This window comes from Pelophylax lessonae, assembly GCF_965119305.1.
Source record: "Pelophylax lessonae genome assembly, chromosome: 13".
Lineage (NCBI taxonomy): Eukaryota > Metazoa > Chordata > Amphibia > Anura > Ranidae > Pelophylax > Pelophylax lessonae.
In genome coordinates this window covers 47,896,835-47,968,923 of record NC_138780.1, presented here as the reverse complement: position 1 = coordinate 47,968,923, position 72,089 = coordinate 47,896,835, and the positions used below count along the sequence as shown (strand labels likewise).

Below are 72,089 nucleotides of genomic sequence, written 5' to 3'. Positions count from 1 at the left end.
TACTTCAGACAGGCTCAGGCTGCATGCTATACTCCCTGGGGTTGCATGCAGCCCACAGGACACCCCTGATGTAGTGCAAAGGCCTGGCTGATTGGATAGAAGGTATGTCCTCCTATTATAAAGTTTTAGTAAATATAAAGGAGATTGTACAGAGTATGCCCACGTTTATAAACCTAAAATTACCTAGTTGCCCTTTCAGTGCCATTATTTGTCAGTGCCATATATTGTTTGGCACACTAAACACAGAAGCAAACACATTTTGCCACATGAAAAAACATGTGACGAATGCAGTAAAAAAGGTGCAACTCGCACCAAGCCAAAATGTCCCATGAGCTACTTTGCCACATGTAGAGCAGCCCATTGGAGTTAACAGGCAGCCCTATGTGTGTCACTGGAAAAAGGAGCCAAAAACATGCACTTCCACCACTCTAGGTGTGAATGGGGCCTGAAAGTGAAAATGGTGCATTTACACAAGAACAGCGAGGCTCCATTCACATCTGTGTGTTTCCAATTGCATGGCAAACAACACAGAAAATGCATGCTTTGCCATGTGTTTCAGAAACGCTGCAAATGTGCAACATGTTTGTGTTGTCATTACATGTTAAAGGCTCTCCAGCAAACGCACCAAGAACTGCATGTAAAGCACCATACAGAAAAAATGTTCAGAAGCATCTCTGGGGTGATGCGTGACGAGTGAAAACACGCCATGCGGGAAAGTGAGTTTTCACTATGTGGAGATGTGAATGAGGCCTGACAACTGAATGTCACCATCAACTCCCTGCTATGTACTTGCATAAAGATGGCCCTACACGATGCAATCTGATGGTACAATCTTTGTGCAATTTTAACCCTTCTGTGGATAAGGTAAGTGAGAGAAAAGCACATTGGGATAGCTGGGCCAGAAATGGCATCTGAAAACGCTTCTATTTATTATGAAAACTGTAATTTCTGCCTAAAAAGGTGAACTTATCCTTTAACCGCTTCCATACAGAGCAGTTAGACACCCTTCCTGCCCAGACCAATTTTCAGCTTTCAGCACTCTCACACTTTGAATGACAATTGCTCAGTCATGCTACACTATAACCAAACAAAATTTTTATCATTTTTTTCACACAAATAGAGCTTTCTTTTGGTGGTATTTGATCACAACTGGGGTTTTTTTTTTTCGTGATATATGCAAAAAAAGAGCAAAAATTTTGAAAAAAAAACACTTTTTTTTAGTTTCAATTATGAAATTTTGCAAAAAATAAATTTTTCTTCATACATTTGGGCCAAAATGTATACTGCTACATGTCTCTGGTAAAATTAACCCAAATTAGTGTATATTATTTAGTCTGTGTGAAAGTTATTGAGTCTAGAAGCTATGGTACCAATTACTGAAAATTGATCACACCAGATGTACTGACTGCCTATCTCCTTTCTTGAGGCCCTGAAATGTCAGGACAGTACAAATACCGACCAAATGACCCCTTTTTGTAAAGTAGACAGTCCAAGGTATTTAGTAAGAGGCATGGTGAGTTTTTTGAAGTTGTAATTTTTTCCCACAATTCTTGGGAAAATTAAGAAAAAATTTTTTTTTTCTTTTTTTTCCCACAAAGTTGTCAATTTATAAGCTATTTCTAACACATAGCATGTACACAGCAAAAATTACACCCAAAAATACATTCTGCTACTCCTTCCGAGTATGGCGATACCACATGTGTGAGACTTTTACACAGCCTGGCCACAAAAAGAGACTCCACGTCCAAGAAGCACATTCAGGCGTTCTAGGAGCATAAATACACATAAAACTTTCTTACTACCTATCACACTTTTCAAGGCCCTAGAGCACCAATACAATGGAAAAGTCCACAAAATGACCCCATTTTGGAAAGCAAACACTCCAACGTATATTCTATGAGGCATTATGGGTCGTTTGAACATATCATTTTTTTCCACAGGTTTTTGGAAAATGTGGGAAAAAAATGAAAACTTTTTTTTTTTACACAAAGTTGTCAATTTATAGGATATTCCTAACACATAGCATGTAAACAGCAAAAATGACACCCCAAAATACATTCTGCCACTCCTCCTGAGTATGGCAATACCACATGTGTGAGACTTTTTCACAGCCTAGCCATATAGAGGGGCCGAACATCCAAGGAGCATCATCATGCATCCTAGCCACTTGCCTAGGCCTATTTTTGACATTTGGTGTTTACAAGCTAAAATCAGTTGTTTTGCTAGAAAACTGCTTAGAACCCCCAAACATTATATATTTTTTTTTAGCAGAGACCCTAGAGAATAAAATGGAGATTATTGCAATATTTTTTATCACACCGTATTTGCGTAGCGGTCTTCCAAACGCAATTTTTTTGGAAAAAATTCACTTTTTTTAATTAAAAAATAAGAAACCAGTAAAGTTAGCCCAATTTTTTTCCATAATGTGAAAGATAATGTTACGCCGAGTAAATAGATACCCAACATGTCATGTTTCAAAATTGCGCACGCTCACGGAATGGCGACAAACTTTGGTACTTAAAAATCCCCATAGGCGACAATTTAAAAATTTCTACAGGTTGCCATCTTTGAGTTACAGAGGAGGTCTAGGGCTCAAATTATTCCCATTGCTCTAACGATCGCGGCGATACCTCACATGTGTGGTTTGAACACCGTTTACATATGTGGGCGGGGTTTCTGTATGCATTCGCTTCTGCGCGCGAGCTAACGGGGACAGGGCGCTTTAATTTTTTTTTTTTTTTTTTTTTTTACTATTTATTTTATTTATTATTTTTTATTTTTACACCGTTTAAAAAAAAAAAAAAAAGTTGATCATTTTTATTTCTATTAAAAGAAATGTAAATATTCCTCGTAATAGAAATAGGCACGACAGGACCTCTTTTTTGTGAGATCTGGGGTCAAAAAGTCCTCAGATCTCACAAGTACACTAAAAGATAGAAAAAAAAAAAAAAAAATAATTATAATATAAAATGAAAAAAAAAAAAAAAGGACCTTTAAACCGGTTGCTAGGCAACAACATTTTCCGTAGCTCCGGTCCTCCAAGACCATAGAGTCAAGTGAGGGCAAGCTTGCCCTCACTCGACATCCTGTCTGTGAGGATTCGGGATCGGATCGTTTTCCCCGCTGCCGGCGGGTCCGGTAAGCGGGGAAAAGGACCGGAACGCGTCGGGAGGGGGGGGGCGCCTCTTCCGCCATCCCGGAAGGGTGATCCCACGGTGAATCCGCCGCTGGGACCACCCTTATCGGAAAGCCAACCGTCCACCGTTTAAAAAAATACCAGGGTTATGGCAGCTATCTGCTGCCATAACACCGGTATTTAGGTTTAAACGGACGACGTATATAAACCTTTTTGGACTTGGACATGGTGGCTGTATGAAGGGTGACAGGTACTCAGGTACTTTGTTGGGCAGGTGACAGGTACTCTGGTACTGATGAGCAGGTGGCAGGTACTCGGGTACTCCGATAGGCAGGTGACAGGTACTCGGGTACTCTGATGGGCAGGTGACAGGCAGGTGATAGGTACTGATGAGTAGTACTCACTGACTGATAGGTGATAGGTGATACTGTACTGATGGGTACTGATGATCAGTACTGATACGTGATAGGTACTGATGAGTACTGATGAGTAGTGATGGGTACTGATGAGCAGGCGGCAAGTACTTGGGTACTTCAGGCGTCAGGTACTCTGATGAGCAGGTGGAAGGTACTCGGGTACTCTGATGGGTAGGTGACAGGTACTCAGGTACTCTGATGACGGGTACTCCGTTGACAGGTACTCAAAGTACCCGAGTACCTGTCATCAGAGTACCCGAGTACCTGTCATCAGAGTACCCGAGTACCTGTCATCAGAGTACCCGAGTACCCGTCATCAGAGTACTCGAGTACCTGTCATCAGAGTACCCGAGTACCCGTCATCAGAGTACCCGAGTACCTGTCATCAGAGTACCCGAGTACCCGTCATCAGAGTACCCGAGTACCTGTCATCAGAGTACCCGAGTACCTGTCATCAGAGTACCCGAGTACCTGTCATCAGAGTACCCGAGTACCCGTCATCAGAGTACCCGAGTACCCGTCAGAGTACCCGAGTACCTGTCATCAGAGTATCCGTCATCAGAGTACCCGAGTACCTGTCATCAGAGTACCCGAATAACTGTCACCAGCCCATCAGAGTACCCGAGTACCTGTCATCTGAGTACCTGATGACAGGTACTCGGGTACTTTGATGGGCTAGTGACAGGTGCTCTTTATTGGGGGGGGGGGCAATCAGTGTGGTTGGGGTGCACTGTACTTGGTAACTAGCTGTTACCACAATCTCCTCCTCACACAGGATCAGTGTGTGAGGAGGAGAACACGGTGACAGCTAGTTACCGTGTTCTCTGTTGACATTTGTGACCGGCTGTGATTGGACACAGCCGGTCACGTGGTAAAGAGCCAATTTCATTGGCTCTTTACCTAGATCGGGGATCGACTCTGTCCGAGGGACGAGCCTCGTCCCCGATCGCTGCTCTGCGCGCCCCCGGGGGCGCGCATTGCAGAGAGAACGAGCGGCTCGTGCTGGAGCCGCTCATGTGATCGGCTGTGATTGACACAGCCGATCACGTGGTAAACAGCCAATTTCTATTGGCTGTTTACCTTGATCAGTGATGGGCTATGTCCGAGGGACGAGCCTCATCCCTGATCGCGCCGCTGCGCGCCGCCGGGGGCGCGCAGTAGCAGCTAGAACGGGCCGACGTCATATGACGGCGGCCCGGATCTAGACAACCACTTTGCCGACGTCATTTTACATGACTCGGTAAGGAAGTGGTTAAAGTTAGGGTCAGGTTTCGCAGTTAAAGTGATTCTAAAGTCTAACAGTAATGTCACATCTAAATGGCAGGTCAGACTAGCATATAAAAGAGAGTTGCGCTAAACTTATTGAAAAAATCCCAACAGTCCACATATATCAATTGCTTGACGACATCGGCGTACAGGATGTTGGTGAATAGTAGCAGTAATTCAACCTTTAGAACACTTAAGGATGTATAATAGCACACTTAAAGGTCTTCCACCCAGGTGTTCATCAACACAAACAAAAGTGAGTTCCCAGCCACCACATACTGCCTCTTACCAGACAATGGTGGGTTTGGAGCAATGCGTGGTTAAGGACCACTGCAGCCTCTTGCCAGAACCGTGCAGCTCCCAAATGCCTCCAAAACCCAAACGAAGATGTCAAGTGGTTGATACAGAGCCCTTTCTGAATCATACATAAACACTGCAAGCTCTGGTGGTCAACATGTTTGGCTGAGAGTCACCATCATCAGATGGTGACTCTCAGCCACCATCCGGTCCGTCAAATCTGGACGGATGGAAACCTTATTTTCCATCCGTCCAGTGGATCGGATCGGATGAGAACGGACAGGCGGTCCGTTCTCATCTGATTCCCCCATAGAGAACAGCGGGGACCTGACAGCTCTGTCTCCGCACATATCGGATCGATCCCCCGCTGAGAAAAACAGAGTCCGCCGTCGGACCCCAAGTGTGAAAGGGGCCTTAAAGGCATGAGGTGGCAACCCTAGCTCATTGTGTTTGGATCCTAGTCCTAACCCACCTGAGCAATCCCGTCCATTTCCCAGCTCACAGCTGCACATACACACAACACCCTCACTAGGCTGCTCATGATTGGCAGTGTGCAGTGATGGTTTCCTGGCAGGACTGCTCTGCTGGGTTGGAACTAGGATCCAAACATGTCTGAGCCCATCCCTATTATCACCTTATCGTTACCTATGAGGTTAGCTTTTAGTTGAAAGGGGTTGTGAATCAGGTCTACTTGAGCTTGATATTTTCTTATTCAGGTTGCAGAGGAAGGGAAATCTCATGACTAGGGTTGAGCGAACACGGACTGTATTATTCGTGTTCGTACTGAATAATTGGATTTTTGTTACCCGAACACGGACCCGAAAACTTTACTGTATGTTCGGGTAAAAATCCGTGTTCGGTCATTTTATTTCCGGGTTTTGCATGCATTGGCGCGTTTTTCATGGCGGGCTTTCAACAGCCAATCAACAAGCGTTTAACTGGTGTGCCTAAGCCATCCCAGCCATGCCTACAAATGTATTAGTAGCTGTGATTGGCCGTCTGAAGCATGTGACCAAGTCTTTATAAGTTCGAGGCAGCGCCGCTGTGGCGTCATTCTGCTGTGTACTAGTTCAGGGACAGAGCACACATACGTGCTGGCTGCTGATTAGGGACAGACAGGCAGGCAAAACTCATTTGTGTCCCCATAGAATTGAGGGACAGGTCGGAGTGTGTTAGGCAGGGCGAGTTGTAGGCATTTTAGGGCGAGGCTGCTGCTGATTTTTAGGGTCAGTGTGTGTCTGCATAGAATTGAGGGACAGGTCGGAGTGTGTTAGGCAGGGCGAGTTGTAGGCATTTTAGGGCGAGGTTGCTGCTGACTTTTAGGGTCAGTGTGTTCTACAAACTACAATCGATATTGCTGTGTGGGGTGGGGTTTGCAGTCACCCGATCTACGATCATCATCTTATCAATCCTTTTAGGGAGAGAGTCTGCTGATTTTTAGGGTCAGTGTGTTCTACAAACTACAATCGATATTGCTGTGTGGGGTGGGGTTTGCAGTCACCCGATCTACGATCATCATCTTATCAATCCTTTTAGGGAGAGAGTCTGCTGATTTTTAGGGTCAGTGTGTTCTACAAACTACAATCGATATTGCTGTGTGGGGTGGGGTTTGCAGTCACCCGATCTACGATCATCATCTTATCAATCCTTTTGGGGAGAGAGTCTGCTGATTTTTAGGGTCAGTGTGTTCTACAAACTACAATCGATATTGTTGTGTGGGGTGGGGTTTGCAGTCACCCGATCTACGATCATCATCTTATCAATCCTTTTAGGGAGAGAGTCTGCTGATTTTTAGGGTCAGACAGTGTGTTCTACAAACTACAATTGATATTGCTGTGTGGGGTGGGATAGGAGATAGGCAGGTGTCAGTGGTCCACATCCATTTTGCTGTGTGTGGGCTGCTGTGAACACAATCTTTTTGGGGTGCAGTGAACACAATCTTTTTGGGGAGCAGTGAACACAATCTTTTTTGCCCACTGAGGAGGAGGGAGAAAAGTATTTTTCTATCAGTCACTGTGTGCAGCATTTTTCCTTCAGTTGTGCTGTGCTGACTGATCATACACTGCTGTGTTCAGTTCACATGTGCTATTATTGAGTGGTTTCAAAAATCATACACTTTTTTTCTATTCCACTATTCAATATACAGCCTTGGGTTAAAAAAAATTAAATTGTGGCCTGAAGCAGAGCTGAATGATATTTGGGGTTTTTGGGGTTCATCTCATACTTCTGAAGATTTGAGGGTGCTGCCTGTTCCAAACTCCTCCTACTCCTCATCCAGCCTTTTAGGGGTACAAACAATAGTAATTGGGGCCTAGTGTGCTTCTGTACGTGTGAGATACATACACTTTTTTTGATCATATTTCCTATTCCGCTATTCAATAAAAACCTTTGGGGATCAATTAAATTGCGGGATAGTTTGTGTTGGTATGTGTGAGATCCACCTTTCCAAGTTTTTGGGGTTCATCTCATACTTCTGAAGATTTGAGGGTGCTGCCTGTTCCAAACTCCTCCTACTCCTCATCCTGCCTTTAGGGGTACAAACAATAGTAATTGGGGCCTAGTGTGCTTCTGTACGTGTGAGATACATACACTTTTTTTGATCATATTTCCTATTCCGCTATTCAATAAAAACCTTTGGGGATCAATTAAATTGCGGGATAGTTTGTGTTGGTACGTGTGAGATCCACCTTTCCAAGTTTTTGGGGTTCATCTCATACTAATGAAGATTTGAGGGTGCTGCCTGTTCCAAACTCCTCCTACTCCTCATCCTGCCTTTAGGGGTACAAACAATAGTAATTGGGGCCTAGTGTGCTTCTGTACGTGTGAGATACATACACTTTTTTTGATCATATTTTCTATTCCGCTATTTAATCAAAACCTTTGGGTATAAACAATTAAATTGCGGGATAGTCTGTGTCGGTACGTGTGAGATACACCTTTCCAATTTTTGGGGCGCATCTCATACTGCCGAGGATTTGAGGGTGCTTCAGTCTGCCTCCTGCCTGTTCCGAACTCCTCCTACTCCTCATCCTGCCTTTAGGGTACAAAAAATTGTAATCGGGGCCTAGATTGTGTTTGTACGTGTGAGATACACCGTTTTGTAAAATTTGTCCTATTCCGCTATTCAATATACACCCTGTTTGAGTGTAAAAAATTAAATTGCGGGATAGTCTGTATCGGTACATGTGAGATACACCTTTTTAAATTTGTTTGGCGCATCTCCTTCTACCGCCGAGGATTGCAGGGCGCTTCAGTTTGCCTCCTGTTCCCAACTCCTCCTACTCCTCTTCCTCATCCTGCCTTTAGGGTACAAAAAATTGTAATCGGGGCCTAGTTGGTGTTTGTACGTGTGAGATACACTGTTTTGTAAAATTTGTCCTATTCCGCTATTCAATATACACCCTGTTTGAGTGTAAAAAATTAAATTGCGGGATAGTCTGTATCGGTACATGTGAGATACACCTTTTTAAATTTGTTTGGCGCATCTCCTTCTACCGCCGAGGATTGCAGGGCGCTTCAGTTTGCCTCCTGTTCCCAACTCCTCCTACTCCTCTTCCTCATCCTGCCTTTAGGGTACAAAAAATTGTAATCGGGGCCTAGTTGGTGTTTGTACGTGTGAGATACACTGTTTTGTAAAATTTGTCCTATTCCGCTATTCAATATACACCCTGTTTGAGTGTAAAAAATTAAATTGCGGGATAGTCTGTATCGGTACATGTGAGATACACCTTTTAAATTTGTTTGGCGCATCTCCTTCTACCGCCGAGGATTGCAGGGCGCTTCAGTTTGCCTCCTGTTCCCAACTCCTCCTACTCCTCTTCCTCATCCTCCCTTTAGGGAACAAAAAATTTTAATCGGGGCCTAGTCTGTGTTTGTACGTGTGAGATACACCGTTTTTTTATCCTTTTTCCTATTCCGCTATTCAATATACACCCTTTTGGGGTAAAAAACATTAAATTGCGGCATAGTTTGCATATTTGACTGTCAGATACACCGTGCGATACTGTTGTTGTTTTGTTCCGCTATTCAATAAACACCTTTCTAGGGCAAGATCATAAATTACAGAAATATGAGGAGACCGTCAAATAGGGGCCTTGGCCTGGGTCGTGGTGCTGCTGGTAGAGCTCCTGTTGCAAGGAGAGGACGTGGTCGATCTGTGCCAGCTACACGCACAAGTGAAATACCTTCCACAAGTGTGAGTAGGCGACAGAACCTGCAGCAGTATTTGGTGGGGCATAATGCGCCTCTAGACGTGATGAGGCCTGAAGAAGTACAGGCGATAGTAGATTTGGTTGCTGACAGTGCCTCCAGTTCCTTCACATTGTCTCCCACCCAGTCTACTGCAGAAAGGTCAGAGTTGGCACCTGCAGCCAATGTCCAACCGTCTTTCACCTCACCCCCTTGGAAATCAGGCAAGCAGTCTGAGCCCCAAGCCATACAGCAGTCTCTTGTTCTTTTTGAGGACTCTGTCAGCAGGGTTTCCCAGGGCCATCCACCTAGCCCTGCCCCAGAAGTGGAAGAGATTGAGTGCAGCGATGCCCAACCACTTATTTCTCAAGATGAGTACATGCAAGGACCATCGCAGCACGTCTCCGATGATGACGAAACGCAGGTGCCAACTGCTGCGGCGTTCAGCATTGTGGAGACCGACAAGGAGGGCAGGGGTGAAGACTGGGTGGAAGATGATGTGGAGGACGATGAGGTCCTCGACCCCACATGGAATGAACGTCATGCAGGTGACCTGAGTAGTTTGGAGGAAGAGGCGGTGGTCGAACAGAGCCACCAGCACAGCAGAAGAGGGAGCAGGGTGCAGAAGCGGAGCGGCCGTGCCCTAGACACTACGCCTGCTACTGCCCAACGCAGCAAGGGAACGAGCGCACCAAAGTCAGCTCAAAGGAGTTCTCTAGCGTGGAAGTTCTTTAGAAAATGTGCTGATGACAGGACACGAGTGGTTTGCACCCTGTGCAATCAGAGCCTGAAGCGAGGCATAAACCTTCTCAACCTGAGCACAACCTGCATGATCAGGCATCTAAGTGCAAAGCACGAGCTGCAGTGGAGTAGACACCTTCAAAACCAAGAAACATCTCTGGCTCATCCTGCTTCCTCTTCTGCTGCAGTCTCCGCCGCTCCAGCCACATCTGTAGTGATACCGGCACCTGTCACCCCGCAAACAGAGGATCTGTCAGCAACACCACCACCTGGGTCACCAACCATCTCCACAATGTCCCGTGGAAGCGTTCAGCTTTCCATCTCCCAAACACTTGAGAGGAAGAGGAAGTACCCCCCTACCCACCCGCGATCCCTGGCCCTGAATGCCAGCATTTCAAAATTCTTGGCCTTTGAAATGCTGTCATTCAGTCTGGTGGAGACGCACAGTTTTAAAAACCTTATGTCGGTGGCTGTCCCACAGTACGTCGTGCCCAGCCGCCACTACTTTTCCAGGCAAGCCATCCCTTCCCTGCACAACCAAGTGGGGGAAAAAATCAGGTGTGCACTGCGCAACGCCATCTCTGGCAAGGTCCACCTAACTACCGATACGTGGATCAGTAAGCACGGTCAGGGGCGTTATTTCTCCCTAACGGCACACTGGGTAAATGTAGTGGCGGATGGGCCTGAGGCGGATAGCAATTTGGCGCATGTCCTTCCACCACCGAGGATTGCAGGGCGCTTCAGTTTGCCTCCTGTTCCTAACTCCTCCTACTCCGCTTCCTCATCCTCTACCGCCTCCTCATCTGGACAGCGTAACACCTTCACCACCAACTTCAGCACGAACAGGGGTAAACGACAGCAGGGAGTTTTAAAACTTGCCTGTTTGGGGGACAAACCACACACCGCGCAGGAGTTGTGGAGGAGCATGGAACAGCAGACAAATGAGTGGTTGCTGCCAGCGAGCCTCAAGCCCGGCCTGGTGGTGTGCGATAACGGGCGAAATCTCATAGCAGCTCTGGGCCTAGCCGGTTTGACGCACATCCCTTGCCTGGCGCATGTGCTGAATTTGGTGGTGCAGAGGTTCCTTAAAAACTACCCCGATATGTCAGAGCTGCTGCAGAAAGTGCGGGCCGTCTGTGCGCACTTTCGGCGTTCGCACCCTGCTGCTGCTCGCCTGTCAGTGCTGCAGCGTAACTTCGGCCTTCCCGCTCACCGCCTCATATGTGACGTGCCCACAAGGTGGAACTCCACCTTGCACATGCTGCAAAGACTGTGCGAGCAGCAGCAGGCCATAGTGGAGTCTCAGCTGCAGCACGCACGCGTGAGTCGCTCTGCGGAACAGCACCACTTCACCACCAATAACTGGGCCTCCATGCGAGACCTGTGTGCCTTGTTGCGCTGTTTTGAGTACTCCACCAACATGGCCAGTGCCGATGACGCCGTTCTCAGCTTAACTATCCCACTTCTATGCCTCCTTGAAAAAACAATTCGGGCGATGATGGAAGAGGATGTGGCACAGGATGAGGAGGAGGAGGATGAAGAGGTAACATTTCCAAGGCTTTCAGGGCAGTCATTCGCAAGGGGCTCTGAGGGTGGGTTCCTGCACACACAAACGCCAGGGACACAATTGTCCAGCAGGGGCACAGTTCTGGAGGATGAGGAGGATGAGGAGGAGGAGCTGGAGGAGGAGATGGAAGCATGTTCACAGCAGGGTGGCACCCAGGCCAGCTCATGGCCATCACTGGTGCGTGGCTGGGGGGATACAGAGGACACGGACGATACACCTCCCACAGAGGACAGCCTTTCGTTGCCTCTGGGCAGCCTGGCACACATGAGCGATTACATGCTGCAGTGTCTCCACAACGACCGCCGAGTTTCCCATATTCTAACTTGTGCTGATTACTCGGTGGCCACGCTGCTGGATCCCCATTACAAGGACAACGTACCATCCTTAATTCACTCACTGGAGCGCGATCGCAAGATGCGTGAGTACAAGCGCACGCTGGTAGTTGCGATGCTGCTGGCATTCCCACCTGACAGCGGGGCCACAGTGGAAGCACAAGGCAGAGGAGGAGGAGGAGGAGGAGGAGGAGGTAGAGGTCGCCAACGCAACCAGGGCACCGCCAGCACCTCAGAAGGCAGGGTTAGCATGGCCGAAATGTGGAAAAGCTTTGTCAGCACGCCACAACAAACAGCAGCACCAGCAGCTCATATGGAAAGTCTTAGCAGGAGGCAGCATTTCACCAACATGGTGGAGCAGTATGTGTGCACACGCCTAGACGTACTGAATGAGGGGTCTGCCCCCTTCAACTTCTGGGTCTCCAAGTTGGGCACATGGCCTGAGCTTGCCCTTTACGCCTTGGAGGTGCTGGCGTGCCCTGCAGCCAGTGTATTATCTGAACGGGTATTTAGCACAGCTGGGGGCGTTATCACAGACAAGCGCAGCCGCCTGTCCAGAGACAATGTGGACAAGCTCACGTTCATTAAAATAAACCAGGCATGGATCCCACAGGACTTTTCCGTACCTTGTGCAGAATAGCGATGGATACCGACCTTACCCAGCCATTGTTCCATTTTTGCTCTTTCTCACTCTTTTGGGGTGTACCCTCATTTAAAATTTGTGAAAAGAAGCAGTGTTGGCTACCTCGTCCTCCTCAGGGCCAGATTAACGTAGGGGCTATTGGAGCTGCAGCTCCAGGCCCCTACCTTTATATAGGCCCCGGGTTGGCCATATTCACTGTTAACGTGAAAAAAATCCCACAGTAGATGAGATAATATAGCGCTTGCTATTGTATGCGGGGGACTAAAGGAAATGAGTATACAGTATGTGTGGACTATAAAATCTCTAAAAAACTTTAAAATGGGCTGTACCCCTAAAACATATACATATTAATAAGCATAGAAATTCAAATGAATAGTGTGTCCAAAATCAAGTCCAACAGTTCACAGTGTTAATAATAAAGTGCTGAGTGACATTAAAAAATAGTTCATAGGTGACTGAGTGACTGGTATTCCATAAAAGTGCAAAAAATATATAAGCAAAGTGCTGGTGCTTGGTGCTTTGTCCTCCAATGGGTAAAGGTATCCAATCATGCAGACAATAGAGGCAAGATATAAACTCACCAGATGTGATGGGTCTCAACTACCGTACGGCAAGGAGACCTATAGAGCTTGGGTGACCCTCCAGGTCAGAGTAATGGCAGCTGCTGGGCTCCTATCCCTCTCGACCAAAAATCCCCCAGATGCAGAAAACGGGCTCCTCACGGTTTCTCCCGGTGTGGATTTAGGGGACAAAAGAGGACAGGCTCCAGATGGTGCAGTACCATTTAAACTAGTTTATTCGATAAAAGTGCTGACAAGGCTGGTTAAAAGATACAAAAAACGCTGTACAAAACCCTTAGTGGATGTCTGTAGCGTGGAGAGCGGTTTGCGTTCCAGGCTGACTTCCGGGTACTGCACCATCTGGAGCCTGTCCTCTTTTGTCCCCTAAATCCACACCGGGAGAAACCGTGAGGAGCCCGTTTTCTGCATCTGGGGGATTTTTGGTCGAGAAGGATAGGAGCCCAGCAGCTGCCATTACTCTGACCTGGAGGGTCACCCAAGCTCTATAGGTCTCCTTGCCGTACGGTAGTTGAGACCCATCACATCTGGTGAGTTTATATCTTGCCTCTATTGTCTGCATGATTGGATACCTTTACCCATTGGAGGACACAGCACCAAGCACCAGCACTTTGCTTATATATTTTTTGCACTTTTATGGAATACCAGTCACTGAGTCACCTATGAACTATTTTTTAATGTCACTCAGCACTTTATTAACACTGTGAACTGTTGGACTTGATTTTGGACACACTATTCATTTGAATTTCTATGCTTATTAATATGTATATGTTTTAGGGGTACAGCCCATTTTAAAGTTTTTTAGAGATTTTATAGTCCACACATACTGTATACTCATTTCCTTTAGTCCCCCGCATACAATAGCAAGCGCTATATTATCTCATCTACTGTGGGATTTTTTTCACGTTCACTTTGCACTTTATAGCAGCTGCTCATCCAATCATTTATTTAATTATTTAATATATTTATTAGCCCTTTCACATACCCGATTAGGCACTCCTAGGCGCGAGGAATATATTCTATTGAATATATTTATTTGCTACATATTCACTGTTACCGCTCTTCTGTCACTTGTAAACACAGAAGTCTGGCTTCTATGCTCGCTTCCCCAGGCAGCACCCTCAGAACCTCCCCACACAGCACGAAGGTCGGACAAGGAGGGACAGTTGCCGATGCATGGATGTGTTTATGGGCTTCAGAGACAGCATCCCATGTTGAATTAGGCATGCATGGCTGCACCCTTCCTCCTCTGGGTGCATGCCAAGGCATGGCCCTTAAGGCCCTTCAAAATCCTCAGCACCAAGCCCATGATGCTCTTAATCCGGCACTGGTCCTCCTCCACCGCCGCTTCCACCTACACCGCCCATAGGTGTGCGCAGCCTATTGCATTAGGGTGTGCACCCCAAAGTTTAAATACACATGCATGTGTTTGCCTACATGTACATGGCCCCGATACATTACTCTCCCTGCTGGCAAAGTGAAATAGAGCAGAGCAGGTCCAAGGGAGATCTTTCCCATCTCCTCACTGGCAAACAGAGCGATAATGCTATGTGCCCTAGGTGATTAGGGTGTGCCCAGGCACATCCGGCACACCCTGTGCGCACGCCTATGAGACCGCCACATCCACTACCACCTCAACCTCCCTCCTACTCCATATGTGCCTCGTCCTTCAGAGATGAAGAACATTGTTTTATTTTTCTGTTTTTTTTTTGTTGTTTTAAGTTATTTCCCTATCCACATTTGTTTGCAGAGCACTTGCCATGCTCTTAACTACGTTTTGCTGCCATTTGCAGCACTCTAGCCCTTTCCATTGGTGTTTTAGAGCCATTTTAGTGCCTGAAAGTTCGGGTCCCCATTGACTTCAATGGGGTTCGGTGTCCGGGAAAAGTTCGGCAAAAGTCCGGGACACGGACCCGGACTTTTTTTTAAAGTTCGGCCGAACCCGCCGAACACGGACATCCAGGTGTCCGCTCAACTCTACTCATGACACTGTGGCTACCACTAGTCTGCCAAATGGGACAAAAGCAAATATGGGGACCCAATTAAACACTTGCTTTCATAATCAAAAGCAAAGGTCTCAGTTGTATACCTTTTAAAAAAACCATACAAGTTATAAAGTACGTCTGCTGGTTTGGGTCCTACCCATATTTGTGAGAATGCCTCTAATTACCATATTAAGCTACAAGCTATCCAATTTCAACTTTTAGCAGTTTAATATAAACTGAAAGACTGTATCCTTTAATTCCTTTGTTTTTTTTTCAGGATATGTTTTTAGATTCACTATACAAAGGAAAGGGGCCGTATCTCCCTTAACAAAAAGAAGTATGGAGCTTTCAAATCAGTCTCTTATTACGCAGTTTGTCATAGTAGGCTTTCCTGATCTTGGTGGATATGGGGCATTCTTGTTTCTTCTTCTGAGTATCAGCTACGTTTTTACTGTAAGTGGTAATATCACAATAATTACCCTTATCTGTACTCACCCCAAACTTCATGTTCCTCTCTACCTATTTGTTGGTATACTCTCATTTTTGGAAATCTGGTACACCACTGTCACTATACCAAAAATGTTGACAAATTTACTAAATGTTAATATAATCTCTTATGTTGGCTGTTTATTGCAGATCTATTTTTTTCATAGCCTTGGTATTACAGAAACCTATCTTCTAACGGCAATGGCCTTTGACCGATACATGGCCATATGCAACCCTTTAAGGTACCCTTCCATAATGACTACTGTGTGTTGTTTTCAACTGGCAGCTTGCTGTTGGGTTATTGGATTTCTTGGGCCTTTAACACAAATTATCTTGTTGTCCCGTCTTTTCTTTTGTGGTTCAAACAGCATTGACCATATCTTCTGTGACTTTACTCCACTCATGAATTTGGCCTGTTCAGACATTTCACTAAATGTTACAGTTGACTTTGCCATCAATTCCTTTCTTCTTTTCCTTGCTTTTGCTTGTATTATTCTATCCTATTTTAAAATTATTTCAACTGTTTTAAAAATAAAGACATCCGAAGGTAGGAAAAAAGCATTTTCTACATGTGGAGCTCATCTGACAGTGGTCTTTCTTTTCTTTGGCAGTGTGGGTTTTATGTATGTAAGACCGATCAAAACTAACTCTGCAAACTATGACCGCATAATGGCTGTGATTTACTCAGTTTTAACACCAATGTGCAATCCAGTCATTTATAGCCTAAGGAATCAAGAAATTAGAAGAGTACTGAGGAAGAGTTTAAAATTATTGTTTTAAGGCTTTGTACATCTAAACTTGATATCTAGTTTTTAAACTGTTGGACTGGACCACTCACTGGTTGCCTTGATCTCTGGGGGGGGGGGGGGGGTGAGGGGGGGGGGGGCACTGACAAGTGAGTTTGCTTTGCTGAATTTCTTGGATCTTCCTTTTCTATCTAAAATTGACTTTTACTCCTCCAAATGCAAAATGAAGAGTCCTACTCCTATTGATTCATTTATGATGGAAAATAAATACATAATCCAGAACAAGCATTTAACGTGTATGTCAAGCCAACATTTTTTTTTTTGTTAATTTTGGATAGAGTAGAGAAGGATAAGAAATGTGGTCAGGGTTTACAAATTGGGTCAGGCAAGGGAAAACCTGCAAAAGGGACACAGACAGAAACAATCTAACCAGTGTTCTAGTTTTAGCTTACTCTACTTAACAAAAGCATTTTTATTTCTGCCTGTGTTGCTTTTGGAGAGTTCTCCTCACCTGTTGTTTAATAAAATGTTGTCAGTAGATTAGGAGGTAAAAAAAATCTTTCAAATGAAGCTCTAGATAGCAGTAAAAACCTGACTATGGGTTTGAACATTACTCAGTCTATCCAAAACACGTTTGTAATTAAAGCGGAGTTCCGGCGATAATCGATTTTGTGGCTATCCGCTTCCTATTTGTCACCTAAAAAAGAAATGGATAGTTACGATTTTTTTTAAATTTTTTTTTACTTACCTTGTTATTGTAGAAAAATACACTCACCTTTCTCCCACTTCCTCCCTCGGCGGCCACGGCCTGCGCCATCACCTCCGGTTTGCAATGATTCCTGGGAGCTGAACATCATCGCTACCAGGAATCAATGCGCCGGCACCGGCCCCACTCGTCAGTTCCGGTGCGGCGCCGCATTCCCTGCTAAACAGCTTCTGGGCATGCGGCGCCACACCGGAAGTGACGAGCGGGGCAGGTGCAGGCGCATTCTGGGAGAAGAGGACACGGAAAAGGACGCAGAAGAGGAAGAGCGGGGCAGGTGCAGGCGCATTCTGGGAGAAGAGGACACGGAAAAGGACGCAGAAGAGGAAGAGCGGGGCAGGTGCAGGCGCATTCTGGGAGAAGAGGACACGGAAAAGGACGCAGAAGAGGAAGAGCGGGGCAGGTGCAGGCGCATTCTGGGAGAAGAGGACACGGAAAAGGACGCTGGCTTCAGCTGCCCACATCCGAGATGACAACGCTGGAGAAGAAATTTTAAAGGTAAGTATTTCTTCTTGCAGGTAAATGCGACCCGGAACAGTTCAGAGGCTATCCATTGTGGAAAGTACTAGCCCTGACTGTCCCGGGGGTATTTTTATTGAAAAAAATTTTTTGTGGCCCGAACTCCGCTTTAATTTACTAAAACAGTTGAGAATCTTAACACATTAAAATACACCGATCAACCATAACTTTCTGCCCACTGAATAACATGGATTATTTCATTACATTGTCACCTGAAAGTTGGTGGGATAAGTAAACATGTTCCTGGTAGTGTGTCCCTAAAGTTAATGGGCTGAAAGCAAAAAAACAAAATGGACATTGTTTGTTGTGTATGGGGCTGTGTGGCAGCTGTCTGGTCAGGGTGCCCATGCTGAACCATGTCAACAGCCAAAAGTGTCTACAATGGGAATGTGAGCATCAGAAATAGACCATGGAGCAATGGGAGGTATCTTGGTCTGATGAATCATGTTTTCTTTTACATCATATGAATGGCCTGCTGTGTTTGTGTCTCTTACCTGGGGAAGAGATGGTATCAGGATGCACTATGAGAAGAAGGCAAGCCGGCGGGAGCAGTGTGATGCTTTGAGCAAAGTTTTGCTGGGAAACCTTGGGTCCTGCCATTCATGTGGATGTTACTTAACATTTACCACCTACCTAAACATTGTTGCTGCCAAAGTACAACCCTTCATGGCAAAAGTATTCTCTGATGGCAGTGGCCTTCTTCAGCATTTACCCTGCCACACTGCAAGAATGGTCTCAGGTACACAACAATGAATTTGAGGTTTTGACTTGGCCTCCAAAATTTACAGATTTTAGTCCAACTGAGCATCTGTGGGTGTGCTGGAAAAAAAAAGTCTGATCCATGGAGGCCACACCTTGCAACTTAAAGGATCTTAAAGTTGCTTACATACCATACATTATGCCCCATACACACGTGCAGATTATCTGCAGACTTTTGTCTGCAGACTTACCTTTTCTATGTAGTGCAAGGGCCTGCCGGATTGCATACAAATTGAAAATGTTTAGGTTTGACCTCATATTATATGGTTTTGGTAAGTCTGCAGACAAAAGTCTTCAGATAATCTGCATGTGTGTATGGGGCATTAGTTTTGGCTAATCTGCCGCTTTGGCTAAAAAAAAAAAGTAATTTTTTCTTTCCTGATAAAACTGCATTGTCTCTCCCTCTTATACTCTGGGTGGCCTAATTAAGCTGCCTGTGTGCTTTGCAGCCACTCTTCTGTATGTGTGTCCATTATCTCTGAAATAATACAGTATAAAAACTGCCTCATTTTGGGAATGTGGGGTTATGGTTTTGAAGTGTTTTTGTGCACATGCTTTCACATTTTATTAAACTTTTTAATGAATACAGTGAAGTACTGAAAAAAGATCATTAAACTATACTATAAAACTGGTTTGCCACTTGCACAAATTTGAAAGTTCTTTTTTTTTTTAAATTAATATTTCTTTATTGTTTTTCAAAAATTTATATGATAACATCCATTTACCCCAAATACATTTATGGGGGCATTATAAAATCGACATACATTACATTCTAAACCTTAAACGTTTCTATACCCATATCCCTAGTGTTCCCCCTCCCCCCTCCAATCCCTAATCGCTACTTTCTCTTAAGACTATATAGTCCCCTGTTCCTTTAAAAGCTTGCCATTCCTCCCAGATATCCACTCCCTCTCCCTGTTCATCCTCTCCCCTCCTCAGATATTCCAAATTTCTCGTTTTTTCCACCCTTCTAATCCAGTCCCCCCTTGAGGGGGCTTCTTCTTTCTGCCAATTTAAGGGAATTAAGCTTTTTGCTGCATTTAAGAAATGAGGAATCAGTTTTACTGAATTCTTTGTACCGTGAAATAAAGAAACCCATGCATCTTCTGGGATATCTATGTTTACTATTTTTTTTATTAAGGTTATCACTTCTCTCCAATATTTTTTGATTTTTGGGCATTCCCACCAAATATGGGCCATTGTTCCCACTTCCCCGCCAACAATACTCCCAGGTTTAAACCTACAAACTTTATCCGGTGTGTTATACCACCTAGAAATACATTTATAGTTCATTTCCGCAATTGATATCTAACGCGGAACTATGGACCAGCTTTAAACTCTTTTCTAAATTAAAATCTTCTCCTCGTGCCCCTAATGGCCCTTACACACGTACCGATTGTCGGCTGTAAATATTCGGCCAACGTCCGATCAGCCGATTGTCGGCTTGTTAGTATGATGCTTCCGACAACCGACTGCGACTTTTCGGCCCGAACAAAATCTGGTGTGAATGCTTTAAAATTTTTGTTGGCCAACAAAGAACGGCCGATTGTTCGTCAGTCAGTACAGAATTCGGCCGACAAAAAACAGATGAGCAAGACTGGGCATGCTCAGAGAAGAAAAAACACAGGGAAAGTTAACCATCACATGACATCACTTCTGCAGTCGGTTGTTGTTGGCCGACAAAATTCGTGTGCAGTCTTGAGCACTTTTCAACCAACAAAACAGCACCGGACAAAAGACAGCCGAACGGTCGGCCGACAATCGGTGCGTGTGTACGGGGCTTAATTCCCTTTCCCATTTTACTATGAAGGCCAGTGTTGCCAGCTCTCCCTCTGCTATCAGGATTTTATACACATTTGAGATATTGTTCTTTATCTTATCTGAAGCACAGATTTGTTCAAATGGTGATAGTTCTTTTGCCTCTCTTAATGAATGAGGCAACAAAATGCTTCACCTAGCAGTAGCGCCATTCATCCACCTTTTTGGGAATGTGGGGTTATGATTTTGAAGCGTTTTTGTGCACATGCTTTCACATTTTATTAAACTTTTTAATGACTACAGTGAAGTACTGGAAAAAGATCATTAAACTATACTATAAAACTGGTTTGCCACTTGCACAAAATTGAAAGTTCTAGTTGAAGAGTACACTTTCCTATAGCTTTGACATCTGTTGACAAACTACCATAGCTAAAACCTCCTAAAAAGTATTTTTTAGTTATAAATTCTGTTTGGCTGCTGCTACAGTATTTAAGCCAAGCAATAATGTGAAAGTAAAAAATGCATTGCACATGCAAAATATATGTGATTCCAGTGTTGCTGATGCTGTCTGTGAGGATCTTATAGTTCTGTAACACCACATACAGTCTAAAGGAATCTCCCAAGCATGTAATTCAATAGTTTTTTTTTTTCATTGGTATACGTACGTCGTGGTACTACCCAGCTCTGCATGCCATTTGTTTGACAATCATTTTCCTCAAATTTCTTAAAAATAGCCAGAATTGATTTTCAAATTTCACCCCCATAAACTTGGACATGGACTTTACAGAGGGTTTGACAAACATCTCACAAATTAAACCCAGACAACTGTCACTTATCCCTAGTGTTTACTGGGCTACAGAATATATTACATTTTGATGTGTTAGGTTCTCACCAATATACCACCATTAACAGAAGGAACCATTATAATACATTCTGTTAGGATAATACATGTTGCTTTAACCACTTGCCGTCTGCTCACATTGCTGCTACTGCAGCAATGTGGCTTGTTATCGTCTAGCGACGTAGTACTACGTTGCTAGACTCCTCCCCCTGTAGGCGGCGCTCGCGGGAGTCGGGCCAGGGGAGGAGCAGTGGTGATCGCCGCTGCTCTTCCCCAATCGTCGGGGAATCCAGTTTGGAGATCCGCCCGCCTGTGTAAACAGAGCGGGCGGATCTCCTAAGTGACAGGGAGTGACAGATCGGAGTGTTCAGCATAGCTGAACATGCGATCTGTCCCTGACTCACTCAGTCACCTCCCCCCACACACGTCAGTAAGCACCAGGTATACATTAACCCCTCCCTCTCCAATAAAATTAACCCCTCCCCTGCCAGTGTCATTTTTACAGTAACAGTGCGTATATATAGCACTGATTACTGCAGTAATGTCACTGGTACCCCCAAAAGTGTCAAAAATGTCAGTCAAGGGTCCGATCTGTCCGCCGCAATGTCGCAGTCCCGCAAAAAAATCGCAGATCGCTGCCATTACTCGTTAAAAAAAAAACACCAAAAATGACAAAAACTTTTGCGCAAACCAATCAAAATACGCTTATTGTGATTTTTTTTTACCAAACATAGGTAGCAGAAAACAAATTGGCCAAAAATATAAAAAAAAAATTGATTTTTACATTTTTTTGGGGGGGGGGAATTTCATATAATAAATTTTAAAAATATTGTTATTTTTTCAAAATAAACGCTCTTTTTTTGTTTATAGCGCAAAAAGTAAAAATTGCACAGGTGATCAAATACCACCAAAAGAAAGCTCTGTTTGTGGGAAAAAAAAGACGTAAATTTTGTTTAGGTACAGCGTCACACGACCGCGCAATTGTCAGTTAAATTCGCACAGCGCCGAATCGCAAAAAGTGGCCTGGACGTAAGACAGCAAAATCCTCCAGTGGTAAAGTGGTTAAGAGCATTATAACTGATAGCTGTGTGAAAAAAGACAACATTTTAACATTTTTATAAATTTTACAGTGACTGCTTGTCAAGATCTGCAGCTTTGCTGTAAATCTGTCTCCTCTATTTCCAAAGACTAGCAGGCAGGCTGGTACATGTTGTTCAGTGGCTTTAACTTGCTCAAGTCTGCTGATTCCCTATTATCCCATAATGCCCCATACACACGTGCAGATTATCTGCAGACTTTTGTCTGCAGACTTACCAAAACCATATAATATGAGGTCAAACCTAAACACTTTCAATTTGTATGCAATCCGGCAGGCCCTTGCACTACATAGAAAAGGTAAGTCTGCAGACAAAAGTCTTCAGATAATCTGCAGGTGTGTATGGGGCATAAGACTTGTGTTCAAGACTAGTTATCCAGCTGCAGTTGACTCAATTAGCTACACACACAAGCCAGCTAAACCATCTCCCCTTCTATTTAAGCTGGGCTCATTATCTCACGGGTTTGCTTGAGTAACAGCTAGTGTTTTTAGCACCAGGTCCTCCACTGATTTTGTATTTCCAAGTAGATGCGCATTGTCTCCCAGTGTCTTCTAGCAGAAAAGATTCCTAGTGTTCCCTGGGGTTTTCTAGAGGGGAAGATTACTAGTGTTTACCCCGAAAGCCTCCTTGTGTTTCTGGCTTCCTGAGAAGCCTCCAAGTGACACAGATACTCCTAGTGTTCTATGTTCTCAACAGGCTTTTATTGATCCTGAAATTGTTATTGTTCCTGTAGTTCTAGTGTCTTATTTGCAAGAGTCTCCTAGGCCTTCTATCTCTGTACCCCCTGTGCTCCTAGTGTCTTGCAGTCTGTCCACTGGTACTCAAATTGCGTTCTTGCTTGCAACCTGTATCCTTTCACCTGTTGTGTCCTTTGAACATTGCAATGTCCTGCTGCCTTTGTGTATCTTTCCCCCTTTCATCCTTCCTGCCCCTCTGTGATCGCCTATAAGTTTAAACCTGCCTTGGGTTAGCAGCACCTGTTTTTACAGTCTGCTTCAGTGTCTCTGTGTATTCTGTTTGTTTCCTGCTCTGCATACCTGTGCACTTTTATCTGCTTCTAGTGATATCTCTTGGCATTGCTACTCACTCCTGGTTGTCCTAAGTGTCTCCCTGTGCACTACTACCTGTTCTCAGTGTCTTTGTTTTTCATGCACACCTGGGAGTTTGAACTGCACTACCTATTGACCTGTGATCCCTCCACTTCAGCACTGCAAGATATTCTTACCTGCTTATTAGCCCCTAGTTCCTAGTAGCTGCCTCCTTGGATGATTCTGAGAACCGCATCCTGGGAATCATCTGTAGTGCAACCCATCTCTGTCTTTAGGAACTCTGGAGGAGACAAGGTGGTTCTTAAGACTCTGGCCTTAGCCCTTCCAAGGGCCCACGCCCTTGCTGTTTGTGGGGCAGGCTGTGTTCTCCCCAGTTAGATCCAATAGGTATCCTTGCTTCACCAGGCTCCTTGGGTACCCCATCTGTATTCTGGGTACCTGCATTCGTTGGGAATCCTGTAAAAAAATAGCTACTATACAACTGCTCTCAAGTCTGGTGGTTTGAGCCCCACTTTGTCAAAGTCCTTTGAGCTGCAACCCCTCATATACACTGTATAATCTAGTGGAAATTCCAAGTATGGGTTGCATCAGAGTGGCAGATTTCTAAATGCATTTTTTTATTCTCCTATGCATTCATATTTTTTTTTTCATTCTTTGGTATTGATGTAGTTGAGGGCTGCACACAGCAGAGATCAGGGACATCTGTGATTCCTTTGCTTTGCCAGCATAATGTTTCTCCTCCTAGACATTCAGCAGCCAGTTGTATTTTCTTAATATTTATTTTATTTATCATCAGGGCACTGGAGACAAAGCTACAGGGGAAAACCTATGGGAACAGGCTTCCTGCCCTTCCACAACATAGGAAGGATGGTAGGCAGTTGCAAATGGAGGAGGAAAAATCCCACACTAGGAACAAGGGCAGGCAATGCTCATGCGTCCAAAACAGAAATGCAAAGGCTATATGCTGTGTACTGGTAAAGTCAAGGTATCCATGAGAAACAAGTTGATCAATTGGAGGATGATTAGAGAATATTATGTTCTTTTAAATTCCCCTTTTTCTATTTTCCCCCTCCCCTTCCCCTCCCTTTCCGCCCTCCCACCTCCCACCCAAAGAGAGAAAAAAAAAAAGGAATATAATTTTCTTCTCCTCCCTCCTCCCCTCTCCTCTCCATCTCTCATCCTATATCGTAAGAGGTGGTAAACACTTCTCCTCTTCTATTTTCCTTTCCTCTTATTTTATCTCATTTTGCCATATGTTGTCTCCCTTCTTCGGAATCTATGAATTGGTTCCACAATTCCCAGATTTTCCTATGTCTATCTTGCCTATTCTGTGCCGTGGCAACTAATTCTTCCAGCCTCCTGTTGTCCTCCACCCTATGCATCCAGTCGGAGACCGAGGGTGGTTGTGCTTTTTTCCAGAAACCTGGAATGCATGTTTTTGCCACGTTTACCAAGAAAGGAATTATCGACCTCGCATATTTATTCACTGGTATATCAGATAAATTTAACAGGAAGAGGCCTGGATTCTCTTCTATTTCATATTCCGTAAACTTCTGGACTATATGTTTCACTCCTGTCCAGTATGTTTTTATCTTAGGGCAACTCCAGAAAATATGGTATAATGTACCTATTTCTCTTCCGCACCTCCAACATAGATTAGTTTTGTTTGGAAACCAGTTATGAAGCTTCTTGGGCGTGACATACCACTTCGTTATAAGCTTATAGTTCATCTCTTGTATTCTGGTGCATCTAACTGGCCCGAAAGCAAACCTCTGAGAATATTATGTTCTGCAGCACACCCACGTATTGGAAAAACAAGCCTCCATCCCAAAATTGTACAAAAATACTTTACATAGGTTTGTCAGACTTTAAATGAGGCAAATTGATCCTTGATTATATGAAATAAACATTTTAATATTTTAATAAAATGGACCATTATTGGCCTCCCATTGTAACAACTGGATTATACACCAAATAATACCAAAATGTGATGCGCCAGAAATACATAAATCATGAGGTGAAATAATCATAAATCACATCCAGTTCATAAGGCACCCAGCAAAGTGTGTGCTTCCAATAAAGTGATATTAGCAGTGTCCCTGTGTCCAATTGAAGGAGAGTGATCCCGTGATGAAAACAACTTGAGAACACCAATTACAGTGAATCCCTCCACCAGGTGAATTAGCCTCTCACCTTCCTATAAGACCCAAACGGGCCAGCAATCACATTTACCATGGATCAGACTTCCAGGAAAGAGCCTCACTGTATTGTACCTCAAAGGATTCTGGGACATGTAGGAACAAGATGAAAAAATCTAGTGCTCTCCGCTTAGTAATAAGGGTATGCTTTATTAGAGAAAGACAGATCAACTCACATTTGTTGGGCACTAAGCCGTGCCTGCTGTATTAGCGATGTCAGCGATTTGTTACCAGAGAGAGAATCTGCGTCGGCCACGCACACTCCGCCCCCCTACGTCGTTACGTCGAGCGTGATGCTCCTTTGATTTCCTCGGTAGGGGTCCCCTACCCTACCGAGGAAGTCAAAGGAGCATCACACTCGACGTAGCGCGTATAGGGGTCGGAGTGTGCGTGGCCGACGCAGATTCTCTCTCTGGTAACAGATCGCTGACATCACTAATACAGCAGGCACGGCTTAGTGCCCAAAAAATGTGAGTTGATCTGTCTTTCTCTAATAAAGCATACCCTTATTACTAAGCGGAGAGCACTAGATTTTTTCATCTTGTTCCTACATGTCCCGGAATCCTTTGAGGTACAATACAGTGAGGCTCTTTCCTGGAAGTCTGATCCATGGTATATGTGATCGCTGGCCCGTTTGGGTCTTATAGGAAGGTGAGAGGCTAATTCACCTGGTGGAGGGATTCACTGTAATTGGTGTTCTCAAGTTGTTTTCATCAGGGGATCACTCTCCTTCAATTGGACACAGGGACACTGCTAATATCACTTTATTGGAAGCACACACTTTGCTGGGTGCCTTATGAACTGGATGTGATTTATGATTATTTCACCTCATGATTTATGTATTTCTGGCGCATCACATTTTGGTATTATTTAGAGTCTATTGTGATTTGTGAAACACGATTGGTGTATGCTGCCGGACACTATTATTAACGTTTAAGTTATACTCATATGCACTTGATTTATGCACAGTGAATTGGTGTTGAGTTATTTTACCACATATATTTGGTTTGCGCTGATAGTTTTTTGGTTTTTATTTGGATTATACACCAGTAGAAAAGGTTTACTTCAATTCATGATAACTGAATATACAAAAAAAATTAATAAATAATAATAATGATTATACATTTCAAGGAATACAACATAATTTAACATAGGTCAAATTGCAATTAAAACAGGTAGGTATGTCAAGAGCTGACATGTAAGGGAATTCATTCCTGCATCGCGCAAAAAATATATTTGATGGTACATAGTGTTGTTGGCATCTGATATGGCATTAAAAAGCATGATATCTTGGCATCCATATAACTCAATGCATTTCGTGGTTCTGTACCCACTTCGTCAGGAGTAAGATGCAATAGAGAAATCAAAAGATATAATAGAAAAATATTAGAAAAAATTCCCTATGCCACAGGGGATGGCAATAGCTCCCTAAAAATTATGTAAAAGGGGGGGGGGAACCAAAATATATAGGATAAAATATTTACCTACAGGTCAGCTCAAAAAAGCAACCAGCTCCAGGGAAAAGAATGGGGGCATCAAGCATAGGTCTCACCCGGGGCTGAGGTGGGAGAGACCAGCCCCAGCCACAGAGAAACAAGCCAAAGACAGGCCAGGTCTGTGAGAAACCATTTCCCAAGTAATGATATGCAGAAACTAGTATCATCCACATTTGTCTAAGGATATATAAAGTTATATGAAATGTATGTCAAACTTGGAATGATGCACCATGAGATAAAAAATTGGGACATGATGAATAAAAAAATTAAAGTTTCCATATAAACCATAATTTATTTTGTGGCCATAGCTAAAGCATTGTTTCCATCACAACTGTGCTGGGCCCTCCATTTAGTGTTTGAGGTTGGATAAGACTTACAGTAGGAATGTATTTTTTATGAGATGTGTCGTTCACACATGACTGTGTTTTTATCTGGATTGTGTGCTTTATCTATGGCCACACAATAAATGTTACATCATAGTTTATATAGAAGCATGTTTTATTTGTTTATTTATTATTTTTTCTACTTGTTTCTCGTGGATACCTTGACTTTTCCAATACACAGCATACAGTATACTCTTTGCATTTCTGTTTTGGATATCTCCATTCCTCCAGTGGATTGCATGCAGCACAAGACTGGGTCAATAGGATGCAGGCTACTACCACATATAAGAGAGCCTTGGGTATGTTTGTTGCATTTCTATCCTTTTTAAATGCTCATGTCCCCCCTCCCCCCACTTCCCTCCATTCCTTCATCCCTTTCTCCTTTAGCTCTTCCTATCCAATCTCACCCCTCCTCACTCTACTCCTCCACCTCCACTTCTTCCTCCCTCTTCTCCTTCTACCCTCCCTCCTTTATTTTCTACTCTACCTCAACTTCCCTCCACTCCTTATCCTCTTTCTCTTCCACCTTCTCCTTTATGTGACTATGAGGATAGTGCCCCTAAGTCATACATGGTTAAGGATTGGTGAAAATAGTCCCCCTGCTTAAGCTCCGGGCCTGGGTGGACCCATAGACTCATGTCAATCCCCCTTCAGGGCTCGTCGTCCTTTTCCTGTGAGTTATTCTCAATGGAAAGAAGGGCAGGCAGCAGTGAACATTAGGTAAACAACACTTTGGCCTGCCTACGCTTTCCCAGAGTAAAGCTTTGAAAGTCAAAGCAGCATTCTCCAACCACCTCACAGTCTCCAGTAACAACCTTTCCATGCCAAATTCATGCTCAAACAGAAGAAAAAAATGTTCCAAAATAAGAGTTAAGGCAGGATGGTAAGGACAAGAAACCATACTATGGACTACTAATGTCAAAGATGTACACTGGTTGGAGGTAGCCAAATGTGTATTTGAAGTACTAAACTGTTTTGCTGCACATGTCATGTCAGAAAAGGCCTTCAACACAGTGGGGTGGGGGGTTTATGACTGAAAAGCTGACTTTCAATAAAAATGAATCAGATCTGGATCACAGAGAACAACCAGACATCCACTGCAGATGTTACTGATAAAATTGATACATTTATTTTATATAAATCTAGCTAAGAAAAATAACAAACACTTTTCCCTGTTATTTTTGCTGTTGCTGCTACTGCCAACTCTCTGGTCCAGCAAAATTCAGCATAAATTTGTCAGAACTGATAATTTCAAACCCATGGTAGTGGCACACTTGAATCTCATCCCAATTGTACTTGCATTGTTTTTGAATAGTACCAGATTTCAAGTAGGGTTTAACCTATTTGGTGTCTCAAAGTCTTCTCCTATCAACCATCGTTGCATCAGGTATTTCAGATTTGTATATACAGTATACATATAGATCTCAGTGATTCTGTGCAAATAACCTCACAAAGTATTGAGTATTGTAATTGCATTCATAATATGGGAAATTAATGTTAGATGGCCATATGCAATTGGATTGGGCATGATTAAGTCAATTTGGCCATGCTATACATATATATATATATATATATACACATACCACACACACACAAACACATTGCAATCATATTAGAAATGAAAATAGTTTTCCCATCCGAACAAAGAATCAATTGAGTATCATTAAAAATGCTAAAAAAAAGTATAGGGGTGTGGCTACAACATAAAGGATAAAGGACACTTTTGGGCAGAGTTCCCTAGCAAAGGGACTTTTCCAAGTTTATACCTGACATTCACTGTGTTACCGGTCCAGTACAGGGGCTATTTAACAAGCGAAAGACCGAGATACACCTTGCCTCATGGAGGCCACTACCATGGAGTGCTTTCTTAAGCTGCCACAACTGGCGGCCTCCACTTTAGAGACAGCTAAGGCTGTGCTCGCAAATTTGGCAATTGCTTCCAGAGCCCCAGGACGAGCACTGCAATCCACACTATGCCTCCCTTATCCCCACCAAGTATACTAAACTCATGTCCCCCTTAATCACAAACTTTGTTCAGGTGGCAGAGACTAAGCATGACCTCCTATTCAGTCCAGGTATTGTGCAGCAGAGGGACATTAGCTGGAGCTACTAAGGTTGCAGAGGGGATGCATCCCTTACACCTACAAAGAGAGAATGCAGTGAATACTGCCCTACTCACATCAAGAGACACAGGTTTCATAACATCTACTACCACTGGAAAACACTGATCCAGAATGTACCTACTCTATCAAATTTTGAGGCATTAGCTAGCAGGGTGGAAACTGCTTTACGTAGCGAACAACTCCAACTGAAGCAGGATGTTACTGCTATAGACATCAGAGTTTTCAATAAAGAACAAGACATGTGACTACACTGTCTTATATACAAGAATCACAGGGAGACATGACCTCCCAATTGTTACAGCCTCAACTCCTAAAAGATGACCTATGAAACCTTCGCTGCCACCAAAAAATTCAGATAAGGGGTCTTCTTGAAGCAACGGCTCAAGTAGACCATAAAGTCATAGTCACCACCATGTTTAACAGCTACAGCATTTATATTGGCATGGTGCAAAGAGTCTTGGGTCCCAGAAATACAGACAGTCCTAGACTTGTCCAATGTGACCTGCATACATGTCCAAATTAAAGAAGAGATTTTTCAAAGAGCCTAAGGCCCTTTCACACATACGGTCCGTTCAGTCACGTCAAAATGTATCCGTTTTCCATCCATTTTTTCATCGTTTTTTTTTTTTTTCTTTACATCCACTACCAATGCAAAAAACGGATGAAAAACGGACCGTTTGTCCGTTTTACATCCGTTTTTCGTCCGATCCATTTTTTTAACAAAAGAAAAATAGGGCTTTCATCCGTTCAAAAAAACGGATATTGATGGAAGCGGATAAAAACAGATGTAAATGGATGATCATCAGTAGGGATGATCCAACTTTTGAAAAGTTCGGTTCGACCAGAACACCCGAACTTCACGAAAGTTCGGCCCGGATTTCAGAACCCCATTGAAATCAATGGGACCCGAACTTCTGTAATCAAAAAACACAATTTTTAAGCCCTAAAACCCAATAAATGCCCCTAAAAAGTGCCTAGGGTTCTGGGTCATGCCCCATTAACTATTAATCACACAAAAAAAAGTTCTTAAAAATTGTCATTTTTGATAAAAAAGCCAATTATTGAAAAATTAAAAAAAAAAAAAAAAAAGAGATTTTTTTGATTTTGGATTTAGTATCTGGGGGGTCTAAAAGGTGTGCATGTGAAGTTTCAGCTCTGTAGCATGTCCAGAACCATGAAAAAAAAAAAGATAATTTTTCAGTAGAACAGGGATGTGGGTCGGGACCCTCCTTTAACTTTAACACCTATATGATCTTTTTTTCTGGTTCTGGACATGCTACAGAGCTGAAACTTCACAGGTACACCTTTTAGACCCCCCAGACACAAAATCACACAAAAAAAAGTTCTTAAAAATTGTCATTTTTGATAAAAAAAGCCAATTATTGAAAAATTAAAAAAAAAAGAAAAAAAAGAGATTTTTTGATTTTTACTTTGGATTTAGTACCTGGGGGGTCTAAAAAGTGTACATGTGAAGTTTCAGCTCTGTAGCATGTCCAGAACCCCCCAAAAATTAGCATTTTCTTATAATTTTTTATTAGAACAGGAATACGGCTTCTCTACGGCGTTTTTTCTTGCATTTATCTGGCATTTTTGGAGGCAGGCATGACTTTTTTGGATTTAGTGTCTGGGGGGTCTAAAAAGTGTACATGTGAAGTTTCAGGTCTGTAGCATGTCCAGAACCAGAAAAAAAAAGATCGTTTGTATTAGAAAACTTTAAGCACAGGAATATGGCTTCTCTGCTGTAACACCTTGCCGGTTTAATAGCAGGCATTTTTTTGGGTTCTTTGCAGTCAGGAAAAACATCTGAACTTGTGTATAGTAGTACTGTGCACAAGTTCTGATGTTTTGCCTGCCTCCAAAATGCCCCAAAAAATGCCAGCAAAAACACACCTGGGCATTTTTTTTTTTTGACGCTAGCGTTTTTTTGGCATTTTTTGGGGTTCTTTTGAGGCAGGCAAAACTTTTGAACTTGTGTATAGTGGTACTGTGCACAAGTTCTGATGTTTTGCCTGCCTCCAAAACCCCCCAAAAAATGCCAGCAAAAACACACCTGGGCATCTTTTTTTTTTGACGCTAGCATTTGTTTGGCATTTTTTGGGGTTCTTTTGAGGCAGGCAAAACATCTGAACATTAGGGATGATCGAACTTTTGAAAAGTTCGGTTCGACCAGAACACCCGAACTTCACGAAAGTTCGGCCCGGATTTCAGAACCCCATTGAAATCAATGGGACCCGAACTTCTGTAATCAAAAAACACCATTTTTAAGCCCTAAAACCCAATAAATGCCCCTAAAAAGTGCCTAGGGTTCTGGGTCATGCCCCATTAACTATTAATCACACAAAAAAAGTTCTTAAAAATTGTCATTTTTGATAAAAAAGCCAATTATTGAAAAATTAAAAAAAAAAAAAAAAGAGATTTTTTTGATTTTTACTTTGGATTTAGTATCTGGGGGGTCTAAAAGGTGTGCATGTGAAGTTTCAGGTCTGTAGCATGTCCAGAACCATGAAAAAAAAAAAGATAATTTTTCAGTAGAACAGGGATGTGGTTCGGGAGCCTCCTTTAACTTTAACACTTATATGATCTTTTTTTCTGGTTCTGGACATGCTACAGAGCTGAAACTTCACAGGTACACCTTTTAGACCCCCCAGACACAAAATCACACAAAAAAAGTTCTTAAAAATTGTCATTTTTGATAAAAAAGCCAATTATTGAAAAATTAAAAAAAAAAAAAAAAAAAGATTTTTTGATTTTTACTTTGGATTTAGTATCTGGGGGGTCTAAAAGGTGTGCATGTGAAGTTTCAGGTCTGTAGCATGTCCAGAACCAGAAAAAAAAAGATTGTTTGTATTAGAAAACTTTAAGCACAGGAATATGGCTTCTCTGCTGTAACACCTTGCCGGTTTAATAGCAGGCATTTTTTTGGGTTCTTTGCAGTCAGGAAAAACATCTGAACTTGTGTATAGTAGTACTGTGCACAAGTTCTGATGTTTTGCCTGCCTCCAAAATTCCCCAAAAAATGCCAGCAAAAACACACCTGGGCATTTTTTTTTTTGACGCTAGCGTTTTTTTTTGGCATTTTTTGGGGTTCTTTTGAGGCAGGCAAAACATCTGAACATGTGTATAGGGGGGATATATAGACATATATGTCTGAATATATACCCCTAGACATATATAGGTGTGATAGTAGCAGAAATAAATGCTTGCGCTAATGAAATCATTTACAGTAATATATTTCTGCTACTATCACACCTATATATGTCTAGGGGTATATATTCAGACATATATGCCTATATATACACCCTATACACATGTTCAGATGTTTTGCCTGCCTCAAAAGAACCCCAAAAAATGCCAAAAAAAACGCTAGCGTCAAAAAAAAAAATGCCCAGGTGTGTTTTTGCTGGCATTTTTTGGGGATTTTGGAGGCAGGCAAAACATCAGAACTTGTGCACAGTACCACTATACACAAGTTCAGATGTTTTTCCTGACTGCAAAGAACCCAAAAAAATGCCTGCTATTAAACCGGCAAGGTGTTAAAGCAGAGAAGCCATATTCCTGTGCTTAAAGTTTTCTAATACAAACGATCTTTTTTTTTCTGGTTCTGGACATGCTACAGACCTGAAACTTCACATGCACACCTTTTAGACCCCCCAGATACTAAATCCAAAGTAAAAATCAAAAAATCTCTTTTTTTTTTTTTAATTTTTCAATAATTGGCTTTTTTATCAAAAATGACAATTTTTAAGAACTTTTTTTGTGTGATTTTGTGTCTGGGGGGTCTAAAAGGTGTACCTGTGAAGTTTCAGCTCTGTAGCATGTCCAGAACCCCAAAAAAAGATCATATAAGTGTAAAAGAGGGGTCCCACCATCCCTGCTCTACTGAAAAATTATCTTTTTTTCTGGTTCTGGACATGCTACAGAGCTGAAACTTCACAGGTACACTTTTTAGACCCCCCAGACACTAAATCCAAAAAAAGTCATGCCTGCCTCCAAAAATGCCCGATAAATGCAAGAAAAAGCGCCGTAGAGAAGCCGTATTCCTGTTCTAATAAAAATTATAAGAAAATGCTAATTTTTGGGGGGTTCTGGACATGCTACAGAGCTGAAACTTCACATGTACACTTTTTAGACCCCCCAGATACTAAATCCAAAGTAAAAATCAAAAAATCTCTTTTTTTTTTTTTTTTTTTTTTTTTAAATTTTTCAATAATTGGCTTTTTTATCAAAAATGACAATTTTTAAGAACTTTTTTTTGTGTGATTTTGTGTCTGGGGGGTCTAAAAGGTGTACCTGTGAAGTTTCAGCTCTGTAGCATGTCCAGAACCATAAAAAAAAAGATCGTTTGTATTAGAAAACTTTAAGCACAGGAATATGGCTTCTCTGCTGTAACACCTTGCCGGTTTAATAGCAGGCATTTTTTTGGGTTCTTTGCAGTCAGGAAAAACATCTGAACTTGTGTATAGTGGTACTGTGCACAAGTTCTGATGTTTTGCCTGCCTCCAAAACCCCCCAAAAAATGCCAGCAAAAACACACCTGGGCATTTTTTTTTTGACGCTAGCGTTTTTTTTGGCATTTTTTGGGGTTCTTTTGAGGCAGGCAAAACATCTGAACTTGTGTATAGTGGTACTGTGCACAAGTTCTGATGTTTTGCCTGCCTCCAAAACCCCCCAAAAAATGCCAGCAAAAACACACCTGGGCATTTTTTTTTTTTGACACTAGCGTTTTTTTGGCATTTTTTGGGGTTCTTTTGAGGCAGGCAAAACATCTGAACATGTGTATAGGGGGTATATATAGGCATATATGTCTGAATATATACCCCTAGACATATATAGGTGTGATAGTAGCAGAAATATATTACTGTAAATGATTTTATTAGCGCAAGCATTTATTTCTGCTACTATCACACCTATATATGTCTAGGGGTATATATTCAGACATATATGTCTATATATTCCCCCTATACACATATTCAGATGTCATGTCTGACATCAAACATGTCCTCAAAAAAGCACTGGCAGTGGCAGCCCCTGCAGCATTAAAAAATGCTTGCTGGTGAGAAGCCACATACCTGTCCCGAAGCAGAGAAATGATCATTTCTCTATAGCGGTCACCCTGCTATGGAAGGGTTTTGTCACCCTGCCATAGCAGTCACTGTCAGTTAACCCTACACTACACTACGGTCCCCTGACACTTAACACTTTCCCTACAGAAACTAAATTTTTGAAGCTAACTTAAGTGTAAAGGAGCACTCTAACTACACTAGATATCCCTTTCCTCACACTAAAAATAGCTAAATGACACTTTTAAAGTAAAATTAACAGAACTGCTTCCACTCTCTTCCATGTCCAGTATAACAATGCTGGGAATATGGCGGGGGCGATCTTATATACTGGGGGGCGTATTCACTAATGATTGGTCTAGGGACCCCCTAGTCACTCCAATCACATTCCTAGCATTCTTCTGCCCCCTCAATTGGCTTTTGCTAATGGTTCTGGTCCAATCACGGGCTTTTAAAGCCCATTTCCTGAAGCATTGCATTTTGGGCGGTTCTGGTTGCCGAATTCCGAACTTTTTGGGCAAAAAGTTCTAAATTCGGCCGAACCTCGAACACCCAATGTTCGGGCCGAACCGATGGTGGACCCGAACCGTTCGATCATCCCTACTGAACATGTGTATAGGGGGTATATATAGGCATATATGTCTGAATATATACCCCTAGACATATATAGGTGTGATAGTAGCAGAAATATATTACTGTAAATGATTTCATTAGCGCAAGCATTTATTTCTGCTACTATCACACCTATATATGTCTAGGGGTATATATTCAGACATATATGTCTATATATCCCCCCTATACACATATTCAGATGTCATGTCTGACATCAAACATGTCCTCAAAAAAGCACTGGCAGTGGCAGCCCCTGCAGCATTAAAAAATGCTTGGCTGGTGAGAAGCCACATGCCTGTCCCGAAGCAACACAGAGAAATGATCATTTCTCTATAGCGGTCACCCTGCTATGGAAGGGTTTTGTCACCCTGCCATAGCAGTCACTGTCAGTTAACCCTACACTACACTACGGTCCCCTGACACTTAACACTTTCCCTACAGAAACTAAATTTTTGAAGCTAACTTAAGTGTAAAGGAGCACTCTAACTACACTAGATATCCCTTTCCTCACACTAAAAATAGCTAAATGACACTTTTAAAGTAAAATTAACAGAACTGCTTCCACTCTCTTCCATGTCCAGTATAACAATGCTGGGAATATGGCGGGGGCGATCTTATATACTGGGGGGCGTATTCACTAATGATTGGTCTAGGGACCCCCTAGTCACTCCAATCACATTCCTAGCATTCTCCTGCCCCCTCAATTGGCTTTTGCTAATGGTTCTGGTCCAATCACGGGCTTTTAAAGCCCATTTCCTGAAGCATTGCATTTTGGGCGGTTCTGGTTGCCGAATTCCGAACTTTTTGGGCAAAAAGTTCTAAATTCGGCCGAACCTCGAACACCCAATGTTCGGGCCGAACCGGTGGTGGACCCGAACCGTTCGATCATCCCTAATCATCAGTTGTCATCCGTTTTTCCATAGGAATGCATTGATGTCCGTTTTTCATCAACGGATGGATGTGTGAAAGGGGCCTAATGCGAAGGACCTCTAGACTTCAATGAAATTTTGAGAGAAAAAAAATCAGAATATATTCTATATAAAAGGCAAATGTTTTTTAATGCAGGTTAGGAGATCTTTCTATGAGTATGGAAATAAATATAGTCATTCCCTAGCTCATGCTCTTCTATCCCAGCCAAAGTTTTTCCGTAAGAGAATGACATATGTTGGGATTGTAAGACTCATATGGGGACTTTGTTACATAACTTTTGGGAGTGCCCGGTGCTTTGCCCTCTATCAACAAGTCAAGCAACAATTACAAAAGTGACAGGGATCCCCCTTTCTGACAACCCAGTGGCGGTCCTTCTATATGTGACACTGATGTCCAGGGATGCTACAAAAAAACATTGTTGACTCACCTTTTAAATGCAGCTAGAGCATGTGTTCTTAGTAACTGGAAACACTCAAGTCTACTAACACTAAAGCTTGATACACACTATTCAACTTTTGTGGTTAGATTTCCTTCAGATTTACCTTTTCTATGTAGTGCAAGGGCTTGCCTGATTGCATTCAAATTGAAAGTGTTTAGGTCTGACCTCATATTATATGGTTTTGGTAAGTCTAAAGGAAAAAATCTTCAGAAAATCTTATAGTTTGTATGGCCCATAAGTTATTGGTTTGCCAGAGTGAACAACATTCAAAATATGGAGAATCTGACTTCTGACCCTAGATACAAGTTAGAGAAACATACAAAAAGAAAGTTTTACTGAGAGCAATCCTACTCCCCATCTTATATATTTTTTTCTACTTTCTTCTTTCAATATGCCCATACAGCTCCTAATGTAAGGTTTTTAAAACCCTATATAAAGTTACTCCTATTCCACTCACTCCTTTCTTGTTTTCCTTACCTTTAGGTGCCTTTCACACACTCCGTCCGTTGGACGGAGTCCGTTTTTCTCAGCGGGGGATCGAGCCGCCGATCCCCCGCTGAGCAGCAGGAGGACAGCTGTGTCTCCGCGCTGTGTGCGGAGACACAGCTGACAGTTCCCCATGCATCTCTATGGGGGAAATCGGATGTCAACGGACCGTCAGTCCGTTCTCACCCGATCCCATCCGATCCGCTGGACGGATGGAAAATAGGGTTTCCATCCGTCCAGATTTGACGGATCGGATCGGGTCGGATGTCAGCGGACATGTCTCCGCTGACATCCGATGCCCCATAGGAATGCATGGGGGGACCGTTCAGATCCGCCAAAAAAACGGACAGGCGGATCTGAACGGTCCGCCTGTGTGAAAGGGGCCTTAGGATCTCGCCCTTAACCCCCAAATAGGTAGAAATTGCAGGCTTTCACCGAACCCACTACATTACTAGTTTACAGTCCCTTGTGGGACAAAATAATCCACCAGATGTTTGACTGCAAGCATTAAACGTTATTTGTGATCTATTCAAGCATTTACCTAGTATGATTTGATTCTAGCAATGTACACTTTTTGGTTTCTGTTTTACAAAGAATACACAATATCGATGTATGTTTTGGTGAACCTAATAGGATACACATAGGATACCACACACGAGGGAGTGTAATGGTTTTAGTGGCTGTGCCAATATCTATCTAAGGTGCTTTCATCTTATCTTCCCAATATTATATATATATATATATATACTGTATATATATATATATATATATATATATATACACACACACACACACACACACACAGTATTTCACAAAAGTAAGTACAGCCCTCACATTTTTGTAAATATTTTTCATGTGACAACACTGAAGAAATGACACTTTGCTACAATGTAAAGTAGTGAGTGTACAGCGTGTATAACAGTGTAAATTTTCTGTCTAGATTGTAGAGAAAGAATCTGGGATTTTAAAGGTGCTTAGAATATCACTCTATATCCATAATTACGACAAAAATGATATCAAAATAATTTATTTATTTGGATTAAAAAACACACATAAATGAACAACTGACACAAAAAAGTTATTGCACATATATAGTGAGATTGTTTCACTTAAAATCCTATCTGCGCTTGATGCTGACCGGTTTCGCTAAAGAAGAGGCTTCTTCAGAGACAGCGCAAAAGTCGTTATCACTAATGGATACATCAAGATACAATCAATACAAAAAATACATCATTTTAAGTGAAAGGGAATTATACAATAGAGTGAATACATACATTTATCAAAAAACAAACCTATGTCCAAACAAGGTGCAAGAATGGTAAGAAATCAGTTCATACCTGTTGTATGACACCAATGCTGTAGGTCAAGTTTGTATGAGTCTATGCCTGAGAGTCAGGAGCATGTGTCGGGTGTGCGAGTCTCGGTGCATAAAGTCTCCCGCAGAGGGGGGTAGACAGAGCTAAATTAGCAGGTACATGCCTGTATTAACAATAAAGTCACATTGAAAATAAAATAAATAGGGAAAACCCTTCAGTAATTATGTACTCAAGAAACCATACCGGAACCTACTTACACTTTCTATGTATGCTGTAAATTAATGGTGTCACACAAAAAGAAGCTATAACTGGTCTCCGGTGAAGATATCAGAGTGTCCAGTGCAATAGCATGGGCCAATAGCATGCAGGTATATCTTTAAATAATGCAGTGTAGTCACCCTCAATCAAACAGTGAGAGCCACATGGAGGTTAGATACTAGCAGATAATACGACCTAGTGGGATATAGGCAAACAGTTCCAAATTAGAACAAGTTACCCACAAGAAATAAATAAAGCCCACTAAGGAGCATGAGTATCTATATTTCCCTCAAAATAACTCAACATACAGCCCATAATGTCTAAACCGCTGGCAACAAAAGTGAGTACAAATGTCCAAATTGGGCCCAAAGTGTCAATATTTTGTGTGACCACCATTATTTTCCAGCACTGCATTAACCCTCATGGGCATGGAGTTTACCAGAGCTTCACAGGTTGCCACCAGAGTCCTCTTCCATGACAACATCACGGAGCTGGTGGATGTTAGAGACCTTGCGCTCCTCCATCTTCCGTTTGAGGATGCCCCACAGATGCTCAATAGGTTTTAGGTCTGGAGACATGATTGGCCAGTCCATTGCCTTTACCCTCAGCTTCTTTAGCAAGGCATTGGTCATCTTGGAGGTGTGTTTAGGGTCATTATCATGTTGGAATACTGCCCTGTGGCCCTGTTTCTGTTGGGAAGGGATCATGCTCTGCTTCAGTATGTCACAGTATATGTTGGCATTCATGGTTCCCACAATGAGCTGTAGCTCCCCAGTGCTGGGAGCACTCATGCAGCCCCAGAGTTGTATAAAGTACTCAAAACCCATACTTGAGTAAAAGTACAAGTGCTCGATCAAAAAGTGACTTGAGTAGAAGTTGAAGTGCTCGATCAAAAAGTGACTTGAGTAGAAGTACTAAAGTATTCAACATTTTTTGTACTTAAGTATTGCAAGTAGTTTTTTTAAAAATGTTGCTACTCAAGTACTGAAAGTAAAAGTACCAGTAATTTTGAAAAAAAATTGCTACTCAAGTACTGAAAGTAAAAGTACAAGTACTGTGTTATGTAGTTATTATAGAAAGAATTCAAAAGTTTGAACATCATATTGTTTTTTATTATTTCAAATGCAGCTTTTATTTATACATACAGTAGCATTTATTTTCGTATGCGCTAATAATACACATTTTGAGCTTCATGAAACCTGCCATCTACTGTTCTGGCAGTGGTAATTTTTATAATTGTAACGAGTAACTATGCAGCACAAAAAAAAAGAGTAGAAGTATTGAAATCATTGAAAAAATGTAGTGAAGTAAAAGTGGAAGTAGGAGAAAAAAATTCTACTCTAGGAAAGTACAGATACCGCCTTTCGGTACTTAAGTACAGTAGTGAAGTAGTTCTACTTAGTTACTATACATCTCTGTGCAGCCCAGACCATGACCCTCCCACCACTATACTTGATTGTAGGCAAGACACACTTGTCTTTGTACTCCTTACCTAGTTGCCACCACTCCCGCTTGACCACATCTGAACCAAATAAGTTTATCTTGGTCTCATCAGACCACAGGACTTGGTTCCAGTAATCCATATCCTTAGTCTGCTTGTCTTCAGCAAACTGTTTGTGCACTTTTTTTGTGCATCATCTTTAGAAGAGGCTTTCTTCTGGGACGACAGCCATGCAGACCAATTTGAAGCAGTGTGCAGCGTATGGTCTGAGCACTGACAGGTTAACCCCCTCACCTTCAACCTCTGCAGCAATGCTGGTAGCACTCAGTCATACGTCTATTCCCCAAAGACAACCTCGGAATATGACCGTGCTGCAGCTCAGTTTCAGGGTCTTGGCAATCTTCTTATAGCCTAGGCCATCTTTTTGTAGAGTAACAATTCTTTTTTTCAGATCCTCAGAGAGTTCTTTGCCATGAGGTGCCATGTTGAACTTCCAGTGACCAGTATGAGAGAGTGAGAGCGATAACACCAAATTTAACACACCTGCTCTCCATTCACACCTGAGACCTTGTAACGAGTCACATGACACTGGGGAGGGAAAATGGCTGATTGGGCCCAATTTGGACATTTTCACTTAGGGGTGTACTCACTTTTGTTGCCAGCGGTTTAGACGTTAATGGCTGTGTGTTGAGTTATTTTGAGGAGACAGCTCATTTACACTGTTATACAAGCTGTACACTCACTACTTTACAATGTAGCAAAGTGTCATTTCTTCAGTGTTGTCACATGAAAAGATATAATAAAATATTTACAGAAATTTGAGGGGTGTACTCACTTTTGTGATATATATATATATATATATATATATATATATATATATATATATATACAGTGCCTTGCAAAAGTATTCGGCCCCCTTGAACTTTGCGACATTTTGCTACATTTTAGGCTTCAAACATAAAGATATAAAACTGTATTTTTTTGTGAAGAATCAACAACAAGTGGGACACAATCATGAAGTGGAACAAAATTTATTGTACATTTCAAACTTTGTTAACAAATAAAAAACTGAAAAATTGGGCGTGCAAAATTATTCAGCCCCTTTACTTTCAGTGCAGCAAACTCTCTCCAGAAGTTCAGTGAGGATCTCTGAATGATCCAATGTTGACCTAAATGACTAATGATGATAAATAGAATCCACCTGTGTGTAATCAAGTCTCCGTATAAATGCACCTACACTGTGATAGTCTCAGAGGTCTGTTTAAAGCACAGAGAGCATCATGAAGAACCAGGAACACACAAGGCAGGTCCGAGATACTGTTGTGGAGAAGTTTAAAGCCGGATTTGGATACAAAAAGATTTCCCAAGCTTTAAACATCCCAAGGAGCACTGTGCAAGCGATAATATTGAAATGGAAGGAGTATCAGACCACTGCAAATCTACGAAGACCTGGCCGTCCCTCTAAACTTTCAGCTCATACAAGGAGAAGACTGATCAGAGATGCAGCCAATAGGCCCATGATCAATCACTGCAGAGATCTACAGCTGAGGTGGGAGACTCTGTCCATAGGACAACAATCAGTCATATAGTGCACAAATCTGGCCTTTATGGAAGAGTGGCAAGAAGAAAGCCATTTCTTAAAGATATCCATAAAAAGTGTCATTTAAAGTTTGCCACAAGCCACCTGGGAGACACACCAAACATGTGGAAGAAGGTGCTCTGGTCAGATGAAACCAAGATCGAACTTTTTGGCAACAATGCAAAACGTTATGTTTGGTAAAAGCAACACTGCTCATCACCCTGAACACACCATCCCCACTGTCAAACATGGTGGTGGCAGCATCATGGTTTGGGCCTGCTTTTCTACAGCAGGGACAGGGAACATGGTTCAAATTGATGGGAAGATGGAGGGAGCCAAATACAGGACCATTCTGGAAGAAAACCTGATGGAGTCTGCAAAAGACCTGAGACTGGGACGGAGATTTGTCTTCCAACAAGACAATGATCCAAAACATAAAGCAAAATCTACAATGGAATGGTTCACAAATAAACATATCCAGATGTTAGAATGGCCAAGTCAAAGTCCAGACCTGAATCCAATCGAGAATTTGTGGAAAGAACTGAAAACTGCTGTTCACAAACGCTCTCCATCCAACCTCACTGAGCTCGAACTGTTTTGCAAGGAGGAATGGGCAAAAAGTTCAGTCTCTCGATGTGCAAAACTGATAGAGACATACCCCAAGCGATTTACAGCTGTAATCGCAGCAAAAGGTGGCGCTACAAAGTATTAACTTAAGGGGGCTGAATAATTTTGCACGCCCAATTTTTCAGTTTTTTACTTGTTAAAAAAGTTTGAAATATCCAATAAATTTCGTTCCACTTCATGATTGTGTCCCACTTGTTGTTGATTCTTCTCAAAAAATCACAGTTTTATATCTTAATGTTTAAAGCCTGAAATGTGGCAAAAGGTTGCAAAGTTCAAGGGGGCGAATACTTTCGCAAGGCACTGTATATATATATATATATATATATATATATATATAGAATCTGACATTCAGCAAATCTTCCAGGTGCATGTCTTTTAAATAACAACAGTAATTCCCCACCAGAGAAGTCAAATTCACTGCTTTATAAATAGACCCCTGATGGTCACATAGCTGCTGTTACAGCTGGTCCATGATTTTCTTAGCACACAGGACTTCAGGCATTAGGGGTTCACAGGAATATTTCTTGATCTTGGCAATCTCTCTCTCTTGTGGTGAAGCGTTAGTGCTGTGATGGAGCCCTACCTTCAGCTTTCTCTCAAATTATAAATTAAAGAATAAGCTCACCTTTTGGAACATTTTACATGTTTTACCCATTTTTACAGCTGATTTTGTAACATGTACCCACTGCTGCAGCCACTCACCACTGCTTTCTTTTCCTGTGACAGCAGTATAGAGAGAAGTTCCTTGTACTGACTGTCACTTTTTGAAAACAGCGCGACTGCGCCTGGCTCTGCCCACATGGCCGCACCATTCATTCACAGAACTCTATGTATTGCAGCTTTCCAAATGTCGGCTTGTAGTTCTTAGTGAACTACTACGGCGCTGTTGAGCACTGTGGTAGTTCGTTCAGTCTTCCTGTCAGTGTAAAGCTGCCTGGCCATACCATGTAAAGGCAAACAGCTCACACTGAGAGTCTGCAGGAGTCCTGCATGACAACAACGATCTGTTGGTCACTGGTGCAATGCTTTCCAGGCTCCCAAAAAAAAAAAAAAAATTCTAAATGCACACTTTTTTTACCTGCAAAAAAAAAAATGTGCATTTATTTTTATTTTTTTTCCATTAAGAGGTTTCTAGCCCATTTTATGGGACTATTATGCCTTCCTATTGGTCTTAAAGGTCATTGCTGAGTCTCTTTTGGGCAGTTACTATAAAGCTTGGTCCCGATACTTGACCAGAGCTCCTCTAAACAATGGAAACAGCTGATGAAGATGTGTATTTTTTGCCAAAAGTTCTACACTCATACACTATTAATATCTTATTTTTCTATTTCTTTAAAGGACAACTAATCACATGCTTATTTTAAGACCTTGTTCACACTTGCTCAAAATCCTGATGCTTAAGAAACATTCCTATAGAGTTGAAGCAAGTTGTTAGTTGAGTTTGCGTCGTGTTTAACTTGCGTTAAATGTGAGTTAAAAACACTCCCCAAATGCCCTATATGCTTTTGACATGAGTTTGACTGCATTCAGAGGAATCTCCCCTAGCTTCTATTTCTGTGAAACCGGGACATGTGCACTGTGCTGTACATTATATACTTTACGGTTATTTATTACAGATACTTATAAAGCATTGATAATCTATGCAACGCTTTACATATGTGGCACTACTCCCTTGGGAGCTGCTGATTACGGGTTCCCCTGGGTTACCATTAGCAACAACATGACAGATTGACATTTTCCCAAGTGTTTTAGCTCAGTCAGGAAACAGTCCAATAGCTTTGGTTTTTGTGTTTTTTTTTTTTTTTTTTTGGAACTTGGATAGGAGAAGGGAATGAGTGGGATACTCCAACTTTATACAACTATGCAAAATTCGCTGGGATTACTTGAGTAACGCTAAGTAACGCTAGTCACGGCTAGGCCGCTGCTTCACTTTGTCACAAGCAGTGACGTAGTGTTGAGTAAACTGCCTTAGGTAATCTTTACTGTATTACTGAACAACTTCAGGGCCCTTCCTGGCACCCCCTTTGTTCTCAGTCTTCAGGGTCAACTACACGGCACCCCCTTAACTAATAAACTTCCCGTGTGAGCTAGCTCCTTGATCCCCTGACTTTCCTGGAGTGGTCCCCTCTCTTAGGCAGACCCTTAGACAGAACTCCTGGTATGCACAATACTGTTTTTCCCAACAGTCTCTGCCAGCAGCTCCACTTGTCAGCGCTCTGGATCCTCTGCAGCTCAGCTCCACACACTTGGTTCACTAGGCTGAACACCTAAACCACCTTTCTCACACCCGCAGGAGGAGAGGCCAGCCATCTGCCTCCTCCTGGGACTCTGCTTCCCGTCAAAGAGGCCCTGTCACATTTTCCCTCCGGATTTATTGCCAATCCCAGGATGCATTGCAGCAATGCCCACCCACTGAGACAGCCATAAATCCTGGTGTGCTACTGGCTAGGTTTCTTCCACTGTCCAACAAGCTCCCTCATTGGATCCTTGTGGGGACACTCCTTTAGACCCAGTAAATCACACCTGGAAACATGTGACAGGCAAAACTAACAGATCAAGCTCCCCTGATAAGCAGCAGGAGCAAAAATATGATTTTACCTAGCACCTGTCAAGGAGGGTGCTACACATATATTGTAAATTCACATCAGCCCCTGCCCTTAAGGAACTTGCAATCTAGGGTCCCTAACTCACATAGATACATACACTTACTAAGCCAATTTAGAGAGGAGGAAACCAGAGTCCCCGGAGAAAATCAGTGCTGTGGTTGGAATTCAAACCAGTGACTTTAGTGTTGCCAGGAGGAAGTGTTGTTAACCACTTTACAGTTCTCTATTCTGCACAATGTTCTTTATGCTGTACACTCCATACCTCTCCACTGTGCCACTATACATTTATTATGCCACATCACTCCATTGTGCTCACTGTGCTGCACATTCTAGATCACATTTGACTCCTAAAATTGTGTTGTATGTATCGTATTGCAGTCTGCTCCACTCTGTATGCTATGCTGTTTATTATATACTGCACACCGATTCTCCTGGTACACTATGGTGTACATTCTTTATTGACATTGCTCCACTCGGTACACTAATGCATGCTATACTGAATATTCCACAGTTTTATTATACTTTAACCACTTAAGCCCCAGAAGATTTTACCCCCTTCCTGACCAGGCCCTATTTTGCGATTCGGCACTGTACGACTTTAACGGACAATTGCGCGGTCGTGCGACACTGTACCCAAATGAAATTGACGTCCTTTTTTTCCCACAAACAGAGCTTTCTTTTGGTGGTATTTGATCACCTGTGCGATTTTTTGATCATGCGCTATAAACAAAAAAAGAGCGACAATTTTGCAAAAATAACAATATTTTTTACATTTTTTTATATAAGTAAAAATCAAATTTTTTTAACATTTTAGGCCAATTTGTTTTCTGCTACATATGTTTGGTAAAACAAATCACAATAAGCATATTTTGATTGGTTTGCGCAAAAGTTATTGCGTTTACTAACTAAGGGAAAATTTTTTATCATTTTTATTGTTTTTTTTTTAACGAGTAATGGTGCCGATCTGCGATTTTTTTTGCGGGACTGCGACATTGCGGCAGACAGATCGGACCCCTGACTGACATTTTTGACACTTTTGGGGGTACCAGTGACATTACTACAGTAATCAGTGCTATACATATGCACTGTTACTGTAAGAATGACATTGGCAGGGAAGGGGATAACTTTATTGGAGAAGGAGGGGTTAAGTGTGTCCCTAGAGGCGTGCTTCTAACTTTAAAGGGATGTGGCTGTTTGTGTAACTACAGAGATATACGATCCTACATAGCAGGACCGTATGATCTCTGCACTTACACAGGGGAGAATGACAGGCGGCTTTGTTTACATTAGCCGCCTGCCTTTCTCCCTCTGTACCGGACGATCGCGAGTGACCTACGGACATCGGGTCCGCTGGTCACACGCGCGGGGATGTTAGGGAGCGAGTGGGGGCGGGAGTGCGCCTCCGGCGGCGCGCGCTCACCCCCTCGCCCCCTATTGGCTCGCAGGCGAGTGACGTACCCATACGTCACTTTGCCTGCACAGGGCTGACCGCCGCAGTATATGTACTTGCGGCGGTCAGCAAGTGGTTAACATTTACACTGTAATAGTCTGTGTTCGCAGACCCTTCTATGCCCACATGAGCACACATTTGCTAATAATACTTTATGGACATTTCATATACTTATATTTTAGGTTATATGTATGTTACACCTTCAGCTTTTCATTGTATGATATATTTCTAAATAGTTTTAATAGTTTACAAGCATATTTGTTTGAAGTTTATTTAATAATGCTTATCTAAATAGTATAATGTATTTACGCATTTTTGAAAGTTATAACAATGAACAAAGTAAATCGTCATTATGATTACTAATGATAACAAGGTCTAGTGACACTGTTTTATCTAATTAATCCTTTAGGTATTGTTGTTAAACAGACAGATCATTAATGTTTTAAATAACTTCCTTAGCTGTATAATGAAGCAATTACAGCATTCTCACAGCTGCAGTCTTTAGAGACTTTGGTTGTTGTAAAAATTAACATTTTATCCTTATTAGTTCCTGTGCTGCAAATAATTCACACGGTGCTACTGAGACCAATTATTTTGCGATAAACACATTATTGAAAGAAGATTGTAGTAATCCTTTCATTGCTGGGTGACCTTAAATAACACCAAGATATCAAGTCAATGGTTTTAGGTATCAATAGCCATTGTAGGCAACTATTAATGATGAATATGAAAGTCCTAATCATGAGTTTGAATGACAGTTGGTGAGACATCATACATTGGTAGAATATATCTCTTCTAACATGATAGAACATCTGTTCATGTTACAACCCTATTCAACAGACGCGCTCTTAATCACAGCACTAAATGCCCAGTGGCTGCAATTAATGCTTTAAGTTCTCAAAAGTGGTACCTGTTTTTTGGGACCAGGCATGGCCATCCTTAACAGAATGAATGTTTAAGCTAATAAAATCGCTAGAAAACAAATGTGCTAATATTTATTTCATATACAGTCTGTTAGGCCTGCCAGAGACCCAAACCGCTCCTTCAGTTTCCTGACCAGTAGTCTTGTTATCCCGGTATCAGGTGGAGGAGCGGAAAGGGTCCTGCAGCCTAAATATCGGGACCTCAAATGAAAGTGCAACCAGCAACTTAGGGAACAACTGATAAGAAAATGACTCATGGTTTGGAGTAGGTCAGGAGCCAGACCCCAAGGGAGTGAATTCTAGAAGAGTCAAGAGCAAGCCAAGTTCGATAGCCAGAGCTGGTACAGTCCAAAGGGGTGATCTGAAGGGAGGTCAAGAGCGAGCCGAGATCGATAGCCAGAGCCCGTACAGTCCAAGGGGGTGATCCGAAGAGAGGTCAAGGTAAGCCAAGCTCAGCAACGAGAATAGATCATACACATCAGACAAACAGGAAGCAAACCTATACTAAGGCACTAGCAGGAAGTAGAAGAGGGTATATATAGGTCAGGGGACGAGGTAACCGACTACAGCGGGCCACTGGGTGGAGCAAGAGTCTCGTACCAAAAGGTAGGTGATATCGTGAATCAAGCCCAGAATAGGAATCACCCAGTGGCTCAGTCATCAGGGAAACAATCAACAACACCCCAGACCACAAGATCACTTCCCAGCCAAGGTGTGACACAGTCATCATTAAAATGTGAAACATTTATTGGGGCTTGAAAGTAACCCAAGGTACAGGGCTGTATGCAGTGGTGTAAGAATAAGCACTGCAATGGTCACAGTTGGAATGAATCCCAGAAAAATGCAGTAGACTTGACTTATCAACTTCTGTTCATACAGTCTCTTTCTGACCCTCTACAGAGCCTTCTGTTATGTACCCTAAAACTAAACATTACTTTTGTCTGATCACAGACTGAAATGATTCCTCAAGAGCAGGCCCAGGGAAATCCTCCAAAATACATATGCAAGCTCCAAGAAAGTTAGGAACCATCAACAACACTAACACTTCTATAGCAGCTTCTTATATAGCTTCTTATATAGTTCCTAGCAAATAAGGGACAAGGGTGCCTCCAAGAAGACCAAAGTTCATCCCCTTCTGAGCTGACATGGACAGACGTTGCACATCTGAACATACAGTGGCCAGACCAGTGCAGGGTACAGAAGGGATACTTTTTCAGGTATAATTTCAAAATAAGTGTTGCTACATACAGTATATAAAGTGCTAACTTCATTTTGCAATTGGTCCTGTTTCAAATTTTGAACATGTGGTTTAAAGCATTTCTATTACAAAAAGTTAGAAAATTGTATTAGTCCTGACCCAGCTGTGCCCTCTGCAGCAGAACACCAAGGTTTGGTGACTCTTCTGCCTCTTTCTTTTTTCAGGCCTGATTTCTACCCATCCACAGCCATATACAGTATACAGTTCCCACCATCATACAGAAGCCATATGCACCGGGATAAAGGAATGAAATTCATGTGCCAAGGTTTTTCAAACAGGGAAGAGGGGTGCGGGAGTAGAGATGCTGTCAGTGAAATGCAGGAGTGATGTGCCAGAACTGTTGTTACAACCACTACACATGGAGAAAGCATTGATATTAAGTAGAAAAGTGAAATGCTCTCACATTCCAGTCACCTGTAGGGATGGACAAATGGATTGGCCCGACCATGAGTTCAGGCCGAACATTGGTCGTTCGCCCATCCGACAAACACGCGAATAATAGGGGTGTTAGACCGTTTGTTTGGCCACCACACATTGGAAGCCCTGATTGGCTGAAGCTATGAAAGCTTTGCCCAATCAGGGCACAGAGCACTGTCAGAGCCATGAATGGAGAAAGTAATGATGGTTATCATTGCTCTTAATCCTGCACCACACTTTAAAAGTATTCTTTCAGTTGTAGTATGATATTGGCGTGGAGAGAGATAGAACAGGGTTTTGTTCAGTGCTACTAGAGAGTTAATGTGCTATAGTGTGCTATTTTGATTCTATTGTCAGTGTAGAATATCAGTTTAATGTGAATGTAGTGATAGTTCAGTCAGTGTGAGTGTAGTGACCATTCATTTTTACTTTAGTGTTACTTTCGTGTGAATCTAGTGAAAGTTCAGTCAATGTGAGTGTAGTGACCAATCATTTTTACATTAGCGTCAGTTTATTTTGTCAAGGCAGATTTACTGCAGTATAGTTCAGTGTGTTAGTGCACATTTAATGAAGTATTATTCTGTGCGTTACTGCACGTATAACGCAGTATATTTAGGTGCTTTAGTGCACATTTAAAAGTAGTATATTTCAGCGCATTACATGCCATTTATCGCAGTATATTTCAGTGCATTACTGCATGTTTAACGCAGTATATCTCTGTATGTTAATGCACATTTAACGCAGTATATATGTGTAAAAAGGGCTCTCCCACTATGAAAACCTAATATGTGTAATCGGTAGCATAAACTCATATATATCATACTCACAATATCAAAGTTCCAAAATCAATAGAAGTCAAAATCAAAATCAATAAAAGTCCATCATATAGGTAACAATTATTGCAGTTCCATCATAATTAAAGTGCTGAGGTGCCAAATGCTGTAAACAAAATTGGTGCAGTCCATGCTCTCCTCCTGTGTGTCCACTCATTTACCAGCTGCCATAGACTACCATAATAGAAGTCATATGCACGCTCCTTCTTTATGGGTGCGGATTCCCTTCATGTATAGTATAATGCCAGAAGAGAGGAGGAATATATAGCGTAATTCCATTTCATGCCAGAAGAGAGGAGGAATATATAGCGTAATTCCATTTATTAAAATAACACTAAAAACACAATATTGCACTCACTTTTGTACAAGGTAAAACAAGCAAAAAAAATGGGAACTGGAAGTACGCCACCACTTGCATGTCACCAGCCGGATCTGACGTCACCACCCGCGGGCATCTGACGCGTTTCGTCCCTTTCACAGGACGTTATCAAAGGCTATAAAATTGGAGCATGGACTGCACCAATTTTGTTTTACAGCATTTGGCACCTCAGCACTTTAATTATGATGGAACTGCAATAATTCTCACCTATATGATGAACTTTTATTGATTTTGATTTTGACTTATATTGATTTTTGAACTTTGATATTGTGTGTGCATGTACAGTGGGTACGGAAAGTATTCAGACCCCCTTAAATTTTTCACTCTTTGTTATATTGCAGCCATTTGCTAAAATCATTTAAGTTCATTCTTCTTCCTCATGAATGTACACATAGCACCCCATACTGACAGAAAAACACAGAATTGTTGACATTGTTGCAGATTTATTAAAAAAGAAAAACTGAAATATCACATGGTCCTAAGTATTCAGACCCTTTGCTCAGTATTTAGTAGAAGCCCCCTTTTGATCTAATACAGCCAGGAGTCTTTTTGGGAAAGATGCAACAAGTCTTTCACACCTGGATTTGGGGATCCTCTGCCATTCCTCCTTGCAGATCCTCTCCAGTTCTGTCAGGTTGGATGGTAAACGTTGGTGGACAGCCATTTTTAGGTCTCTCCAGAGATGCTCAATTGGGTTTAAGTCAGGGCTCTGGCTGGGCCATTCAAGAACAGTCACGGAGTTGTTGTGAAGCCACTCCTTCGTTATTTTAGCTGTGTGCTTAGAGTCATTGTCTTGTTGGAAGGTAAACCTTCGGCCCAGTCTGAGGTCCAGAGCACTCTGGAGAAGGTTTTTGTCCAGGATATCCCTGTACTTGGCCGCATTCATCTTTCCCTCGATTGCAACCAGTCGTCCTGTCCCTGCAGCTGAAAAACACCCCCACAGCATGATGCTGCCACCACCATGCTTCACTGTTGGGACTGTATTGGACAGGTGATGAGCAGTGCCTGGTTTTCTCCACACATACCGCTTAGAATTAAGGCCAAAAAGTTCTATTTTGGTCTCATCAGACCAGAGAATCTTATTTCTCACCATCTTGGAGTCCTTCAGGTATTTTTTAGTAAACTCCATGCGGGCTTTCATGTGTCTTTCACTGAGGAGAGGCTTCCGTCGGGCCACTCTGCCATAAAGCCCCGACTGGTGGAGGGCTGCAGTGATGGTTGACTTTCTACAACTTTCTCCCATCTCCTGACTGCATCTCTGGAGCTCAGCCACAGTGATCTTTGGGTTCTTCTTTACCTCTCTCACCAAGGCTCTTCTCCCCCGATAGCTCAGTTTGGCCGGACGGCCAGCTCTAGGAAGGGTTCTGGTCGTCCCAAACGTCTTCCATTTGAGGATTATGGAGGCCACTGTGCTCTTAGGAACCTTAAGTGCAGCAGAAATCTTTTTGTAACCTTGGCCAGATCTGTGCCTTGCCACAATTCTGTCTCTGAGCTCTTCAGGCAGTTCCTTTGACCTCATGATTCTCATTTGCTCTGACATGCATTGTGATCTGGAAGGTCTTATATAGACAGGTGTATGGCTTTCCTAATCAAGTCCAATCAGTATAATCAAACACAGCTGGACTCAAATGAAGGTGTAGAACCATCTCAAGGATGATCAGAAGAAATGGAAAGCACTGAGTTAAATATATGAGTGTCACAGCAAAGGGTCTGAATACTTAGGACCATGTGATATTTCAGTTTTTCTTTTTTTTTAAATCTGCAACAATGTCAACAATTCTGTGTTTTTCTGTCAGTATGGGGTGCTATGTGTACATTCATGAGGAAGAAGAATGAACTTAAATGATTTTAGCAAATGGCTGCAATATAACAAAGAGTGAAAAATTTAAGGGGGTCTGAATACTTTCCGTACCCACTGTATACGAGTTTATGTTTCCGTTTAAACAATATTCGTTTTCATAGTGGGAGCGCCCTTTTTACACATATATTTGATTTAAGGTGCTACACCTTTTAAAGGAGCAGCAACCTCACCTACAACATTCACTATTTCACGTAGTTTATTTATTATTTCTTATCACATCCATTAGTGTGGGAATATATATATATATATATACATATATATATATATATATATATATATATATATATATATATATATATATATATATATTTATACATGTATATATATTTATTTACAGTTTAACGCAGTATATTTCAGTGCATTAGTGCATGTTTAACACAGCATATTTCAGTGCGATAGTGCACATTTAACGCTGCATATCTCAGTGCATTAGTGCACGTTGGTGTGGCGCCTTACAGATGGAATCTTAAAAATGTCTAAGTTAAAACATAGGGCTTCTGATAAAATGCGTTAGCATCTTGTTATATCCTAGATGCTAAAGATTGCTAGCATTTCCATGAATAAAGTATGGTTCAGTATGCACTGAGTAGTCCAGCATTCACATCAATTTATATCTGTGGATCTATACAGAAGCCAGTGGAGATTATTTTGGTACAGAGGTAGAGTCATTTTTTTTTGTGGTGTTAGGAGGGGGGGGGGGGTAGTACTGGGGGTGAGTGGTTCAAGTTGAGCCTGGGTTTATAGTGAACCCAGCATGGTTGCTGTTTGTGAACCCAGAAAATCAATGCAACCATTACCGCGGTAGCAACCAACTACCTATGATGCACTTTATGGCCCTTGAATTGTAGCCTAATGGCTTAAAGAAGTGGAAACAGGGATTTTCTTATGTGCCAGCCATAAATGTGTCTTGCTATAAAAGGCAAGATTCCCAGCAGCCATTTGTCAGAGTGTGTAGGAGTAGATAGGGAGAGTTGATTTTTTTTTTTTTTTTGAGCATTTGTAGGGAGACATAGTTATGTATTGTTAGGGATACCGAGCGCTGGCATCCTGTGAAACAGGTGTGACCAAAAATGTGTGGACTTGCACAAAGAATACCAGGCACAAGTATAATGCAAAATAGTGTAATTTATTAAGAATAAGTGGATAACAAAAATATAAGCGCGCCTTCAATATAACAGAACTGTATAAATCAAATTAGAAAATCTAATAAGTGACTACTGTACACAAAAGGCCTATTTCTCTCAAATATTGTTCATAAATCTGTCTAAATCTGTGTTAGTGAGCACTTCTCCTTTGCCTAGATAATCCATCCACCTCACAGGTATGGCATATTGCACAAGTGTGCCTTAGGCTGGCCACAAAAAAAGGCCACTCTAAAATGTGCAGTTTTATCACACAGCACAATGCCACAGATGTCGCAAGTTTTGAGGGAGCGTGCAATTGGCATGCTGACTGCAGGAATGTCCACCAGAGGTGTTGCCCGTGAATTGAATGTTCATTTCTCTACCATACGCCGTCTCCAAGGGCGTTTCAGAGAATTTGGCAGTACATCCAACCGGCCTCACAACCGCAGACCACATGTAACCACACCAGCCCAGGACCTTCACATCCAGCATCTTCACCTCCAAGATCATCTGAGACCAGCCACCCGGACAGCTGCTGCAACAATCGGTTTGCATATCCAAAGAATTTCTGCACAAACTGTCAGAAACCATCTCAGGGAAGCTCATCTGCATGCTCATCCTCCTCATTTGGGTCTCAACCTGACGGCAGTTTGTCATCGTAACCGACTTGAGTGGGCAAATGCTCACATTTGATTGGGACTGGCACTTTGGAGAGGTGTTCTCTTAATGGTTGAATCCCAGTTTTCTTAGATCTTTGAGTTCAGCTCATGAAAAATGGTGGCAAAATTAAGTGTTGTGTTTTATAATTTTGTTCAGTATATATATATATATATAGATAGCAGGATAAGTGAAGCATAGTTGTTGTCAGAGTCAGGGTAATACACACGAGATCAGACAGAGGGAGCAGGTAGCAAGCTAGAACAGGGAGAGGGTAAATGGGAGAAGGAAGAAGCAGGCAAGGGATCAGGCTGAAGGGTCCAGACCAGGATCAGGGTCAGAATGCAGGAACACAGGTCAGGTCACATGGACAAACACCAAGGCAAAGAGGAGAAGCACAGGCAGGGCTTAAATACACTTCCTGAAACAAGCATCAGGTGATGCCAGATTACCACGAGCTGCTGGCTGCTGAGAGACACCTGCTGGTGGACACCGGAACTGTAAACTATAGGTCTTGGAGCCACAGTGCCACCAGCAGGTGAACCCCTTCCTGACAGCTATACAGTGCTTTACACAGCTATACACACTACTGTATTGAGCTGCATTGCTGTGAATTGCAGTGTGGTGGAAAATATATTAGTGTTTCCCCCCAATCTTCACAAGGCATACTTACCAGTTACTGTAGTCATCTTTGATATATTTATACATTAATTATACAAGTAATTATATCCCCTCTTAAGCGTCTCTTCTCCAAAATGAATAACCATAATCTATGTAATCAATTACTTTTATGTAGTGTAGCAGAACAGTAAAGCTCAAAGTGAACATTTTGCGGACAAATTATAAAAGAAAATGTATATTTTTTTATGTACATTACACATTTTCTTTTTTTTATTAATAAACATTCAATAACAAAACATAATAACACAAATAAATCACCGGGACCGGATGGCTTGCACCCGAGGGTTCTTAAAGAGGTCAGCCAGGTGATTGCCAGACCATTATTCCTGATCTTTAAGGATAGTCTACAGACAGGTATGGTGCCAGCTGATTGGAAAAAAGCCAACGTGGTACCAATATTTAAAAAAGGGCCGAGATATACCCTGGGTAACTGTAGGCCGGTCAGCCTAACATCAGTAGTCTGTAAGGTTTTTGAGGGGACCATATACAAGACTTTAGTAATGAAAACAGTATTATTAGTAGTAATCAGCATGGATTCATGAAAAATTGTTCTTGCCAAACCAATCTATTAACCTTCTACGATGAAGTGAGCTGCCACGGCGGGTGTGGAAAGGGATATTGGCTAGTGGTTTGCCTAGACTTTTACTGTTCTCAATGCAAAACTGTCCTGCCACGGGTCAATTTCTACTAAACTATTATGTTAGATGATACAGCAGTGTAAAACTCACCAGCACCAGTAGCAGAGTGGGGAGAATAGGCCAAAAAGTAACAGAGTCAAAAAGTACAGGCAGGGGTTTTACTAAAAGAATCAATAGTGCAGACGATAAAGCAGATGACGATAAAGCTTAGATGATACAGCAGTGGAAATTTGGCCAGCAGTACAGTTTTAATCAGGGTTAATAGGCCTCACCAATATATGCCTAACTTTTATTTTATCTATGCGAATGCGGGGTACATTGGATGTGAGCAATATAATCAGGGGGATTCAGGTGCACAAAGTACGTTTTTTTTTTCTTACTTTCAAATGATTCAGTGGCATGCTGCAAACAACATTTTGGAAGAAAAGCCACTATCAATTGACACAGCCCCAAATGATCCAAAATAGCTCAAAATTATGGTCCAGAAATAATTAGACAGGATAAAGGGGAATAAAGCACCTGGACCAGATGGCATACACTCGCGGATCCTAAAAGAATTGAGCTCTGCCATTTCAAAGCCATTGTTTCCAATTTTTAAGGGACTCTTTAGTGATTGGAAAAGTGCCACTGGATTGGCGTAAGGCCAATGCGGTGCCTTAATTTAAAAAGAGGTCAAAGTCTTTACCAAGTAACTACAGAGCTGTTAATTTAACTTCTATAGTTGGGAAGATACTAGAGAGTTTAACCATATAGATGAGATCTTGCTGGAATAAAAATATTTTAAGCAGCAGAAAGCATAGACTCATGAATGACAGACGTTGTCAGACAAATCTGATTTCTTTTTATGAGGAGGTAGGTGAAACCTAAAACAAAGGCGTGGCTCTGGATGTAGTATACTTGGATTTTGCAAAAGCGTTTGACACAGTTCCCCACACACTGTGTAAGATAAAGTCTACAGGCTTGGAAAGATCAATTTGTAAATGGAGCGAAAACTGGCTAAAAGACTGTATTCACTGAGTAGTGGTTAATGATTCATACTCTGATTGGTCTAGGGTTGTTAGTGATGTACACCAAGGTTCCTTGCTTTCTAATATCTTTATAAATGATATAGGGCCTGGGAAAAAATTAACAGCTCAGTCTTTTCAGATGACACCAAGCTAAGCAGTGGAATAACGTCCTTAGAGGATGTCTCCAACTTACAAGCTGACCTCAATGCACTGTGTATTTGGGCAACTATGGGGCAAATGAGGTTTAATGTTGATAAATGTAAAGTTATGAACTTGGGGTCTAAGAATATGCATGCATCATACATACTAGGGGGGAGTACAGTTGGGGGAATAAATTGTGGAGAAGGATCTGGGTGTTCTTGTAGATCATAAGCCTAATAATGGCATGCAATGCTAAGCTGCGATTTCCAAAGCGAGAAAAATCTTTTCTTTTATTGAGAGGTGTCACAGTCTGGAGACAGGCTCGGAGACCAGTAGCTATAGCAGTGGAGCAGCACCCATCAACAAGTGGGACAGTTCAACCTGGCTGATGACACGGGTTCACCTGAGGTGCGGAAGTGCAGAGACATGGCTTAAATCAGAAAGTTCATGGGAGGAGCAAGGAGTTCAAGGATCAAGGCAAACAAGATTCAAGGCAGGAACATTCAAAGAATTGTCCAGGGAATTGGCCAGCATTCCAGGAGGCTTAGTAAGAAGAGCCATTGCCAGACACTGCAGGTCCCAGATTCAAGTCCAGGCCCTGACCGGAGGTACAGATTCCAGAGAGACAGACATAATTTTGCCCCTGTACAAATTATTAGTATGATCTCATCTAGAATAGGCAGTTCAGTTGTGTACACCAATTCACAAAAAGAATATTAGGGAACTAGAGAGAGTGCAGAGAAGGGCAACCAAAGTGATATGAGGTAACAAGGAGCTCAGCTATGAGGAAAGATTAGAGGAACTGAATTTATTCTCTCTTGAAAAGAGGAGATTTAATGGGGGACAAGATCAACATGTATAAAAACATAAGTGATCCTTATAGTGAACTTGGTGTTGAGTTTTTCACTTTAAAGTCATCATAGAGTCCTTAACCACTTCTGGACTGGAAGGATTTGCCCCTTAATGACCAGACCACTTTTTGCGCTTCGGCACTGCTTTATTTTAAAGGACAATTGCGCGGTCGTGCGACGCTGTACCTAAATAAAATTGATGTGCTTTTTTTCCCACAAATAGAGCTTTCTTTTGGTGGTATTTTTTCACCTGTGCGATTTTTTTTTTTTTGTGCTATAAAAAAAAAAAAAAAGAGCAACAATTCTGAAAAAAAAACAATATTTTTCACATTCTGCTATTTAACATTCCCCGCAAAAAAAAAAAAAAAAAAATGTAAAAATCTAATTGTTTCATCCTTTTAGGCCAGTTTGTATTCTGCTACATAGTTTTGTTAAAAAAATCGCAGTAAGAGAATTTTGATTCATTTGCGCAAAAGTTATCTTGTCTGCAAACTAGGGGAAAGATTTATGTAATTTTTATTTTTTTAAACGGGACTGCAACATTGCAGCAGACAGATCGGACACCTAACTGACATTTCTGACACTTTTGGGGGGACCAGTGACATTACTACAGTAATCAGTGCTAAAAATATGCAATGTTACTGTAATAATGACACTGGCAGGGAAGGGGATAAGCTAGGGGTGATCAAGGGTTAAGTGTGAGCCTAGGGGAGTGTTTTCCAACTTTGGGGGGAGGGACTTGTGAAATGATCACAGAGACCTGTGTTCCTATATAGGAGGATCACAGGCGCTGTGTCATAATTTCAGAGAAAACAACGGTCAGCTGTGTTTACAACAGCTGACCGGTGTTGCCCCTCAGCTGGAAACAATTGCGGGTGCTCGGCGGGAATCGGTGTGGCCGGTCCTGTGCATCGGCATCCCCGCTGTCTAGTAATCTGCAGCAGGTGGTCGGCAAGCAGGTAAAGTGAATAAGTCAATGTCTGGAGGAAAAGAGATTTAATCTCCAAATACGGAAAGGTTTCTTCACAGTAAGAGCTGAGAAAATGTGGAATAGACTCCGTCAATATATGGTTTTGTCCAGCTCAGAAAACTGCTTTAAAAATAAATGTACATAATATAACTGGATGCTAACATTTAAAGGTAAAGTTGATCCAGGGAATATCCAATTGCCTCTTAGGGGATCAGAATGTATTTTTTTCCCCTGCTGGAGCAAATTGGATCATGCTTTGCTGGGGTTTTTTTTGCCTTCCTCAAACAGGCTGCATAACTTGGTCTTCATCAGTGCTCCTGATGGAGAAGATGGACCGGGAATCTTAGTAGTCCTGGTTTCCTGCAAACTGCCAAGTCTCATCCCTAAAAATTGCACCATCCAGGGGGTGGCTGGAAGGGGGGGGGGAACTCTGGTTGTTGGCACACCAGGTCTTAGCACTCCAGACCCTGTGCAGGTCACTGCTATGCAGCAGTAGTGGTGCACACACTGGACAGCAATGTGCAATTTTCAGCCCCCCCCCCTCCCCCTATGGCAAGAGGACGCTGTGTCATGTACATCCTGAGAATGTGCAGCTCTTCCCCCCCCTTGGCAATCTCCTTCTCAGAAATGCAGTCTAAAAGCTCCTGACTACAGGTAGAGTTTCTCTCCTCTATACTACATTTTAAACAGTACAGTACTGCCTGACTCAGTCTATTGAACTCTTCCCACTCAGCAGCTCCCTCTTCTTCTCTTCTCTAAGACTGAAGGTGGAGAACTCCTTTAACTTTCTTTGCTGAAATAGGGGCGTGAACATATTTTTGGATTTCCAACTCTGATAAATGACCATCTCTAAGCCCAGCTCTGTCTTTTTAATTTATAGCTTTTCACAAATGATATAATTTGCTTGCAGGGATACAGAAGATTTCCAATTACAGTATAAGTACAGATATTGCATAACTATGCAACAGAGAACCCCTTTAGGGACTTTGATGCAGTTAAGAGACAAGGTGATAGAGTTTAAAAGGCTTACGCCAATATATTTGTATACAATAAAAAAATGGACAGAGGTGCATAAAACATATATCTAAATACAAAATAACGAAAATACAAAAAATTACAAAAAGGAAGTACCCAACTGCGGGATATAACCCACACAGGCTGCCTGATGATGGACTAGCTAGGGGGATCTCGCAGTTCAACTTGACATGTTTCATAATGATTCCTATTTCTGGGGATTTTGGGGTACATAGAGAGATCTATGAAATAATAGATAGAAATTAAACATATAGAGGAACAAACCATCTATAATACATAAATCAATATATTCAGCATATAAACAACATTATACATTTATACTGCAAAAAAGCTAGAAGAGGCTGAATACACTTACATTTGCATATAGTGAGAGCTGGGGTGACACAAGATTCGGTACATAGGAGGAATATGGGCGTCAAAAGTGCACTGCCGCAAGGACCCACCCAAGAGGTCACAGCAAGGTTACCATAGGCAACCACAGAGCCAGGAGAGAGAGGTGTAAGGTTTTAGGGGAAGTCTGTAAGCAAAAAATGCCATAAACAATGGTTTTACAAAGGTTGTTGTAAGAAGGAATGTAATATAATGTTCACAGAGTAATTAGTGCAGGTCACATCGGCGGAACGATGTCACGCGGCAGCATGCCGCCGACATGTTGCCAGGCAACACCCACGGCCAGGAAGCTGTGGGTGCATGTGTGGAGTATCTGCACATGCACAGTAACCCCTGCTGACTGAAACAAAGAGCTGCCCAGAACTGGATAGCCCTTGCATGTCGGGTGGAGTGCATCTTAAACAGACAGCAAGTGAAACCCCCAGTGGTCGGAGGAGTGTACCGCAGCTCCACCTGTTACAAAAAAGGCATCATCAACAAACATTGACAACATTGGGAGTATGTTTAAAAGAAAAAATGTATACAAATCAAATGCAAGTGAAAAGATATATATGAAAGAAAAGGACTGGAGACCTAGGAGGAGGGAGGGGGAAAAAAGCACAAGCAAGAAGGGAACATAACAAAGGGGATGGGAAAAAGAGGCAAGGATAAACCCCACATGGGGGGAGGGTTTATTGGTAGGGAGGGGGTCGCAAAAGGGGGAAAGAAGAGAACCCCCCTAATGAACAACAAGGCAGATTACATGGTAAGACCCCTGTGGGGACAACGGGTGAGATCACATGGTGAGCTCCCATCCCCCCGGACATGAATCCTGGCAGGAAAGGCTTAATGGTGAAGGCCTCATTGAGGCCAGGGGGTGAGGTAGCATTTATATGGTAAATCCACCTTAGTTCTCTTTGTAAGAGAATTTTGTTGATATTGCCCCCCTTGAGACCAGGGTGGATGCGATCCAGTGCAAGAAAAAGCACCCTAGGGTTAAAATCGTGATGCATCAAGGTCAACTGATAATTCTGGGTCCTTTTTCTGTATGCTTGTGGTATGTTTATACATACCTTTACAGAATTTGCACGTTAGTAAATATACGACACTTTGGGTGCTACAATTCGCATAGTGCTTTGGGTGGAAAATATCTCCATTGGGAAGTACAATATGGATCTGTCTATCTATAAAGGTACAATATGATCAGGAACCACATGTAAACTTTTCATAGGTACTGCAGCTGTCTCTGTGCTTGCGATATTCACTCTGCGCTACTTTGTCACCCACGGAGAGAGTCCGTTTCTAGGTAATGGCTGGTTGGTCAGAGATTAATGGACCCAGTGTGGGCTCTGTAGTTAGAAGGTGCTAGTATATTTTGATAATTTGCCTGACCTTTGAGTGCTGTGTGGAATATTTTGTGATGGTCCTAGAAGTGGTGTCTTTGGGTCGTGTTTTTTTGGGGAAAAGTAGATTGTGTCTAGATTATTTACTGACCCACTTATAGGCCTTTTTGAGGCAGGTATTGGAATACTGTCTCTCTAATAGACATTTCCTGAGATTGTCTGCCTCTATTTTGAAACGTATATTGTCTGAACTTTTACGCTTGGCCCGTAGGTATTGGCTGTAAGGAATTGATCCTACAAGTGGTCAAAGGTGAAAACTGGAGGCAAAAAGAATGGAATTACCTGCTGTGGGTTTACGGTATAATTTACTGGAAATGGAACCTTGGCTGTTTTTTTGAATGAATACATCCAGGAAGGTAATTTTGGTCTTACTGCAGGAGAAAGTAAATTTGAGGTTGTGGTCGTTAACATTGATGCATGTCAAGAATTCTGACAGGGTTTCCTGAGAGCCCTGCCACAAAACGAAGATTTCATCATTGCAATGATGCTACGCCAGGATGCAGTCTGTATAGTGGGCCAGATTCTCGTCCATGAGCAAATTACGCTCCCTTTTTCCCATGTACAGGTTGGCATAGGAGGGGGCACAGTTTGTCCCCATAGCCACCCCCTGTACCTGGAGGTAATGGAAGCCATGAAACGAGAATGCATTGTGTTTAAGGATGAAATCTAGGGGTTCCAGAATTATTTAAAAAAGGGGTTGTTCATGTTGGCCCCTCTGTGAGTATGACGGATGGCTGCCAGGCCTCGGTCATGGGATATTGAACTGTAGAGGATCTTTACGTCGATGGTGACCAAGAGTGTTGCCATCAACGTGGGATCCCTCCAAGAATTGCAGTATATGTATAGTATCCCTCACATAAGAGGGAAAACTGACAACAAAAGGTCTCAAATGGTTGTCAACCATTTGACTCAAATTTTGGATAAGAACTGCCCTTACCAGAGATTATGGGTCTGCCTGAAGGGTGTAGAGCCGGGGTCCTCAATAGGCGGACTCCGGGCCGCCTCTGGACCCACACAGATTAAAATCTGGACCGCCAAAGCGGTCTGCTTCCTTTTGTCTCAGCGGGGGGCAGAATGGAGAGGATCGGGAGGATCGGAGTGGCTGTGTTTTACACTTACAGCGCTGCATGAAAGCCGAGTACAAGTTTTTCTGCGGCGGAAAGGATGTCCTACAAAGTCCCACCTCCTGGGCCGGCTCTTACCTATGATAGACAGAACACTGGTGACGTCTATCATAGGAGCCGGTGTCCAGGAGGCGGGACTTTGTAGGACATTCTCTCCGTCGGGTAAGAACTTGTACTTGGCTTTTTGTAATCATGCAGCGGTGTAAGTGTAAAACACAGCCACTCCGATCCTCCCGATCCTCTAAATTCTAACCCCGCCGCTGATGACAGAAGGAAGCAGACCGCTTCGGAGGTCCAGATTAATGGGGGTACGCACACTGGTCAATCTGCAATATTGGGGGCACACACACTGGTCACTGCATTATTGGGGGCACACACACTGGTCTCTGCATTATTGGGGGCACACACACTGGTCACTCTGCATTATTGGGGGCACACACACTGGTCACTCTGCATTATTGGGGGCACACACACTGGTCACTGCATTATTGGGGGCACACACACTGGTCACTCTGCATTATTGGGGGCACACACACTGGTCACTCTGCATTATTGGGGGCACACACAATGGTCACTCTGCATTATTGGGGGCACACACACTGGTCACTCTGCATTATTGGGGGCACGCACATTGTCACTCTGCATTATTGGGGGCATGCACACTGGTCACTCTGCATTATTGGGGGCATGCACACTGGTCACTCTGCATTATTGGGGGCATGCACAATGGTCACTCTGCATTATTGGGGGCACGCAAACTGGTCACTCTGCATTATTGGGGGCACGCACAATGGTCACTCTGCATTATTGGGGGCACGCACACTGGTCATTCTGCATTATTGGGGGCACGCACACTGGTCACTCTGCATTATTGGTTGCACGCACAATGGTCACTCTGCATTATTGGGGGCACGCACACTGGTCACTCTGCATTATCGGGGGCACACACACTGGTCACTCTGCATTATTGGGGGCACACACACTGGTCAATCTGCAATATTGGGGGCACGCACACTGGTCACTGCATTATTGGGGGCACGCACACTGGTCACTGCATTATTGGGGGCACACACACTGGTCACTCTGCATTATTGGGGGCACACACACTGGTCACTCTGCATTATTGGGGGCACGCACATGGTCACTCTGCATTATTGGGGGCACGCACAATGGTCACTCTGCATTATTGGGGGCACGCACACTGGTCACTCTGCATTATTGGGGGCATGCACACTGGTCACTCTGCATTAATGGGGGCACGCACATGGTCGCTCTGCATTAATGGGGGCACGCACATGGTCGCTCTGCATTAATGGGGGCACGCACATGGTCGCTCTGCATTAATGGGGGCACGCACATGGTTGCTCTGCATTAATGGGGGCACGCACATGGTCGCTCTGCATTAATGGGGACACGCTCTGCATTAATAGGGGCACACACATGGTCGCTCTGCATTAATGGGGGCACGCACATGGTCACTCTGCATTAATGGGGGCACGCACATGGTCACTCTGCATTAATGGGGGCACACACACTGGTCGCTCTGCATTAATGGGGGCACACACACTGGTCACTCTGCATTAATGGGGGCACGCACATGGTCACTCTGCATTAATGGGGGCACGCACAATGGTCTCTCTGCATTGGATGGGGGCAAGTTTTGGGGAATGCCTTTTTTTGTTGTTGGCGTTCTTTATTTGGAATTTGACGGTCACTTTTCCGGACCTCGGACTGAATGGAAAATTTGTAAGTGGACCTTTCAAGTTTACATTTGAGTACCCCTGGTGTAGAGGATACTTGTGAAGTTTTAGGAGTGCATAGAAGGTGGTCATATGGGGGAAAGATGTTTGAATAAATTCCCATGTATTTTTAATTATGATGTTATTGTAGTATGCTTGATCCACTAGTTACTAGATACAGTCTCTGGAACAAAGAATCAGCAAATGACTTGGGTATCACGCGATACCATTTGGTATTAGACAGGATTTTATGGCACATGTCAGTATAGAATTTGTTGTCCATAACCACAAAATTGCCCCCTTTGTCAGAGGATTTGATTGTGATGGTATGGTTATTGGACAAAGAATGTGGGGCCTTGGCTTCATTGGGAGACAGATTGTTGAATGATTTGGTCTTTGTATTTATTTAGAGATGTCTTTTGAGACCAATTTAAGGAAAGTGGCAGCATTATGGCTAGAGCTGAGAGGAGGATACATGTCTGATCTCTTTTTAAGGGTAGGAGTGTTAGTTTGGGTCATGAGTGGAACTGTTGAGTTATTGCTCAAAAGTGTTTTGATATCTATTGAATCAATGAAGTCCATATGTTCGTTCTCTTCTAATAGAGAAATCAAGTGTTCTAGAGCCTGAAGGTCATTCTGAGTATAGGAAGGACCAAGAGTGGTTTGTTTCTTGGAAAATAAACTTTTGAGCAATGCGTTACGCATGAACAGATGTAGATCCTTGACAAGTTCAAATTTTATCCAGATGGAAATCAGGACATAAGGTAAGCAGCTTCGAAAGTACACTGATTTTATCTGTAGTGAGGGTGTGAGTGGAAAGATTGAGGTTTAGTGACGTTTGGTGGTGTGAGTGTTCATTTTCGGTGTATTCTTGACATATGTCCTGATGCTGCTTTGGTGTGTGGGTACATTGCCCCACAGTTTCTCTAAAAAAAAAAGTGTACGTTTGTGCTTGTGAAGATGGGTGTAAGGGTTTTGGTGTCATCACAGGGGTAGTGTGTGAGATCTCACCTGTGTTTGAAGATGGTTAGGAAAGGACCATTTTACCTCGTGCTGTGTTGTGAGAGTCAGCATTCCCTTGATTACCTAGGGGAGATGGGGATTGTTACATAGATGGAGAGTTGTCTTGGGAGTCAATACCGCGCCGGCGACGTTTGTGTCGGCTAGATCCCTTTAGATTAGTGGAAGATGACTGAGGGGGAAGAGAAAGAACAGATGAACACACAGATATTTCAGACTGAGTCACATTTCTATCTGATATAGGATAATTATTGCAGTCTTTATTTGTACATATTATGATCATGGTGCCATTTGTAGGCCTTATGGTCTTGAAAGGCTTTTTTTGTCTCGTAAGTATTTTTTGGTCTTCATGGTGAATATCTCCTTATTGAGCATTTCTAGGTGTAGTTTTAGTTTGTTTTCAGATTTCACAAAAGAAGGATGTGTCTTTAGGATGTTGAGCACATCAATTTTTTTTCTAAGTCAGCCAAGCATTTCCGATACTCACCAATGAGAAACATCATCATGGTATTGGAGCACTGTTTCAAATTGTTCTTTCAAGGGGATTTGAAGTCTGGGTCCATACTTTCAAAAGAGGGGAAAATCTGGTCCCGGAGTCAAAAAGGGTTAATGTCCTCCTTGAGGAAATCCTCAAAGGATTTTATATGCCAAAAAAGTAGAGACTTTTTCTCATAGAAATTGACTCAAACTAGAAAAGACAAATAGCGGTGTCAGACTCAACTAATTCCTTCTGTCCAAAATCTGACAAGATTTGACATAAACGTATCCCATTCTTGTCCTTTGTATGCTGCCATGGGGGAGAGAGGGGAGAAAAAAAAAGGAAGGGAAGGTGCTAATGGGCCAAAGGGGGCGCACAACAAACAATGGGCAAGCAAGATAGGAGAATAGCCACTGGTAATGCAGCGTAAGGAAAAATGGATATGTATTGATTCCACACAGGCTTTTGTGAGGGATATATGGTGGTATTTACTACCAAATTTTTGAGTAAAAAGAGGAGATAAAGCCCGGTGGAATGTCTTAAGAACTGCCAACATCCCAATTATTGGAAAAGTACAAATATTGCATAACTTTGCAACAAAGAACCCCTCAGGGACTTTGAGGCAATTAAGAGACAAGGTGATAGAGTATAATTATTTTCCCTGTGGGATTTTTGTACAGAGTATAAATTCACCAGTGTATTCTGAATACATCAGTTCCTAGACGTTTGCATTCATTCTTGCAGGATTTTTTTTTTTTTTTTTACTATTAAGACAGAGAGATGATAAATGCTCTAATAGTAAACCAAGAAACCAATATATTATTGCTGAAGGATTTTTATATTGTGACAGCCAAATGTAGCACATGCTACAACATTTACTTATTATATAATTTTCAAAAAGAAAATATTCTATTACTAGTGCATCAACAACTGAAAGAACAATGGCTAATACCAAGCAGAAAAAATTAAATAGCAAGTAAATTTGAAAAACACATTCTTTGAAATGAATTATAAATGTAATTTAAGTTGAGTATTATATTTTTTTATGTTATTATAAGTAGAATAAATGTATTATTTTGTAAGCATAATTTAATTTAGCTATCAATTTTATATTAGCTGCAGAGCCTGTCCTATTTTTGTACAGTAAAATTAGGATCCTAATTTTCACTGCCAAGTGTACTACTTGTAATTATGTTACATTTTAATACTTAAAAATATCCATTAGTACACAAAAAAAATAAAATACTTAATATACTGCAGCAGCAGTTGTGACCTTGGTTTAACTACTTGTCTACCATGCCATTTTCCATTTATAAACATATCTTGGTAAACACGTGGTTAAATCAGCTAAATATATTCCAAGTACAATAAAATAAAATGTGTAAAAGTCTTAGAGGTTTTTCTTCTTTAAAAAACAGCCACTTTCTGAGTAGAAAAGCCTATCCTCAATGAGCATGCTGTGGGAAAGGATGTTTGCTCTGTGGAAGCAGTGGTCTCTCGGCAGAGGTCGGACACATGCTCCACTGCTGAGTCAAAGCTAGAGTTTTTCAAACAGTTTCAGTAGAGTAGAGCTTTGTAGCACCATGGATCTGACTGACCGCAGGACTGTCAGAAATTGGAGAGAGACCATTGCTTCCACACAAAGAGCACAGGTCCTTCTCTATAGTGTGGAGACAGGGGTCAGGCTTTTCTACCCAACCTGTGTCTGCTTTCTATAGAAAGCAAACTATAAGACTTTTCACACCTTTTGGTCTTTAAGTATCATTTTTTAAGGAACAAAAAAATAATACTAATATAAAATATATTTTTTTCTTTTTTTTTGCATTTATTAGCACAACGCAATTTCCGCCTATAACCAAACTGTCTTTTTTGGGTGGAATGGTCCTTAAAAAATTTAGATAATTCAAGAGGGCACTTTAAAACAAACATTCATTTTGTTTTTGAAGCACTTTTTAGTTATCTATTTTCAATATTCATAATAATTTGTAGTTTTGCTTTTTGCTGCAGGACTGTGTTGCTCATTGTCACTGAAAATGGGTCAGAAGTGCATCTTTTCATTCTTGCATTCAGGTATGATGTTAAGTTAAAAGTACAACTACGAAAAATTGTGCATTCATTGTATTGGTCATTACCAGCTCAGTACAGTATATAGGTCATGCAATGTATCAAATCCCAGTTTCGGTTTTCTGTATAGATATTTATTATAGAAGATAAAGAATAGGAATTAATGGAATCCTTAAACATTGTGTAATTTAGGATTGATATAGGCCATGTTTACCCATGTAGTACTCTCTGAAGAACAATCTGTGTTTGCATTGCTCTTCAGAACATATGACAGGCAGTGAGCAGGCATTGTATCACCTCCTTACTGCCTGTTTTAACCCTTAGCCTTGGTTCACCCCATGAACCACATGTGAATCGCACAAGACCACACTTCATTCCTGTTCAATTCACATGCGATTCAGTTTGGTGTTATTTGAGCCCATTCCTTTTGAATGGACTCAGATTTCACCTCATCACACCAAAGTCAGGCATGCACAAATTTTGGAACCACGCCGCAACTGGATTGCTTGATACTTTTGTATCATATGATCCAGTGCAGGCCAGTGGATAGCGTTTGCGACCTGCATCTGGGGCATCATTAGGATTGCACAACACCTGCTGCAGATCACAAGGGCTGTGTGATTTGAATGCGGTGTGGGAAATGTGCACGGATTGCAGGGTTTCCTACAACGCATTAGTGTGAACCTAGGCCTAAACCCACACTGGCTTTTTTTTCCCATGAAAGAGGAGTTACGATTTAATTAGCTAGAAGCAGGACTTTTTTCAGCTGGAACTTGGTGGAACTCAGTTCCACCACCTCTGGCTCAGGACCTCTGCTCCTAAATGGCACCACTGAGTGCATGATTGGGACAATGGAGATGCAGGTGCCTGGGGTGCAGTGCAGATGCCAACACCCCCACTGGATGATCTCCCCACAAGTGAGAGAGGCAGAGCTAACTACAGTGTGTGGGGAGGCTGCGTGCTTTGGCTTAATACAGCAACAAAAGTAAGACATGTGGAAGTTGGTGGAGCTTTTAATGAGAAAGGGAAAAGATTTGGGGGGGGGGGGGGTTGCATGCAGAGGTCATAGCTGAAGAGGTTTGAAAGTGAGATGTGGATGGGGGGTGCAGAGGTAAGCAGCTGTGGATAAAGGCTGAACTCTGCACTCTGTATGTGGTGCACCCCTGAATTCTGCACTCTGTATGCAGTGCACTGCTGAACTCTGTACTATGTCAGTAGCGCACCCCCGAACTCTGCACTCTGTGTGTAAACCCCCCCCTTCTTAAACTTTGCACTCCTAGTATTTAAAGCGGAGTTCCGGGCACAGAAGTCATTTTTTAACAAACATACCCCCGGGACAGTCAGGGCTAGTTCATTCCACAATGGCTAGCCTCTGATCTGTCCCGGTTCGCACTTACCTTTTAGAAGAAATACTTACTTATAAAATTTCTTCCACAGCGTTTCCATCTCTCTTGTGGGCAGCTGAAGCCGGCGTGGTCCTCTTCTGCGTCTTCTTCCGCGTCTTCTTCTCCCAGAATGCGCCTGCACCGGCCCCTCTTGTCACTTCCCGGAAGTGACGAGCGGGGCCGGTGCCGTCGCATTGATTCCTGGGAGCGATGACGTTCAGCTCCCAGGAATCATCGCGAGACAGGAAGTGACAGTGGAGCCGCTGCGCTGAGGGAGGAAGTACCCTGAGGTGAGTATTTACGATCTTCAATTACAAGGTGAGTTTAAAAAAAAAAAAAAACCTAACTATCCAATTCCTTTTCAGGTGATGCAGAACTAGCGGACGGGCACAAAAAAAAAATATAGATTTTGTGCCCGGAACTCCGCTTTAATGCTCCTTTAAGACGCTCCCACTGTTCGTGAAATTTGACCACACCCACTATTTGATGCTGTTCGGAGTTGACAAAGTTTGGGTCATGGTTGAGTTCCTGTACCTATTTTCTGATTTAACTCCACATTATATATGTGATATACCTGAGGGCATAATATATGCATTAATATGTAATATACAGTATACTTTATATATTTGTTAATATTATGAATACTGTAACTGTGGATCAGAATGGAATTACTGGGTTAAGTGTCTATTTTTTGATTTCATGACAAAATTTCCAAGACAGTGAATACTATTCCCTTACAAGCTGTAAGGTTTTTTATGTGATCGAGTGTTTAAAGCTATGATATTTAAAAAAGGATAATGTTAGATAGCTGATGCATAGTGATATTTTTAAGTTCCAAGAGGTCAACTATTTAACCTATTTTTAGACTACAGGTATTCAATAGATTTCTTGAACCAAACATCAGTGAATGAATTCATCTTAGTTGGATTTACAGATGTTAAAGAATTGAAACCCTTCTTCTTTTGCCTATTTCTTATGTTCTTCCTGTTAAACCTAATTGGTAATATCTCCATTCTCTGGTTTGTGACTTTTGATTCAAGGCTTCACACCCCTATGTATTTTTTCCTTGGGAACTTGTCATTTTTTGATATTTCATTCTCCTCGGTTGCAGTCCCAAAAATGCTATTAGATCTAATATCTCCAAAAAACACCATCTCCTTTAGTAGTTGCATTGCTCAGATGCATTTTTTTCATTTTCTTGGGAGCTCTGAGGTTACACTACTCACTATTATGTCATATGACCGCTTGGCGGCCATCAGTAATCCTTTGCGTTATCCCGTCATCATGAACAGAAAGCTTTGCATCTGCCTGGTGGTGAGCTCTTATATCACTGGATTTCTCCATTCTCTCTTACATACCATACTTGTGGCAAAACTTCCATTTTGTGGACCTAACCAAATAAACCACTTTTTCTGTGACATTAAACCTGTTCTGATATTGGCTTGTAAAGATATTTCACTCAACCTGAGGCTTCTCTCAATGATAACTGGTTTCTTGGCCACCTTGTCTTTTCTGTTGACTCTTATACCTTATATGTTCATTGGTAGATTTATTCTGAAGATACGAACAGTGGAAGGTCGGAGAAGAGCATTTTCTACCTGCAGTGCTCATCTCATGGTCGTCAGCCTTCTCCTTGGTACAGCAATGTTCACCTATTTGGGGCCTGCATCTCAAAACGTGCTAGATCATGACAGAGCTACAGCAATTTTATTTACAGTTGTTACTCCGGCATTAAATCCTGTTATATATACCTTGCGTAATAAAGACATGAAAAAAGCTATAAAGAAAGCAATGAAGAATTGTGTCAGAGCATACCAGTGCTGAATGTACAGCCCTAGAAATATATTTTAATAATTTTTGATTTTTAAAGAAAAATATATTTTGGGTCCTTTCTTATATATTATATAAAATATATCATGCTCTGATCAATTAAAAGATATGTGTAACTTTGGAATTTGCAGAGGCATTAATGATAAATAAATACCAAACACAATTGATGATCCTGCTAGCCAAGTCTATTCTTTTGATGGGATCTGTCCACTTTAGAATAAGCAGTTGTCACCCTCAAGTTAGCCGTGCCTACAAGGATTACAGCGTCACATGTTAACACAGTGGGGGCATGACTATCATTGTTGTCATTAGGGCTAGATAAACTTATGCCTTGTCTACTAGTGGCAGCTTAGGCCTTGCCCTTCTCCCATTTGGGTCTTTTTTGTAGCTCACTTTTTCAGTGACACCCAAACACTGGATGGACCTTTTCACCTTGAGGTCCACTCTGCAGAGAAATGAGAACAAGGGACAGGAAAAAAGCACATTCAGAGAGGCAAGCTACTTTTCTTTTTAATTATTGGTTTGAAAAGGATATATAGTTTTGCTTTTGATGGTAATAGACCATCGATATACCTAAAGTGGTAGTAAAGTCAAGTTTTTTTTTCTTTTAAAATAACAAACATGTCATAGAGTACTTACCTGCTCTGTGAAGTGGTTTTGTACAGACAAAAATCTAGAAATTTTACCAGACCATGCGCAGATCCTCAACTTGAATTCCCAGGCTGGAGATTCCTTTAGACAGGCTGATGGGGATAGAAATGATGGGGCGTGGCAGCTCACCTAACCCTCCACTGGGTGGTGGACCAAACTCTGTACAATGAAAAAAGAAGAGAGCGCATAGCTGCCCTGGCATAACACCATTTTATTGAATTAACCTCCCTGGCGGTATGATTATGTCAGGAATTACATACCAAAAGCGGTACAATTGTTTTCATGGAAATTTGGCGTTATGTATTATAGGCCTACAATTCTTAGTAATTACTGACTTAAACCTGACCAAAACAAGAGTCTAGTAGACATCCCAGATGTGATCAATTTGAAACACAAACGCATGAATTATAATCGAATCAATAATATTATATAATATATAACGCATGAATTATAATTGAATCAATAATATAATTTTATATATATATATATGTGTGTGTGTGCATATATATATATACATATATATATATATATATATATATATGCATATATATATATATATATATATATCCCGGTATATATATATATGCGCATATATATATATATATATATATATATATATATATATATATATATGCACACACACACATATATATATATATATATATATATATATATATATATATATATATATATATATATATATATATATATATATGCATATATATGCATATATATATATATGCATATATATATATATATATATATATATATATATATGCATATATATATATATATATATATATATATATATATATATATATATATGCATATATATATATTTTTACAGAGAGGAATTATTCCACATCAGTGATCCCAGAATACACTGGTGATAGGAATAAAACAAGGATTGGGACTATAGCGGGCTATTAGTCGAAAGTATGTAGGTAAGCCAGGGAAAGAACGAAAAAAGAATAAAATTGACAATATTTATTGAATATGGATAAAAGTCGACATTGAAACAATGAAAAAAATGAAAAAAAAGACTAATAGTGCAATACAATACAGCATGTTATGTCATAG

The 72,089-nt window shown here is 41.9% G+C and overlaps 2 protein-coding genes across 2 annotated transcripts; both read left to right on the top strand.

Annotated features, from left to right (window-relative positions):
- Positions 1–15,488: 15,488 nt before the first annotated feature.
- LOC309569177 (olfactory receptor 6N2-like) lies at positions 15,489–16,415 on the top strand (the record flags this gene model as incomplete). Its single annotated transcript, XM_082274937.1, has 1 exon — positions 15,489–16,415. The coding sequence occupies one exon, from the start codon at positions 15,489–15,491 to the stop codon at positions 16,413–16,415; it is 927 nt and encodes a 308-aa protein (XP_082131063.1).
- Positions 16,416–18,019: 1,604 nt separating this feature from the next.
- Positions 18,020–70,352, top strand: LOC309569176 (olfactory receptor 12D3-like; the record flags this gene model as incomplete). The annotated part of the gene is made up of 3 exons (XM_082274936.1): positions 18,020–18,087; positions 67,087–67,149; positions 69,401–70,352. The coding sequence occupies 3 exons, from the start codon at positions 18,020–18,022 to the stop codon at positions 70,350–70,352; spliced, it is 1,083 nt and encodes a 360-aa protein (XP_082131062.1).
- Positions 70,353–72,089: the final 1,737 nt, after the last annotated feature.